This window comes from Solanum tuberosum, unplaced genomic scaffold (genome assembly GCF_000226075.1).
Source record: "Solanum tuberosum cultivar DM 1-3 516 R44 unplaced genomic scaffold, SolTub_3.0 scf00008, whole genome shotgun sequence".
In the NCBI taxonomy this organism is placed as follows: Eukaryota; Viridiplantae; Streptophyta; class Magnoliopsida; order Solanales; family Solanaceae; genus Solanum; species Solanum tuberosum.
In genome coordinates this window covers 3,213,036-3,285,124 of record NW_006238934.1, presented here as the reverse complement: position 1 = coordinate 3,285,124, position 72,089 = coordinate 3,213,036, and the positions used below count along the sequence as shown (strand labels likewise).

General features: G+C 30.7%; 8 protein-coding genes, 1 long non-coding RNA gene and 1 other non-coding gene across 12 annotated transcripts in view; 4 read left to right on the top strand and 6 right to left on the bottom strand.

Annotated features, from left to right (window-relative positions):
• SPP2 (sucrose-phosphatase) overlaps nucleotides 1-1,855 on the top strand; it is a 5,907-nt gene extending 4,052 nt beyond the window's left edge. Inside the window, 3 exon segments of the mRNA NM_001288181.1 lie at nucleotides 1-10; nucleotides 1,392-1,438; nucleotides 1,528-1,855. The exon segment at nucleotides 1-10 is cut by the window's left edge and continues 177 nt beyond it. Coding sequence (NP_001275110.1) covers nucleotides 1-10; nucleotides 1,392-1,438; nucleotides 1,528-1,623 — 153 coding nt within the window. The 3' untranslated portion in view covers nucleotides 1,624-1,855.
• A 1,242-nt stretch (nucleotides 1,856-3,097) lies between these two features.
• LOC107061382 (uncharacterized) lies at nucleotides 3,098-3,427 on the bottom strand. The gene has a single exon (XM_015310549.1). The coding sequence runs from the start codon at nucleotides 3,425-3,427 to the stop codon at nucleotides 3,098-3,100; it is 330 nt and encodes a 109-aa protein (XP_015166035.1).
• Nucleotides 3,428-7,142: 3,715 nt separating this feature from the next.
• TRNAC-GCA (transfer RNA cysteine (anticodon GCA)) lies at nucleotides 7,143-7,214 on the bottom strand. The gene has a single exon. It is a non-coding gene; the product is annotated as a tRNA-Cys (tRNA).
• Nucleotides 7,215-17,433: 10,219 nt separating this feature from the next.
• Nucleotides 17,434-18,983, top strand: LOC102590923 (uncharacterized). Its single transcript, XM_006339121.2, has 2 exons — nucleotides 17,434-18,256; nucleotides 18,783-18,983. Exon 1 carries the CDS (start codon nucleotides 17,739-17,741, stop codon nucleotides 18,252-18,254), a length of 516 nt encoding a protein of 171 aa, XP_006339183.1. The 5' UTR covers nucleotides 17,434-17,738; the 3' UTR covers nucleotides 18,255-18,256; nucleotides 18,783-18,983.
• Nucleotides 18,984-28,240: 9,257 nt separating this feature from the next.
• Nucleotides 28,241-29,203, bottom strand: LOC107061437 (uncharacterized). Its single transcript, XR_001473976.1, has 3 exons — nucleotides 29,050-29,203; nucleotides 28,402-28,552; nucleotides 28,241-28,289 (listed from the first exon to the last, which is right to left on the bottom strand). It is a non-coding gene; the product is annotated as an uncharacterized lncRNA (long non-coding RNA).
• Nucleotides 29,204-30,617: 1,414 nt separating this feature from the next.
• LOC102590573 (E3 ubiquitin-protein ligase RHF2A-like) lies at nucleotides 30,618-37,142 on the top strand. 3 transcript variants are annotated; one of them, XM_006339120.2, is made up of 9 exons: nucleotides 30,619-30,765; nucleotides 31,263-31,413; nucleotides 31,526-31,572; nucleotides 33,500-33,562; nucleotides 33,658-33,766; nucleotides 33,880-34,268; nucleotides 34,410-34,517; nucleotides 34,634-34,991; nucleotides 36,832-37,142. In XM_006339120.2, exons 2-8 carry the CDS (start codon nucleotides 31,282-31,284, stop codon nucleotides 34,935-34,937), a joined length of 1,152 nt encoding a protein of 383 aa, XP_006339182.1. In that variant the 5' UTR covers nucleotides 30,619-30,765; nucleotides 31,263-31,281; the 3' UTR covers nucleotides 34,938-34,991; nucleotides 36,832-37,142. The 3 variants fall into 3 exon arrangements, with proteins under 3 accessions (XP_015165510.1, XP_006339182.1, XP_015165504.1); XM_015310024.1 differs by lacking the exon at nucleotides 36,832-37,142 and having other exon boundaries at nucleotides 30,618-30,765; nucleotides 34,600-34,711; XM_015310018.1 differs by lacking the exon at nucleotides 30,619-30,765 and having other exon boundaries at nucleotides 31,345-31,433.
• Nucleotides 37,143-48,144: 11,002 nt separating this feature from the next.
• LOC102590244 (fasciclin-like arabinogalactan protein 16) lies at nucleotides 48,145-52,019 on the top strand. The gene is made up of 3 exons (XM_006339119.2): nucleotides 48,145-49,612; nucleotides 51,525-51,636; nucleotides 51,736-52,019. The coding sequence occupies exons 1-2, from the start codon at nucleotides 48,313-48,315 to the stop codon at nucleotides 51,584-51,586; spliced, it is 1,362 nt and encodes a 453-aa protein (XP_006339181.1). The 5' UTR covers nucleotides 48,145-48,312; the 3' UTR covers nucleotides 51,587-51,636; nucleotides 51,736-52,019.
• A 4,075-nt stretch (nucleotides 52,020-56,094) lies between these two features.
• Nucleotides 56,095-59,630, bottom strand: LOC102589930 (uncharacterized). Its single transcript, XM_006339118.2, has 8 exons — nucleotides 59,520-59,630; nucleotides 58,027-58,596; nucleotides 57,880-57,932; nucleotides 57,677-57,757; nucleotides 57,489-57,555; nucleotides 57,330-57,401; nucleotides 57,052-57,159; nucleotides 56,095-56,794 (listed from the first exon to the last, which is right to left on the bottom strand). The coding sequence occupies exons 2-8, from the start codon at nucleotides 58,579-58,581 to the stop codon at nucleotides 56,405-56,407; spliced, it is 1,326 nt and encodes a 441-aa protein (XP_006339180.1). The 5' UTR covers nucleotides 58,582-58,596; nucleotides 59,520-59,630; the 3' UTR covers nucleotides 56,095-56,404.
• A 5,264-nt stretch (nucleotides 59,631-64,894) lies between these two features.
• LOC102589594 (calcium-dependent protein kinase 26-like) lies at nucleotides 64,895-70,161 on the bottom strand. Its single transcript, XM_006339117.2, has 7 exons — nucleotides 69,096-70,161; nucleotides 68,268-68,411; nucleotides 68,012-68,164; nucleotides 67,403-67,518; nucleotides 67,036-67,203; nucleotides 65,694-65,918; nucleotides 64,895-65,280 (listed from the first exon to the last, which is right to left on the bottom strand). Exons 1-7 carry the CDS (start codon nucleotides 69,988-69,990, stop codon nucleotides 65,158-65,160), a joined length of 1,824 nt encoding a protein of 607 aa, XP_006339179.2. The 5' UTR covers nucleotides 69,991-70,161; the 3' UTR covers nucleotides 64,895-65,157.
• A 1,398-nt stretch (nucleotides 70,162-71,559) lies between these two features.
• Nucleotides 71,560-72,089, bottom strand: part of LOC102589267 (uncharacterized) — a 2,955-nt gene continuing 2,425 nt past the window's right edge. The window contains exon 2 of the mRNA XM_006339116.2: nucleotides 71,560-72,089. This exon is cut by the window's right edge and continues 31 nt beyond it. Within this exon, the coding sequence (XP_006339178.1) occupies nucleotides 71,772-72,089 (318 nt within the window). The 3' untranslated portion in view covers nucleotides 71,560-71,771.

The following is a 72,089-nucleotide window of genomic DNA, read 5'->3' as shown; positions in this document are numbered from 1 at the left end:
GAGCTCTCTGGTGAGTATATGTTACCTCATGAGCCGGTCTTTCATTTTGCTCTCAACTTTGTACATGCTTCTAAATGTCACTGTGTTTCTCTTCACTTTTTTTTACAATCTATCACATGCTTTTCCCACACTGTGCCTTCGATGTAATACTTCCAACCTCATTTACTAAATTCTGTCCCTTCCTCGGTGTGTTTGTGTGACTCAAACACCCTTTTATTGGATCTGCTCTCCATCTTAATGAAGATATGTTTTTCTTCCTTCCATGGTAGTGAAGTAATTTTGTGAAGAGGCTTAAGGAGGTACCCAAGACTCTGTAGTTCATTAATATAACTTGGTATTAGATCTGCTTACATTTCAAATTCACATCTTAAACGGAGATGGGGTAAAGAGATATTACTTATGTTGTTGAAGTAGAAATCTTTTGGGACTGAGGCCTAGTTGTTATTTTTGAAATAGAAATCTTTTGTTCATTTCAAGCATGTAAACTTCATTTGACGTCAGGATCTGTACATGTTGATGTTGAAGCTGTATTCCAGCACCAGAGACGGCTATTAGGAAATAGCTGAATCCCGAAGCCATTCTTAAACATGCCTTAAATAAGATAATTATTTTGGCTCATTCCGCTGGATTGCTTTCTCTTTGCTAGCTCAATCATACAGCAGAATTACTTGCACAGTCCTGCAATCACCACCATCATAATCTACCAACCATACACAGAATCATCTGTTCCTTATCCTACGGAACTTCTAGAGCATACACCAAATCCACTGTTAGGCCTCTACAAAACCTCTTCAAGCTTCAACTGTGGATATTGGTAGTTGAAGCATAGAGAGTCGAGCATAGTAATGAGTCAAGCATCTAGCTTTTTCAGTTGAGCTTGTGTGAGGTTTAGGTGCTACAATTGTAATATTTGAGCCCCTAATCATTGGATTACAGTGCCTACACAGCTTTGGTCTGCTAAGAAAGTCTAACCAGAATAATCTTACCACTGAATACGCTCCCTATTTTCCTATCTGATTTCACCATAGGTAGTCAAGTTTAGGTAAACTATCATGCGTATTCCTGCTTCTGATGGGATGTGAGATGAGATCATGTAGTGATGTAGCTTCAGATATTTCATGCCATTATAGTCCTTTCATAAGGTCGTTAATGGTCGGTCAGTACTGGATCAGCACAGTAGCGGAGCAGCTCCATTTGTTAGCTGCTTGCCTTTACCTGCAACAAATGGACTTAACTGTTAGTCTCTGAAGGAAAAATGGGGCTGTCATAAGTAACCACCAATTTGTTGCAAGCAGGACTAATCAATGCTTATGCAATACTTGCATTTTCGTTCTCATATTTTTTCTTATTGTTTTCGCGATTTCTGTCTAACAAATTGCTAATTCGTGCAGGTGAAGACATGCGATGCTGCATAACCACAGTCCTATTAAGTTCAAAGGTAAAATTTCAACATTACAGACCGAAAGGAATTTTTCCACGTAAAAATCATACAACTGAAACCTGTTGTAATCTCCTCTTTGCTCGCAGAATAAGACTGTTGCAGACGGGCTCACTTGGACTCACGTACATCAGACATGGCTGCACGGTGATGCATCAAGTGACTCCGCAACCTGGTTCTTTTAGATTGCCATCTCAGTGTATTAACTCTGAAAATTCAGCACCCTTTTACCAGTTCACACCCAGAATAAACACAATATACAAACTATAGTTGATAATCAATGTATTACCATCTAAACCAGTGAAGATGGCTTTATCTTTTGTGTACTATAAAGAATTATATTAGTATCTATAGTTGTTCTTGTATTTGATTCAGAATTCAAGATGAGATTGTTGCAAATTATTGCATATTTAAGTTACAAAATCAAGAACATTGAAGTAACTACTAACTTCATCCACTACAACATTAAAGTCACAAAACTATATTTTCCGGGTGGGGTTAGAGAAGAGTAGGATATACTAAAACCTTATCTCTATTTTTGTGGAAAAGAGGTTATTTTTAATTGACACTCGGCTCAAAAAAGCGTAATCAAAATAGGTTTGGAAGAAAAATAATGACATCACAATAACGAGATACACGGAGCAAATGAAGCAACATGTAATAGTGAAAAATGAAAAATAAGATATTACTCGACGATTAGTTGATATTACAAATATAGAGTAGAGGAGATAGATCCCCTACCTTTTTCATTTAAAAATGTAGCAATACTTAGACTACATATTACCCTAATTTCTGTCGTGAAATTACACAATTTCTATTTAGGGTCATGTTCACAATAAGTTAAAGGTGTGACGTGTCTAATCTAATTATCTCACCTCTCCCCATGTTTTTCTTTGGCCTACTTTTGCTTCTCCTAAAACTTGTTATAGCTAACTCAATTCTTCTCAAGTCTGAACTATATCAGTCCCGTTTTCCTCATCTTATCGGTCATGGAGGTCATTCCCACCTTGTATTGTATAACTTCGTTCCTAATTTTATTTCTCCTTAATTATATGCTCACACATCTATCTGAGTATCTCATTTTCGCTACATTTTTCTTTTGAGCATGTACATTCTTGACTAGCAAGCAATTTTCTCCATACATCACTATGAGTCTAACAACTACTTTGTAGAACTAATTACCTTAAAGCCTTGGTGTGACACAAATTTATCACACAATTTTCCAGACGCGAGTTTTTATTTCACTCATCCCGATCTAATACGACGTGTGACATCACGTCTCGAGCGGTTGAAAAAATTGACTTTTATGTATTTGGTTTGGATTGTAAATTTAAAATAACCCTAACACAATTGGTTTAGTTTGATATTTGAAAAATCCTAAGCAACCTTTAGATTCTAAGTTCTGTCTCCAAGCATTTAACCTATCGTTAAGTACTCTATCGCGCGTCTGAATGTTCCCTAATCGCGATTGATATAAAAGCACGTGTAAATTCACGACATTCGAGAAAAGCAAATAAATAAATAAAAATAAAAATAGCACATTAAAAGATCAAACACTATCATATAGTGTTGTTCCTTTTGTTAATCCAAATATTTTAGTTGTTACAAGATTTCATCACCAAATCTTTCCATATTTTATATCAACAACATTTACCAAATTTATTTAGTTAAGACACTAATTTTTTCAAGGCACTCACTAGCAACCCCTTGAATCCAATTATCAAATTGCCTAAATTCAGTATCCTCTCCATATATTGAAATAGCACATTCATTGCAAGTATCAATATCTGTTGTCATTGCACTAATATCCAAATTTGCTTTATAATAATCTTTTGCTTTCACATCTTCTTCAGCTTTCTTCATCGCATCTACAGCATCTTGATACACTGATTTACATGTCTCTAAACAATCCGTCGCGTAAATGTCAGTATCTGGTTCCTCTAGACGTTGTTCAATCACATTTGCGATAAATTCTTCTGTCTTTGTCATCGTTGCTTCCATCATCGAGTTGATAAATACAGATACATCTCTAGTATTTGGGACGGTAGGTATATTTTTCGGAATTTCAATAGTTGCCTTAGGGGCTACATTAGAGGACGAGGACGAGGACGAGGATGAGGATGAGGATGGTTTAATTGGTGCATGGGAAGGTGCATGGGTTTTAGGTTGAATATTATATGCCTTAGAAGGAATTGTTGTAAGGAATAAAGAAATGGTAAATACAATAATAATTTTGTTAAAAAATGCCATTGTCTTTCTTTTTAATTTATTAAAAAGAAAGATAATGGGGAAAAGAAAGATGTGAAATTATGGAAATTCATTGGGAGTGTATTTATAGATAAAATGTGTTAATTTGTTTTATTGGCTATGCTTAAATATAGATTTTCAAGTGATTAATATTAAACTTCATTTGACAAAACTTGTTTATTATATATAGGATGATAGATTTTTTTTTCTTTGCCACACAAACTCAACCACTCACACAATATTGAATCAAATTAATTAATGGTGTTCATTATATATATACCAGTGTAGTTTTGGTCCTTTAAATTTCGAAAAAATCATCAAAATATATCTCTTATTTTATCATAATCTCTAAAATTCCCAATTATTTTTAAAAAATTCAAAAATCTCCCTTCGGATACATCACTATTCTCTCGCAGATACATCCCTATCCCTCTCCTCTCGGATGCATCCATCTGCTATTGTTTTTGTGCAATAAGTGATATGTTTGGTTTATAAATTATATAATGCATATGTTGTGCCTAGTGTAGTTTTACTTAATACGATTTGCTAGACGTTTTTTGGTTAAATCTTTCGCCTCATATCTAATATACAGAGTGTGTTAAAATATTTTTGTTCGAAAACCAAATGTGTTACGAAATAGATATTGAACCTAACTCAATTTTTATAAAAACTAGTTTCAAAAAGTAAGAATTATGTTAGAATATTCAAGGAAACAATTTTGCTTGCCTCCTATCAAAACTATTTGAGACATAATATTTAAGAAATTAACATCTAAATATATGTTATTTATTGAAGCAGTTGTACTGGAATCACTTTTTTTTTTTTAAAAAACGATATTATCATGTGAGGGTAGGGGTGGGCGTGGTATGATATAGTTAGGTATTTGAAACTTTGATTTCGTAATTTTAATGTTCGTGTTTTAAAAACTATTATATCATTATCATACCAAGTTAATACGGTATGGTTTGGTATTTTTGAAGTTCGATTTCGATATTCTGCGGTATGGTAAATCGGTAATCATAGTCTTGTTCAACTTTGACTAATATATATTCGTATAATAGAGTATTATGACTTCAACAAATCCAAAAAAATCTCAATTATATCATACTAACACATTATACAAGTAGAAATGTATTTAAAAGAAAGTACAAATACAACAAGACTAGGTATTGGTGTATATAAGTTAAATCGTTTCAAAATATTGCATGTTTGACGTATAAACTATGCTCCAACAAAAGTTTTAAAATTAAAATTGCTAAAAAAACATATATAATACAGCAGAAATTATATTGTTAACAATAAAACTGTTTTATTGAACGAATTTTTCCCTTTAGCAACAAAACCCAATACGTTATCAAAATTAGAACATTAATTAAAAAATCAAATTATCCAGGTTATCATAATTATAATTAAATTCCATCCAAACAACCTTAATAAATTGAAAAGCTTTAACTTTTATGCATTGAGGATACAATAGTAATTTTTTATGTTATCAGGTCACTCAAAATATAATTACAATTAATATCATTAAAAAAAAAAATGTGAATGTTACAATGAAACAAAACATACTAATAGTGTATAAGCAATCTTTTTTTTTTTAATTACTGTCAGTGTATATAAGTTAATTTATTTATTTTAACTGCTAAAGCCCACGATCTTTTCCATGGCATCGACAGTAACTTTTCCTGCCCAATCATCAAATTTAATAAATTCTTGATCATCACCATAAATTTCTTTAACACAATCCATGCAAGTTTCTAAATCAGTAGATAATGCACTAAGGTCAACATTTGCACTATAATAAGCTCCACTATCAACATCTACCATTGTTTTTTTCATCGCATCGACTGCGTTTTCGTACACTTCTTTGCATACTAAAAGACAATCTTTAACAAATGCATCAGCTGAGGGATCAATTAGACGTTTTTCAACAACATTATTGAGAAATTGCTCCGTTTTTGTAACGGTGGTTACCATAAGTGAGTCAACGTAATTGTTGACCGACTCTTTGTTGCCTAATTGAACGTTGCCATTTGGCATTTCAAGATTTAGCGATGATGATGGTGATGGTGATGGTGATGGTGAGCCGTTTGGCGATGATGATATGTAGGAAATACCTATTGGGGAGGGGGTGGGGGAAGCAATGTTGAATTGAAAAACAAGAAAAGAAAGGGAAATGACAAGTAAGACTTGGTTGTGGAGAGCCATTTTTTTTTTCCTTTTTCTTCTTTTATTGATTCACAAGGAAGAAAAAAGGAAAAAAAATGATAATTTATTATTATGAGGGAAAGATGAAATGATTTAACTAGGGTTGTATTTATATTTAGGAAGAGTGAGAAGTTTATATGGAGATCCAAGAAAATAGATTGTCTAAAGGTGAATATTTTGGCCTTATTACAAGGCAAGTGTGGGCTATAGGTCAAGTTGTTTGTTAGAATTTTAAAATTTAAGGGTCGTTTGGTAGTGTATTAGAAAAAATAATGCATATATTAGTCTTGTGTATTACTAGTACCTTGTTTGGTACTCTTTTTCAACATATGTATAACATTAGTTATACACTCTATTGTGTATTAAGGTGTGCATTGCTAATACCATGGATTTCTATGTATTAGCAATGCAATGGTTTTAATGCATGCATGAAAATGATTTAAAAAAAACCCAATTGTCCCTCAAAACCTTTTTTAACATCTTTTCCACCATAAAAGTGGCAGCTATCTTTGTAAGTAATTTTGTAATGTAATACATACTATTTTTAATGCATCAAACCAAACAATGCATTAAAATAATCTATGTATAATTAATGCAAGCATAACTAATACATGCATTACTAATACACTTTATTTAACATTATTCTTATACACTCTTTCAAACGACCCCTTAGTGTTATAGTACTTTACAATTTACATGTGTCAAAACTTCCCCAATTTCATTTTATTTGTCTAGAATATTATAACTAGCTAAATTCCCTTTTTAACATTTTAGTTTTTTCGATTAACTTTTTTGATAAGTTAAAAATAAATTATAGATAAGTAAATAGTTTTATATGAAATTCAGAAAACATTCATATCTCAAGTGTTGAAAGCTACTACTAAGGAACCCTATCTAGAAAGGATAGACAATTGAGAGATCATATAGCTAGGGCGATAGCGACAGACATAGAAACTGAACTAAATTTAAAGATTACTTCTGTGAAGGAAAGGAAAGAATTATTTAAGCGATAACAACTAAATACTTACATTAAATTTAAATCATATTAATTTAATTACTATGATTAAATTAAGGTAAGAATATATTTAAATATAATATACACACAAAATAAGAATGCCTCCAAATAATTTGACATTTTATATTTATTAAGATCTAGTAAACTTTTGTATCAGTTTCTTTTCCTAGTAATAAACCATAGAGTTTCCTCGAGAAAATTAAAGAAAGAATAATAAAATTACATAAATTAAAAAGGGCCCAACCGGGTTCGAACCGGTGACCTCTTGATCTGCAGTCAAATGCTCTACCACTGAGCTATGGACCCTTTGATGTTAAATGCAACTATAATATTATAGATAACCAAACAACTATAAAAAAAGAATTTGTTGTTTGTTGCATTTAAGTATATGCTTAGACTAGATACGTTTATCATTTTCTCTGTTTCGATTTATATGACACAATAAAAATTTTGAGAGTCAACTAAGTTTTTTTTAATTGAAATTTCTTTATGTATGTGAATTTTAAATATTTAAAGTTATTAATAATTGTGATTTATAGTAATTTTTATGTAGTTTTTAAATATGTAATGTTTGTTTCAAAAAATCTTAAAGCTTCTAAATTTGCATCAAAATTTAGAATTTTAGAATCTCAAAATTCCAATAGTTCCATATAAATTTGGATACGAGTGACTACAACATTCTTCCCCCCTTCCTATTCAAAACATAAATATCTTGTGAGTTTAGTTGAAGCCATAGTTTTATTTACAAATTCAATATAATTCAATAGCTTTAACTTAAATTTTATTTTTATATTATGTATAAATTATTTATTTAGAATTCAATAAATTATTCCTTACTTGTAAACTCATAGTTTATTAAAATTTAGAGCTAATAAATTCAAAATTCTAATTTCTTACGTAAACATGACACTTGAATACCCAACCAACTTCTATACCTACAATAATAATATATTTTTTATATATGCAATAAAAATATCCCTCATGAAAACTTGTGTTTTATGGGACAATTAAATTCATTTGCCGCCCCACCAATTTCCCACTTTTTCAGGAATAATAATAATATCATGCATCATCTATTGGAAGTAGATGTCTGATTGTCGTTTGATACGAGGGATAAAAATTAAAATAATTTTACTTATTTCATTCTGTGTATCAAAGATGCATTCAACAAATTGAATTTAGAGGCGGATATTGCGTTTTGACAATGACGCATTCAGTTCAGTATTTCTATATACGGAGATATAAATTGATGTATAAAATTAGTTTAATTGTAATCGAGAAAAATAAAGATAAACAAATTGAAACGGTGAATATTTTTTCTAAAAAATTGGGTATAATGAGGGCTGAGACTCTGCCTTTACTCCCTTCCCACGCCACCCTAGTCATGTGATGTTAAAGTTTTAAGTATAATAATACTAGTACTCCCTCCGTTTTACAAAGAATGACCTGGTTTGACTTGTCACGGAGTTTAAGTAAATAAAGAAGACTTTTGAATCTTGTGGTCCTAAATTAAAGTTATGTCAAATGTACAAAATTGCCCTTAATCTTGTGGTCTTAAACATGTCACGTGGAAAGCAAAAAGTAAAATGTTACCAAAAAAGGAAAGAGGTCATTCTTTTTTAAACTGACTAAAAAGGAAAGGAGGTCATTCTTTGTGAAACGGAGGGAGTAATATTTTTTTCTAAAGACGCACAACTCTGAGATAAAGATATAAGCTACTTTAGTGCAAGGGTTTACTCTCTCCGTCTTAATTTATGTTTATTTTATATTTAATATCAATCTTAATTTATGTGGCATTTTTAAAATTTTGAAATTCATTAAAATAAATTAGCCTATTTTTAATTATAATTTTTTTATATATTTTAAATTGTCAATTATTGTGATGTATAGTACTTTTTACGTAGTTTATAAATATATAAATTTTATTTTTAAAAAAATTGAATATTTTATATGCAAAAATTCTTAGTCAAACTAAAATTATTTAACTCTCAAAAAACAAAAAATATCACATAAATTGAAACAAAAAAAGTAATAATTTAACTCTATTTTTTTTTTATTCATCGTGAAATAATTTATAGCATATATATAAATAATATAATTTACTTTTTATAAAAAATTTTGAAACATCATTTCTTAAATATCATACTTAATTTAACATCTTTCACATATCACATTGACTCTATCATGCATGACCTTAAATTCGCACCGCTTGCAATCCCTCGGAGGAATTATGCTCCTTTCGTAGCTTCGTATCAATTTATATGATTTACGATTATTATTTTTTTAGTGAGTCTCGAGAATGACATATTTTTATATTAATTAATAATTTAACTTTTTAAAATATTTATTTTTCCTTCAATAAAATGATTTATAGCCACACAAATATCTACCGTACTATAAGAAAATGACGTTGGAGTCATAAATGTGGCGTGGAGACTCAGCAACTAAACGGAGTATTATTTACGTCTATTTATTTTATGAATCGTTCCGTTTAGTAGATATATAAAAATAATGTTAAATAAAGTATATTGATAAGATTTATATAAATTATTATATTGTATAAATAATATATATATTACTAATTCTAAAATTTTATAATATATTAGTAATATACACTTTAATATACAATAAAAATTAAATTTTACTAATACACAATATTAACGCATATATTATTTTTATTAATAAAATCTATCAAACGACACCGTTAAAGCAAAAGGCTAAAAAGAAAGTACAGCCAAAACAAAGTAAATATCCAATTCTCTCGGCCACTAAATCCGTGAGTCATCTTAAATTGACACGTGTAAAGTCGCTCCAAAATGATTATAAGAATTTTCACTTTATTTTTTCTAAATTCTGCTATTAATTTTTTATTGCTATTATATATCATTCATTTTTAATATTTAGATGACTTATATTTAATAAACATGATTTGATAAATTAATGTGATTATTTATTGCTTTTTAATTTCTATGTCAAGTCAATAATAAATAACTATTATTGAATAAGTAGTTATTATTGGCTGCATTGAATTTTTTTCATTAATTTATTCGTATATAGCAAAAATTTAGTGCATCAATTTTTTTAAAAAAATACATACACAATTTAATTTGAACACCACCATATTTACACAATATTTTTAAATATTTATTATGATGAAATGGTGTGAATTCTTTTGCCCTTAGTCAGATATTTCAAAAATAAGTTTTAAAAATAAAGTAACATCGTATCATCTTCAAAAATGGGTCATGAATACATAAATCTCATAGTTTTAAGAGTTAATTATAGTATTTTTCTACTATTTTTTGAGTTACAATTTTTTTTTTTTTTTTATGAATTCTGAATAAATCACATAAGGGAGGGATGTATCACAAAAGGTATAGAATATTCAAATACATAGGGAGGAATGTATCAAAAAGGAGAGAAATATATTCGAGAGAAAAAAGATGTATTAGGTAGAGGAAGAATGTATTCGAGAAAGAGATTAGAGGAGGGATGTATAGATAGGGACGGGTCAGCAAAAGATGAGTGATGTATCGAAAGGGAATTTTTGAATTTTTTTTTAAACGATAGAAAATTTTATATGGATACCTGACACCAAATAAGGAAGGTCTTTTTTTCTCTTATTCCAAATTATTGTCCATTTATAGCTACCATAGCCTTATCCAATTCCCTATTTTTAGTGCTTTTTTTCATTCAAAATTTCAAATCTGGAAACTTTTTCAACCTCTATTTAAAATTGAACTTCCCCACTCCACTACTTCACAACTACTCTCTCCAGATCTAAATCTCAATCTCTCTCATCAAATTCAGAATCTTCTTCCATGGCGATTCGAACTATCTACGGATTGGTGTTCTTAGCAACATCCAGCTGTTGCTTCATCTTCCTCTACCTCGCTCTTCAACCAATCTTCTATTTCACCTCCTAAAACCGCCGCGGTGCCACTATGAACCGACCGATCTGGACCGGTAGCAGAGTCGATGAAGAACTTTTTTTTTTCTTCCACGGCGGCGACGAGAGATTCCGGCAGATCGGTTCGTAGATGAATACAAGTATGTTGGATGTATACTTTTTTTTAAAAACTTAGAACGGAAAAATTACAGTGATATTTGGTTTTTATTTTGACGGATCTGGATTTGATTTTTGTGATTTCGTTTGTTTCAGTTCAATAGAGGTTGAAATCGTGTTATTAATCACAGATTATTCTATAATCTAGATTTATAATTTGCAAAAATGAATTTCTTCGTACGATTATGAATTCATAAAAAATATGAATCATCATGTTGTTGTAGCAATTATAATACAAAACATTTTATTGCAAATTTGAGTCAAAAAATTCATTTTGTTACTCTCTATTCGCCATATTGCAATTATATGGATCAAGTTTGGGAAGATGAAGGGAACAATAAGAATTAAACCCACGCCTATTATCGATTTGCGAGTTGAAATTACGTTTGAACGAAGGCAACATATTGATATCGGGATTATCGAAACTCAATATTTTCAACGTTGAGCCTATATTTATATATAAAAATTCATTAAAATTGCAATAAACGATAGACATGAACCGATACAGTGTTGAGTATTGCAAGTTTAATATTAAAAACATTGAATATTTAACTTATGAAATTTTAAATTAAGAATCCGTCTCGATTTGGACATGCATTTATCTTAATTATAAAAAAACAAGTAACAGTTTTGTATGTGGAAAAACTTTACTATATCGTTTTTAAAAAATTGCAATTCATCTTCAGTTTTTTTTTTTTTTAATTCTAAAAAGCAGTTCAATTTATAACCAAACATTATTTTATATTTTTATAAAAAAAAGAAAAAAAATCATACACAAACGACCAAATATCTTCAAAATATAAATCCAATAATTTTCAAACTTTTGCCGACGATGGATTACGTCATAATACAACTTATTACATCATCTTTTATTGGAAAAGTATAATACTTTAATGAGTTTTACCATTCAAATCAATGGATATTCACATTTGTGAGGGGGTGGAGTTATAGTTACGGATTCGATAAAATTTAATAATTTAAATTTAATTTATATATTTATTTTTAATTTTTTTTTAATATGTATGGAATAATCTGTTTAAAATTGAACAAGGAAAAATAATTATAGATTTTAAACTTATAAATTAGAGATCATGAATCTACCTCTATCAAATTTATTCTCATATATCTCATCATAAGGACTATCTTAATATAAAATAGTAGTCTCTTCATTTCAATTTGTTTATCATATTTTTTTAGATACGAAGTTTAAGAAAGTAGAGAAGAATGAAGACAATTGAATATCATGGTCTTAAACATGTAATATGAAAAGTTATAATTAAAGAAAATGTCAAAAAGAAAAGAGATATTCTATACTAAACAGACTAAAAATTATAATATGACAAACAAATTGAAATAGAAAAAATAACAAATTGTGAACGACAAAGGAAGTAATTGACAAAAAAGAAAAATTCCTTTCATTCCCCAAATCTCTCTCTCTCTCTCTATATATATATATTATTAAACCAAATATGTTACACAAATAAAAACAAAAAAATTACTAAAGTCACAACGTGTCATTTCCTTTTGCAAAATGTAAATACAAAAATCACCATTACAATAAACAAATATATATAATTTTTTTATAAAAAATTATTAATAGTTATTTAAACCTCTAAGGTTTTTATTATTGAGAATTCCTTTGTAAAGAACTTGCCAATTCAAAGGCATAGATTCCAAACTCTCATCATTAAGTTTATCTTTGTTTTGAGACCCCAATTCCACAACTTTATTGGAAAACATAACCTTCTTCTTTGCTTGATTTTTATCTGGTCATACAAATTAAAAAAAAAACATCAAATAAATTATTAAAGAAATTAACATGAATAGTCATCCATATTAGTCAGAGGTTGCAAAAAGTCTCATATTTCATAAAATTTATAATATGATTTATTTGAGTCGATAATTTATCAGAAATAGTCTTTCTACTTTCTCAAGATATATAAGGGTAAGACAACAAACACATACCCTTCTTATACTCCACTTCTAAAATTGCATAATGTAGTATTATATGTTTTATTAAGTTAAGGTTTACCAGAAACAATTTTGTGTATACTTTATTTTTCTTAAAACCTCACTTATACAATTACACTGAATATATTATTATTATTATTATATATTATATATTTCATAAAAACTGATAAAATAGGGACTACGGTTCTAGCGGTTAAGGGCGGTCATATAAAAGAGGGATAGATAATAAAAAATAATAATTTATTTTTTGAATTACAAAACCATATAAGAAAAAAGAAAATTTAACAACTTCCAATAAAATTGAGAATTTTGTCCTCCATTATACTTTGGGTTTAATCTTGACACGTACTAAAATCTTCTTATTTTACGCTTGAACACTATTAAATATATAATAAAAAAATCTATCAAAATTTTCACCAAAATTTTTTAACATATATAATATATATATTCATACGGAAATAAGTTTTGTCATTATATACACAATCCGATTTTTCAATAAAGAAAGATTCAAATAATTGGATAAACCCTTCTGCTTCTCTAATTCCGCATTTAAACTTCAACAATAAGATCAAATATGAGACTTTTTTTTTGCAAAAAGTAACGTTTTAAATCGACCAATGAGACTTTTTACTAAAAGTAAAGTTATAAATCGATCCAAATTATAACAGACGATAAAATAGAACAATTTCCGAAAGAGGGAAAGAGTAAAATTACCAATTTGAGTTTCCAATTTGTTGATGAAATCAGAAAGAAGATGTTGATGCACTTTCATAGCAAGGAGAACAACACTTCCAGAAACTGCAAAAACAGCCATAAATGCACATCCCAATGAATTCTCCATTTTCCTCTTGCAAAAAAAATTATACAATTTTAAATTTTTTGGATATTTGAAGGGAAAAAATTAAAGGAAATTTTCTTGGAAAACTATAAATAAAAACATTTTATTGATAATAATATGTAAGAAGTTCATGGAATTATTATAATAAGAAGATAGAGAACAATGGAACAGTTAACTTGATGTATTTAAAGGGAAAAATTTATTTGGAAATGGGAAAATGAATTGTCAACTGTTTTTATTTTTTTTAAATTTATTTATTTATATATAGTTTTTTAAAATTGTTTTGCAGTTTCTATCGAATGCCATCAGCACATATTTCTGTGGCATTTGACTTTTTTTGTTTTGTAACACCAAACAATAAATAGACATTTTATGGATTTTGAATCTATTTTTATCACCTAAATTTTAGTTTTATCCTAAAAAAATCTTGTGTTTTAAACGAAAATATAGTACATCCAAAGATATTTTTAAATTTAATACTTTAAAAAAAAAATCATAGTCATCTTTTACTCTTTTGAAAAAATAATTTCTTTTTTTAGTTTTTTATCCGGTGTCTAGTATCCATATTCGCCAAACTAAATCTCGCACCTGAAAGTCCTACGGTGAAGGGTGAAATGCTCCCAAACAAAGGCGATACTCAAAAATATATCTTTATTACTCTAATTAGTAAAGAGATAAATGGTATTATAGAAATTAAATACACTTTTTATTAAGTTAAATAGTTTAAAACACATGATTTTTCAAGAGGGTAAAATTATCTAAAACATAAGAAAATTTAATTAAGGCTATTTAATTCAATAAAACAAAAAAAAAATCTCATTTAAAGAAATTTGATTATTTTTTTTCAAAAATTTATATACCATTCTGAATTATATTTTTCCAAGAGGGTAAAATTATCTAAAAATAAGAAGAAAAAATCAAGGGTTGTTAGGTAAAAGTAGAAGAGAGAAAAAGAGTCAGCTACTTATATTTGCATGTGGTTGGTGTGGCAACTAATTATAGGAATATTAAATCACATTTGTTTGAAGAATGGAATCCACTAATTAAAAACTAATCCATATTACTAGGTAATTATTTTATATATTTCATATGTTCGTATTTTATTTTTAATTTATTTGAATTAGAAAGTCCTTTGCTCATGGGGTCCTATTTTTATTTTTTTTTAAAAAGAAGAAGTTATTTTAGGGAAACGAGGGAAGCAAGTCATTTAACAAAAAATAATCATTGTTCATTATTATAAAGATGGATACAACAACCAACACGGGGTGATAGTGGAATGGTTGAGATTTTTCTATCCTAATCAGTGATTTCGGGTTCGAATTTCGGAGATTGCCCCTAACCAATTGTATAACTTCCCCTTTTTTTTAAAAATAAAAATATATACCTAAAACTAGTTGTGGATAATTACTTTCTATTACTTAAATTAATTATCAGTTCTCTTTTGTTTTTTCAGTTCGTCTGTGTGAATTTCTTAAAGTAACTTTTTTGGGTACCCAAATAACAAAAAGAAATAACAAGAATGGGTCATTACATTGATTTGAGATTAAAAATGTCCTTGAATTATGTGAAAATTGAACCGTTTTATTCTCGTTAAGTTCAAAAATCACAAGAAAATAAGAGGAATTCTTAGAGAAAAAATGACATCATAATTTAATTTTGTTTTTGGCTTAAATCTTTATTTAAATTTCAATACTAGCAAAGCAAAAAATAGAAAAAGAAGTACAAGATATATTCAAAATTTTGAAGGTCTATGAATAAAGTATCCCATGCAAAATGATATGAAATTAATAATAATTAACTATTGTGAACTTTCACCAACTTATGTACTATTTTTTATTTTATTTTATAAATGACCAGATAAGGATTATGTGTCCTCTAGTTAAAGGTCAAGCATAGCACTACTATCTTATTAATTATTATATTGAAAATTCCATCAATAATTATCTTTTTAACATTAATACATTATGGTTAATTAAGGATATTCTATTAATCAAATTTAACTACGGGCAGTATGCTATGATTTTTAGATATATTGATTCGATATTTTATGGTCTTTGGTTTCTTAAACTAATTATCATACTAATACCATATCTAATTAAATAAGATATGGCTCATTTTTCTCTCCTTTCGTTTTCGTTTTATTCGATTTGATAACTTGAACTTTATTTTTATATCAACATGGGTTATGTTGCAGTGATGAAATTGCTACCCTTTTAACTAGAGATTTTGGATTTGAGTCCTAGATACGGAGAAAATCCTATTGAAAGCGTCATGACTCAAATTTAGTCGGGGATCCATTGCTGGCTCCAAACATAGGATGGAAACCAAAACAAAATGTTATTTTTCTAGGAAGTGTGAGTTAGAGGAAATATACATGATTTTTGAGTTGGACAAATCATCAATTCTGAAAAAATAAGGCAAAAAGTTTTAATCTAATATTTCATCAGTCATATTATTTCATCTAGATTCATCAAAGACACGAGAATATGACTCCAACAAAATATCATATTAAATATCAAAATAGTTAGTATTAAAAATTTTAATTTTAATTATTCATTGATTCTATATATGTTGTACCAAATTATGCACCACCTTATATCTAACCTCAAACTTTGGTTAACCAAAATTTAAATTTTAGTTCACGATGATCGGTTATCAAAAAAAAAAAAAATTTTAGTTCACGATGTTATGTCCCCCTATATAAGCTATATTGGTTATTAAGTATTGTGTAATCTCCAAATTATACACTTGTCTTGTACTTCCTCTATTAACTCCCTAGCACGTACCATTGTCCCCTAGGCCCTAACCTCAAGGGTCCCCAACCACCATTTTCTATTAAAAACAAAATAACGTTTGCCTCGAAAAATAAAAGACATGTATATACGAGAGATATCGAGTTATCATATTGAAATTAATTTTTTTGATGTTAATACTATTATTGTATAAGATTATTAAGACATTATATGCATAGTGCTAACAAGAGTATTTACATCATCACTATCAAGTGAGGTTTCCTAAACTTGCTATATTATTAAGACTTTAGATAATTTTACATGTATAAAGCGTTAACATGATATAATTGTAACATTTCTCAAAAAGTCGAAGTCATAATTCTTTATCATAAGTATATATGTAAGTCGAGGTTGAATTAACTATGACTATTGATTTACCATTCCGCAAAATACAGAACAAACTTGATTCATAAATTTTTATTTTATTAAAAGAAGATCCATTATTATAATTTTTATAAAAAAAATATATTCATGCACGACGTAAAAAAACTCTTCGTGCTCATTATATCAAAAATTAGCTAGTTACGATTATTATTGAGATTTTTCAAAAGTTATACATGAATTTTGAAAGTTTGTAATGACATATAATCATAACTATTCATTTATAAAGCAAACATAGAGTCATGTAATTTATTAATGCCGTGTTTTAAGATATCCCAACATTTTATGAAATTATTATATTTATTAAAAACTACAACTTAAGAAATTCAAATTATATTTTTTCAACTTCAAATCACACGTAATATCTATACTGATGAAGGTAATCTATATTCCATAAAACTCTTCGAGATCCGTATAAGTTGACTCGAACACCCCTTTTTCTATTCCTTTTGTTCCCTATTTCCCCGCACCGTTATACGACAAACCTTATTTTTCTCTTTTCCACTATATTTTCACCCCTTCAAAACCACCATTAATATATTTTCTTGGATCAAATAAATTTTTTTTATAAACCAAAAATAGTACATCAAACCAACAAATTCATCAAAATTTTTTTTATAATTCACATAAAAAATAAAATTCTCCAGCCATTTTCGGAGAGGGGTAATTTTTCCCATTTTGAAGATCTAATAAATCTTCTTCCCCCACTCCGAAAATATATCATCCTTATGAAATCGAATTTTTTCGAAAAAAATTAAAATTAAAAACAATTGAAATTAGGCATGACGAGACCAATAATCATACCTTCGCCTCCATTACTATCTCTGGATAAACGGCAGCCGCTATTATCGAGTCAGGATTCATCTCCGTCGTCGTGCGGCGGCGTCCGCGGCAGCAGCAGCGGTGGGAGCGTTGTTCGGAGAGCGCGATTAGCGGAGGTTGCCGGCGGTACGACGGCGGAATGTGCGGCGGTGGCGTGTTGTTGTCCTTGCGGGATTGCGAATTTGTTGGTTCTAGCGGTGTATAAGGTTCCTGCCGGACTTTGTAGAAAGGCTTTGAGGAAAAATCGCCGGAATCGGTTGATGAAAAAGGGGCTTTTGCCGGCGTCGGGAAGTGGACATTGTAGCTGTGATGAAATGGAGCTTCATGCTTACCAGATTTCTAGTCCGATTGCGGTGGTCGGCGGCGCCGGAAACCTAGCTACCGATAAGGATGCTTTGGAGCTGGAGAAGGAAATGTGGGAAAAGTTTTATGGTACTGGGTTCTGGAGAAGCCCATCTCAACGAAGTGAAATGTAACGGTAATTTTTCCGATTAATTTACACACATCTCGACTAATTTATAAAATGCGTTAACTCTACCTATCAAAAATCGAAATAAGATTTCACATTCACATTTTGATACATTGATTTATCATAATAATAAATAGCGTTAATAGTAACTTTATCGCGCAAAGAAGGCTTCCATTCACATATTCATCACACGGTTCTCAAACCAAATCTATGATGAATCTCGGAAAACAAAGTGAAAACGTAACATTCTTTGCGACATATAAAGAAGTTTTTCGTAAATTTATGTGAATTCTTCTTCGTAGTTTTTCATTTCACTAAGCTCGTAAAATGATTTAATTTCATAAACTCAATAATAATATTTGGTATTTCATCATACTTGTCATGAAATTTTAGGTAATGTTTTTTTATTGATTCAAGCTTTCACGGATAAAGTTATTATGTGCTATTTGTTTTGATAGAAAGTAATAAATATCTCGTAAAATTAATCGAGGCGAAAGATATGATTATAATCAATTGTGTATGTTGTAATTTTCAGGCTTGGGATGAATTAATGTGTATAGGTGGTTGAATGAAGAAGAGGGAGAAATTGTTCTATTTTCTTTTTTTGCTCTTTTTCACTCTCTTTGTAATTAAAAACTATTTAACTCTTGTATCCACCAAGGAATCTTTGTATTATATTCTTCAATTTCTTTGTCATATTTTCATTTCAAGAATCAAAATCAAGTGTATTGTTCAATTCCAATTTTGTTTTGATTTTTGATATTTTGTTTCATGGGGTGTTTGGCTATGTAAATAAACAAAAACAAAAAATTACTTTATGTGAAATTTTCACATTAGAGTTGTGTTTGATCATATTTTTTGTGATAAGTACAAGCACGAATGGTTCATGATTATGATCCGTTCGCATTGTAAGTAAGGTATTGAGTTAAGTTTTACTTAGTACATAATCTTAAATAGGCGATTGGTGATCAATAAACTGAAGAAGATGAGAATGACATCAACTCGTCAAGTCATCAATGCCCCTGAATTCATAAAATTTAAATCTTATTAGTATTACTATTGAAATTTAAAACAATTTGAAGAAAGAGGATTACACTTTGGATTAAAGGAGAAAAACATATTTTGTTTTGTTAAATTATATTAGTAGTTTTTATAAATTTACCGGTTCGATTTACACACACAAAAAAAGCTCCTTATTACAATAACATATTGAGTGTGATTCCACTAGTAGAGTTTGGGAAGAATGAGGTGTACATAAACCTTACTCCTACTTTGTGCGAGATAAAGAAATTATTTCTGATAAACCTTCTAGTTAAAAAATTACCCCTTTTTGAAATATTTTATTTCCTTCAAGATTAAATTCAAATTCTAATGAAATTTGAAAATCTAAAGACAAAAAACACTAATTTTTTTAAATAAAACAAAAAAATATTTCAGAAGTAAATAAATAATATATATGGTCAACAGGACCTAATTAAGACTGAAGAGAGTTAAATCATTTCATCTCACTCCTTTTATAGATTTTTTTTCTTTTAATAAAACAACCACTATGTGTAATCATGACTCTTGAGTACAAAAGCTAACACTTTGCTTTGCTACTAACATAATATTTCATTTACTCATAGTTATCGCCTTCGTTCACTATTATAACTATTATAATTGTAATCCACCATTATACATGCCAACAACAATCGTCATCTTCAGTCACAACTTACAAACTAAAACAACCACTATGTTTGGTGTGGTAGTAAATGTGTAATAATGACTCTTGAGTACAAAAGCAACACTTTGCTTTGCTACTAACATAATATTTCATTTACTCATTGTTATCGCCTCCGTTCACTATTATAACTACTGTAATTGTAATTCACCATTATACATGCCAACAACAATAGTCATCTTCAGTCACAAGTCACAACTTACAAACCATCATCATTATCAATCACTTACTATAATCAGTTATTACTATCGTAACTCACCACCATCAGTCACCATATTATATATCGTCAATCACTTTCTTTATTCACCACCATATTATTTATCATCAACCTCTTTATGCTTCTACATATCTTATACTAAATGGTCCATATCCCCCAAATTAAAGAAAACTCCAAAAAAGATCTAGTGCTTTAAACCTACCTTTTCATTAGAAAAATGATAAATGACAAAATATAATTAAATCTAGTAAACCTATGATGGTAAAGATACTGTTCTTTTCCACTAAAAAAAGAAAGTACAATAATTGTATTTGAGGGTCCAAACTTGCTGTTTGTCATTGGTGTAAACTGCTTGGTATTCATCAGTCCCTATCAATACTTGCACATGTTGCATCCAGGTGACTTTCAGAATCTATTTACTTTTACTGAGCTTTTTCCCCCACCCCACCCCCACCCCCACCCCAAAAGGATAAAAATCCCACTTGAGATTGGACACCACCGACTCGACCTATACTGAACTAATTTAAATTCACGTCAAGTAAAAATCTATCAAAGGATAAACATACTTTCTATCGAGAAATTTTCCGAACTTGATATGTATTTTTAATTAATAATGCAGGAATTTTGACTATCTCATTGCATGATAGGAAGGAGCTAAAGGAGCATGCATTATGGGGTTTGAATGAATTTTTGTTGACAGAAAATTATAATGTATATTAAACGGATCTAGAGTGTTACCTGACGTTTATGTGAACTCAATAAGTTTATTTTTAAAATGTAGTATTCATATTAAAATATATCAAATATTTATAAAAACTTGATTGTAAATTCAGTTATTATTATATATTAGTTATTATTATAGAAACTTATAAATTTTAAATCGATCAGTAATTTTACATCTAGTATATAATAAATGAATCCCATAATTCAGATATCATCATTGGACACACCCATTAATGAGACTAATTATTAATCCTACCTGTTTTCAAATGGCTTTAATCAACAAGTGTTCATTCAACTCATTAGTCACATAGATGTACATACAAAAGAACTTGGAAATGACACTACAATGGACAAGGGGAAAATATGTGGAGGCTAGTTTTCTGACTTATAGGAGGTGGTTTGGTACACCGGATCATATAATAATTTCGAGATAAAATGTAAAATTATTTTATTTTATATTTAGTTAAGAGTATCAGTTAGTCCTTGAATTATCTCTTTTATTATTTATATTATTATGATTGAATATGTGATATCATGTCCATAAGATTACTTTGTTTATCTTGTTTCTCATACCAAACGACCTCATAGAATTAATATTACCTATCTGAATAAGATATTTCTTAAAATTAATAAATAAAAGTGAAAAATACATATCATTTAATCAAAGTTTAGCAATAAAAATTTATATACATGATTTTTTTTGTTTGGTTTGAGAAAAAATAAATTAAATTTTTTAAAATATATGTATATCATTGAAAGTTGAAATTGATCCATTCACTTATTAGGTAGATTTTTTCAAAGGAATGTGGATTTTCTTGCTGAATATCTTTGTCATAAATTATTTTTCTTCAGCAACTATATTCTATAATTATTGATGGACCAATAAGGCAACAAGTTCATTTTTTTTAGGTTAACACTATTCCCATTTGACTACGTCTTCTCTATACTATTTGATTTTATTTTTTTGAGGAAGTTACTAAGTATTCAATTATTCATCCTTCATTTCTTTGTATAGAGTAAAATCATCAAATATTTAGATTAATAATCCTTTTTTATTTTTTTAATATGATATCTAATATTCATTTTGAGGTCTAATTAATTTGAATTTGTATTGAGAGGTAAAGTGTTATATATCAAAGACGGTTTTATTTACGCGATTCAAACTTGGAGAGAAATATTTACCACTTCGCACTAAGTTTCATTCGGTGATACTCAAATTAATGATTGAGTTTCCTTTGGTTCCATTTGATCTATTTTTTATTTTTTTTAAATACTTTGTTGGGGGTAGGTGGGGAGGGGTATTGTAATTCTGATGAACTAGAAGCTCATGTTTTAAATTTTTTAATAGATATATTTTCTAGTATCATTTATATATGGCCCATTTTGATACTAATCATTTAATTTTTAAAAGTAGGTTTCATATTTTTTATTTCTTTCAACTAATTTTGCTTTGTCACTTTTGGCAATATTGAATTCAACCCCCTAATGCTAACTTTTTGGAAAAAAAAATCCATGTATACCGGGAAAGTTTAAACTACATGAGGGGACATTCGATGTATACACCAAATAGATCATACATTGGATATATACGAGTTTAAGGTGGGACCATCAAATTTAATTTACGTGAATTGAAATATCGAGAAGACCTCATATCTAAAACTTGAGTTGTTTAGAGGAAGATTTGAGCTAATGTCCATTGTAATTTGCCGTTGAATAGCTTCGAAGCTCAAAATGTAAAAAATTGACCTACTGCAAATGTGAATCGCATCGAGTAAATAATATATCTAAAGACTCGAAACATCGAAAGGAGCTCGTATCTAAATTTTGGGATTATTTAGAGGAGATTTGAGTTGATTAGTTTAGGGGAAAATCAGCTCATTGAGGAAGATGAACAGTTGAAATATATAAATATTATATAACAATGTATATACATCTGATACATAATTTTACATTATTTTAATAACAATATACATCACAATTCACATAAATGCAACCATTTTAGTTGTTTTTTTTTGGGCGGCGATACATTTACATAAGAATCCCACCAAACATTCCCATATGGTTGGAAGCCCAATTCTAAAAGCCCAACTCCTATGAAAACAACCTAGAACGGTGGAGGCAAATAGGTGGTCAAAAGGCACAATTGATGTATTTGACACATATTCGAGATACGATTATATGTATCTAGTTATTATTAATGTATTTGATTAAGTATGTATGTATCAAATAAATATATTGGAGATTTACACATGTATTTAATACAATTTGTTTTGTTATGTGTCTGAATCTTGTCATGTGTATCTGACCTTCTATCAAGTATCTTATTATAATACGCATTTGTTATGTTATTGCAATGCATCTGCTATTTTCGTATGTATCTAACCTACATATATACATTGTGTTTAATGTAGATACATTGTTAGTTATGTATATGTAGATACAGTGAATGAACATTAGTTTTTATGTATATTGTGTTTATTTGAGATACATTGTTATTTAAATATTGGTAGAAGTATGAAATTTACAGCTTGAAATTCAAAGAACCAAATTTGAATTTCTGAAGAAAAAAAAAGTTACTTTGTTAATGTTCGAAACTTCAAAAATTGAAGATTCAAAAGAAGGAATTGATGAAGAAGATGAAATTTACAATTTCAGAATTATTAAGGTTTATGATTTAGATTTTTTAGTAAAAATGTTAATAGTTGATACAAAAGGATCCTTTAGATCTGTTTTGTTTGTTAATTTCCATCATTTACTCCTTTAATTAAGGCAATAAGTTACAACATTTAATTGAAAAGTATTAAATTATGCATCTCGCTCTTTTAAATCTGATGGATACATATATCTTATGGGCCATGATACATGTATCTCGTAGCCGAAAATGGTATATAAAGTAATATTAAAAACTATCAGAAATTCTAGTAATTAGGATCTAAACTAGTGAGATTTATATAGTTTGCTCTATTCAAACTATTTTAAACTTATTCATCAAAATATTTTCTTTTCGATGAAAAGCTTATTAGAGGGCCCAATATATATATGTGGGTAATTCAGTGTGAAACAAATTTTTCTGGGCCAACTTTTAGGCCCAGGATTTGTAGAGGTATACTTTTAAGAGAAATTTTCAGAAATAGTAAACATAATAGACTTAATAAAACTCTATAAATATAGTTTCGATAATTGCGTTTCATAGCTATAGTTCCTTTTGCTATGGAGGTTGCGGCTGTATATTTCTACAAGTTTGTATATTTCGCTTATGAATATACAAATAGGGTAAGTATATAAAAATTATGTATTAATATATTTCGAAATTTTTCAGAACTTTGTATATATATTTTTCACTTGTCAATATACAAAACAGGGTAATTCATTAAATCGTATACAAATAGATAGAGTAAGCACATACAAAATTCTGAATTTGTACAATCCATAGTCGAATTCTACAAAATTTGAATTGATACAAATCGGCGAATCATACAAATCAGGCTAAAAACAAGATATGGCGAAACTATAGATGCGAATTAAAATTTCCCTAAACAATAGTTATATCATTTAATATGGTTTAAATATTTGCTATTCTGCACAATTTTTCTTACTTATAAATGAGTTTAGGTTTTCTTGAAAAAGCTAACTAACATGATTTTTAATTCTTTGTGTTATTTTGTTTTTATTTTTTATTACTTGTGAATTCAACACATATAATTACAATGTCAATGAATGAAAAATCATCACATACCAATTAAAAGACATAATTTTTTTTATTTCATTTCAAATAATGATAAACACACAGAAATGAAAAATATTGAAATCATAGATATGATTAGCAAGACCTAGTTGGTCAAACATCGAAACTTGATGAATAATTTTACTTATCCTTTGAAGGAGTCAAATCACTTCCAAGGATTTCAGATGGAAAAACACCAAAGCTTGAACAAGTTTCTCAACTGCTGCATCCAGGAGCTCTTCGAATTGTTGAAGCTCATGAGAATTCATTTCTTCAATTGGAGTTTTTAGCAACCTTTCAATGTTGGTAGGCTCCATTTTGTTTTCCACAACTAAACTTTACTTTGAGGAAGTAAGAAAATGTGATGTAGAATATTGATATCATAGGTGTATTTATAATGTTAAAAAGCCACATTATTTGGTAAAAATGAAGTCATGTACAATAATTATGTTGCCATACGCGGTGTAGAATATCTTGGATTCCTTTTTATTTGTTTTACGTAGTGAAAAATTATGTATAGTAATTTAGTGCATTTCCACGTCTACATCCTTTGTATAAATTATTTGACCCTCAATTTTTTACCTTCATATTTTTAATTAATTGGTCAACCTTCTTCAATAAAATATATAGGAAAATAAGTATTTATAAAAGTCAAAATATTTGTAAAATCATTTTGACTTTTATTTTGTCGTTTTAAGCAAAATATTCTAATAGATATTAGATATATTTAACATATAATTAAAAGTAATAATTATGTCAATCTTACTAATTTGAAAAATCAATTTATATTCAAAAGAAATGTTTCATCTTGTCAAATTAATGTCATTCACTACTTAATTTCTGATAAGTTCATTATTGTGAATGATTAGTTACCTTGTTGAGTCAAGAAGTTTAATTTATTAATTATAAGACACAAGGACGAATTTAAATGCTAAAAATGAAACATGTGAATTCATGATGTTTACATAAAACAATTTTTTTTTATAATTAGTATATTATTATCTAATTGCATCCATACTACAAGAAAGCTAAATAATTTAATTGATTGAGTGTTTGCGATATTTATCTAAAGGACTAAGGTATCAATTCACTCTTAATACAAATTTTCCTTCTTCTTTTAGGGGTACACTTATATACTAAATTTTTTTAATCCACCTCTAAATTCAGATTGACACAAAAGAAGAAACATATTTTCCCTTCATCAAAATATTTTTCTTTTGGATGAAAAGCCCATTAGAAGGCCTAATATATGTGTGGGTAATTCAGTGTAGGACAAATTTTTTTGGGCCAACTTTTAAGCCCAGGACTTGTAGAGGTATAATTTTAAGAGAAATTTTCAGAAATAGTAAACATAATAGACTTAATAAAACTCTATAAATATTGTTTCGATAATTGTGTTTCATAGCTATAGTTCCTTTTGCTATGGAGGTTGCGGTTGTATATTTCTACCCGTTTGTATATTTCGCTTGCAAATATACAAATAGGGTAAGTATATAAAAATATTGTATTTATACATTTCAGAATTTTTTCAGAACTTTGTTTGTATATTTTATTTGTCAATATATAAACAGGGTAATTCATTATGAATTCATTAATCGTATACAAATGGATAGGGTCAGGAAATAAAAAAATCTGAATTTGTACAATCCAAAATCAAATTCTACAAATTAACGAATTTATACAAATCGGCAAATCATACTAATCAGGCGAATTATACAAGTTAGGAAAAAAACAATATATGACGAAACTATAGATGCGCATTTGAATTTCCCTAAACAATAATTATATCATTTAATATAGTTTAAACTTTAAATACTTATTATTTTGCATAATTTTTCCTACTTTTTAATGAGTTTAGGTTTTCTTGAAAAAGCTAACTAACATGATTTTTAATTCTTTGTGTTAATTTTTATCTTTTATTACTTGTCAATTCAACACATATAAATACAATGTCAATGAATGAAAAATTAACACGTACAGAATAAAAGACATAAGTTTTTTAAAATTTCATTTCATATAATGATAAACATACTGAAATGAAAATTATTGAAATCATAGATATGATTAGCAAGACCTAGTATCATAAATTGATACTATGAGAAGATAGAATGTGTATTTTTTTCATTTAAAATTTTCTTTAATTAAAACAAATATAGTAGCAGAAGAAGCCATACTGAAAACAATGAAGAAAAGAACACTATAACAAAAGTAAACAATACGATCACGGAAGTAAATGAAACAACAAATATTATTAAAATCTAAAAATTCTAAGAGAGTATTTATAGCAATACTTGTAGGGGAGTTAGACAATGTACAACTACTTACTAATATTTTACCTTAATCTCCGACCTTCATATCTTTCTATCTAGAGTTATGTCCTCGATAAGTTACAAGTATGTCATGTTTGTATAATTCACCTCCCCAAGACTTCTTCGATTTTGTCTTTACCTCTTCTAATACCCACTATAGCCAATCTCTCACACTTTATCACTGGGGTATCTGTGCATCTTCTCTTCACATATCCGAACCACCTTAGTCTCGCCTCCCTCATCTTGTCAATTATAGAGGTCACTCCCACCTTGTTTCGAACAACTTCATTTCTAACTTTTTCTCTCCTAATATGCCACACATCCATCTCAACATGCTCCTTTCCGCTATTCTCATCTTTTGGACATGCAAGTTCTTGACTACAAACACTTTCCCACCATACAACACCATAGATCATAGATCTGACTACCACTTTATAAAATTTGATGACACTTTCTTATTACACTAGACACCAAATTCGAATTTTCATTTCATTCACTCCGCTCCTATTTAAACGGCTAACTCGTATTATTTTCTTTATCTCTCCCTTGACTTCCTCCACCTACAAAAAATAAATAATAAAGAGATCGAGCATACAAAAATTTCTTTCCATATGAATATTTTATATGTAATTTGTGTCTTCCTTTTTTCTTTTTAAGTTAATCTATTGCCCTTCAAAATGATAGAGAATTTAAATTTTGTCTAAAACTTATTCTCTTTGAAAGTAGTTAAAGACTGATTATCTTAAGGGCATCTCCAACCCAATCCTCTATTTTACTCTCCAAATATAGAGTTCTCTATTTTTTCAGACAATCAACTCCAACCCAATTCTCTATTTTACTCTCTAAAAAGGAATCTTTTTCTCTCTCCTCAATATTATATTATTATTTATATTTCATTCTTATTTTCTTATTTCATAATATAAATCATTTCTTCTTTTTGCAAATAATCACTCTATAATCTTTACGTAATACAATTTTTTTTTCAAATTCTTCATTAATATAAAATTATATTTTATTCTAAATTTCTAAATAACATATATTGCAATACATATTATATATAATACATATTAACGAACAATTCAAATAAAAATGAACTCATTGATGAAATATAATTGCATCATAAATATTGTATTATCGTAAAATTTATTTTAAATTTTACATAAATACTCAACTTTTAAGACTATTAGGTTACTCTCATGAATAGGCACTAATATTTTACTTGCCTAACAAAAATCGGAATAGCAAATTGATATCCTCGAAATCAACGAAGATAGTAAAGACAGAATTTTTACAGATACATACCATTCCAGGACGCACTGGAGATGAAACTCATGCTTGCAGCTAGTTACCTACAGAAGAAAAAAACAGATATATTACACACTATCAAAGTCACTATGATAACAGAGTAACATAACATTACTAATATCAAACATTTAACTACAGGCAGTCTTTAGCATTCACCGAAGGAGGATCGCTTTCGCAGAAAGCCTCGAGACAAATGCTGCAAGCATCATCACATGCATCCTGAATTCCTCCTTCCACAAAAGCTGCAGGTGATGTCATATGACCCTCTGATTTCTTGACCTCATCCATTCCCAAAAACCTTTCAAACCTAACAAATCCCCAATAAGAAGTCCAATTTCAGATCTCACAACACAAACTAGCCTCCTCTAAAAGCTAAAAATTTGGAGAAACAAATCCCAAACTAGAAAAAAGAAAAACTATTTTCTTATTTCAACTAAAATATAATCAAAGAAATGCAAATTTCTTAGCTCTTATTCCCAACAAGATCACCCATATTGATACTTTCAACAAACATGGGCAATTTCTTAATCCAACAATATCACCATATACATATTTTAATTCTACAAATACACACACAAACAAAAAAATTGGGAATCTTTAGTTTCCCCAGACAAACATAAATCCCAATAAAAATTCAAACTTTAAACACAAACAATCTAAAATCTCGCCTATTAACATTCAGTACTACAAAAACACCCTGAAAACACCAAAATTTGCAATTCCAACAGAAAAAAAAACTCTAATTTCGAACAAAATACATAGAATTTCAAGTCGCATTTCGCATTATTAGGAATTTTTTTTTACCTGATATGGATTTAGAAAAAGGCTCCGGAAATTGGGTGAAGAAGAAAACTAATTGTTGAACCGGTAAGGTCCCTTTCAGGAACCTAGAAATTAGAGAAGACAAAGAAAGAGGGGAATATATCTATAAAATAGTGAAATGGAGGTCACGTTTAGCTTTTACTACCTTTAATTTGCTTTTCCATACCACCATTAAAAAAAAAAACTATTGTAAAAAAAAAGAAAAAAAGTATATATATATATATATATAATTTTGGTGTCCGAAATAATTTTGTGTGCGTTTTGATTATTTCTAGAGATATCAGATAATTTTATTCATTAATATAAGTATTGAACTTTCTGGCATAGATATCAGGTAACATTATTCAGACTTTGATAGATGAAAATATTATGCAAAAGGAAAACTAAGAACACAACAATATAATTTAAATAGATTTATTTTTTATAAAAATAAAAAAATTAAGATAAAATTTTAGAAAGGAAATTGTTTAGTTTTTCTTCTCACCAATTGAAACATGTATTATTAATTGATTACGTAAAATTTTAATTCTGGTATTCTTATAATAATTAGTTAGATAATAGTGTTCTTTTGGGAACGTTTGATAAAATTGAAATGATATAAAAAAGATTAATATGTTCATGGATAAGAATGACACACATAATTTTAGAGGTTATTTCATTTTTATTTATAAAAAAATAGTTAGTTAGGTGTTGAGATCGTATTAGACCATCTCCAACCCATCTCTATTTTACTCTCCATTCTCTATATTTGGAGAGTAAAATAGAGAATGGGTTCTCCAACCACTCGCTATTTCACTCTCTATTCTTCAATTATAGAGAGGTGAATAGTAGTTCTCCAAATTTGGAGAACTACTATTCACCTCTCTATAATTGAAGAATAGAGAGTGAAATAGCGAGTGGTTGGAGAACCCATTCTCTATTTTACTCTCCAAATATAGAGAATGGAGAGTAAAATAGAGATGGGTTGGAGATGGTCTAATACGATCTCAACACCTAACTAACTATTTTTTTATAAATAAAAATGAAATAACCTCTAAAATTATGTGTGTCATTCTTATCCATGAACATATTAATCTTTTTTATATCATTTCAATTTTATCAAACGTTCCCAAAAGAACACTATTATCTAACTAATTATTATAAGAATACCAGAATTAAAATTTTACGTAATCAATTAATAATACATGTTTCAATTGGTGAGAAGAAAAACTAAACAATTTCCTTTCTAAAATTTTATCTTAATTTTTTTATTTTTATAAAAAATAAATCTATTTAAATTATATTGTTGTGTTCTTAGTTTTCCTTTTGCATAATATTTTCATCTATCAAAGTCTGAATAATGTTACCTGATATCTATGCCAGAAAGTTCAATACTTATATTAATGAATAAAATTATCTGATATCTCTAGAAATAATCAAAACGCACACAAAATTATTTCGGACACCAAAATTATATATATATATATATATACTTTTTTTCTTTTTTTTTACAATAGTTTTTTTTTTTAATGGTGGTATGGAAAAGCAAATTAAAGGTAGTAAAAGCTAAACGTGACCTCCATTTCACTATTTTATAGATATATTCCCCTCTTTCTTTGTCTTCTCTAATTTCTAGGTTCCTGAAAGGGACCTTACCGGTTCAACAATTAGTTTTCTTCTTCACCCAATTTCCGGAGCCTTTTTCTAAATCCATATCAGGTAAAAAAAAATTCCTAATAATGCGAAATGCGACTTGAAATTCTATGTATTTTGTTCGAAATTAGAGTTTTTTTTTCTGTTGGAATTGCAAATTTTGGTGTTTTCAGGGTGTTTTTGTAGTACTGAATGTTAATAGGCGAGATTTTAGATTGTTTGTGTTTAAAGTTTGAATTTTTATTGGGATTTATGTTTGTCTGGGGAAACTAAAGATTCCCAATTTTTTTGTTTGTGTGTGTATTTGTAGAATTAAAATATGTATATGGTGATATTGTTGGATTAAGAAATTGCCCATGTTTGTTGAAAGTATCAATATGGGTGATCTTGTTGGGAATAAGAGCTAAGAAATTTGCATTTCTTTGATTATATTTTAGTTGAAATAAGAAAATAGTTTTTCTTTTTTCTAGTTTGGGATTTGTTTCTCCAAATTTTTAGCTTTTAGAGGAGGCTAGTTTGTGTTGTGAGATCTGAAATTGGACTTCTTATTGGGGATTTGTTAGGTTTGAAAGGTTTTTGGGAATGGATGAGGTCAAGAAATCAGAGGGTCATATGACATCACCTGCAGCTTTTGTGGAAGGAGGAATTCAGGATGCATGTGATGATGCTTGCAGCATTTGTCTCGAGGCTTTCTGCGAAAGCGATCCTCCTTCGGTGAATGCTAAAGACTGCCTGTAGTTAAATGTTTGATATTAGTAATGTTATGTTACTCTGTTATCATAGTGACTTTGATAGTGTGTAATATATCTGTTTTTTTCTTCTGTAGGTAACTAGCTGCAAGCATGAGTTTCATCTCCAGTGCGTCCTGGAATGGTATGTATCTGTAAAAATTCTGTCTTTACTATCTTCGTTGATTTCGAGGATATCAATTTGCTATTCCGATTTTTGTTAGGCAAGTAAAATATTAGTGAGGTATTTAAGATCAACTGACCCAGAGAGGGCAACAATTGAATTAGATTGCTATTGTGTATTTTGCTCTTTTTCCTTTTATGGGGGGCGGGGATGATGTTTGTAACAAAATATGAGATTGAATAGCAAATAGACAGGTGAGAAAGTTGTTCCTTTAATTAGTCGCAAGATGAGCCAGGGAAAGTAGATCGTATTTGAGCAAATTATATGTCACAACTTTGAAAATCAATGTTACCTAATGAGGGAGAAGTGTATTATGTACACACACACCTATGATCCTATTGCAAGGTACTAGAGAAGAAGAGAAATCTGATAATAGAATTGAAGTGGTGTTATGATTCTATTGCTATGGACTTGAGTCCCACATCTGTTTGATTGGGAGTTGACATGGGGCTTATATAGCCTTGGGCTCTCCCACCGCAGTAGCTGCTTTTGGGGTGTGGTTATCCTTGGGTTGTATATCAATTTAATGGGGAGCTGATGTGTGGCTTATATAGCCTTGGGTTCTCCCACCTCGATAACTAGCTTTTGGGGGGTGGTTATCCTTGGGTTGTATCAAGTTGTCTTTGAAAGATGATTGGTGGAACTTGACACCAGTGAGTCTATTGGTGGTTGTTATTATTTCTTTTTTGGGTCAAAAGGGTGGTTGTTATTGTTGTTGGCATATGGCACTGGCTCTTTTTTTTTTTTCCTTTTCCAACCATCTTTTAGTAGTAGTTACTCAATGCTGTATATTCTTTATCACATAGTTTTTGCACCAGTTTTGTTTAGGATATTGCTTGCTTTCAGAAAACAAAATAGTTGAAGTGCACGCAAGTTGGCCGTGATACTGCCATTATGAGAAAGAACATGAAAAAAACTACTACTACTATCTCTTGATCTCAAGATAGTTAGAGTCGGCTATATGTTGAATACCAAGGCTCCCACAAATTACTTCCTTCACATGTGCTGCACGCGATCCAGTTTCACCAGGTAAGGAAACTGGGATGCGTAGTTGGTGTTGCACGTGCAAAAAACATAGAGAGGATTAAATCATTTACTTCAATACTGTGAGTTTGCAGAGCTTTATGTATTCTTAGTTCCACATCGCTTGGGTTTTAACAAACACATAAGGAAATGCTAGCGACATTGAGATTGGACAGGGTAAAGAGCGATGGAAGGCATGCTGATAGCTCCTGTGGGTGTTTTTTGGATGTATTGTAGTAAGGAACAAAAGGTTTGACGGAGTGGAGAAGCAAGCATGAGGCATATAGAGTTCAGTATTATTCTGTATTAAGCGGTCCTACTTGAACAGCCATTTGGATAGACTTATTGGAAGTCAATGTTGAACTTTTGTATTACTTGTTACCATATTGGTAGGAATTAATTAATTACCTCTTCGGTTTATCAAATATAATGACAGACCTAAAAATCATTGCCAATAAATGAAATTGGTAGTTGTGTTTACAAAATGCATCGTATACCTTTCGTGAAATTATGTGTCTCAAAAGTTATTTCCCTCCCCTCCATTTTATGAACCAGTGATTTTTCTTTTAGATATCCTGTAGAGATACAGTTAAGAGGCTATTGTCTTTATTGATGCTGTAGAGATGGAATACAACCCCCCCGCGCACAGATACAGTCTGCTTTACAATTAAAGTTATAAATATTTTTTGGTATTCTAGGTTGAAGAGGTAAATAATCCTTTATTTTGGGTGGGGTTGTTTAATGGGTTTGGCTTATAGACTGGATGTTTATTCTGGAACATGAGAAGAACATGATTTAGGGACTATACTAGTCATGATGAACATTGAAGTAAACAGTCTAATTAGTTTAATTTTTTTTAAAACAGGTGTCAGAGAAGTTCTAATTGTCCTATGTGTTGGCAGTCCATAAGTCTGAAAGATCAGATGAGGTTTCTGTGGCTTCATTTATTTCAGTTCATAATTTTTATGATTATGATTCACTGGTATAGCCCTTACTTGACATTAGTTGACTTCCCTCTTTCAGTCAAGAATTGTTTGAGGCTGTGGAACAAGAAAGGAATTTTAGAGTTAATGCAGAAAGAAAAGCTACACTATTTCACTTTCCTGCGCTGGGAGATTTTGAACTACAGCATGTGTGTGGCTGCCTTAAAGGATAAGCATTTTTCTTTTTTCATCTGATTTCTGAAGTTTCACAAGCTAGCATGTTGTGTTTACCTCTATTTATTCTTCATTCATGGCGCTCCAGTTACCTGTGGATATTGATGATCCTGAACTTGAAGAGCGCATTCTTCAGCATTTGGCTGTTGCTGCTTCAATGGGAAGAGCTCACCATGCGGGTCGAAGGGAGGGCTCAAGAAATCGCTCATCCACCAATCACCGTCCACAACTTTTAGTATTTCCAACTCATCATAATTCATCTCCTACCACTTCTGTTTCACCTTATCCTACTGGATCAATTTCTGATCCTGCTGCAACCACAACAGTTGATTCCCCTCTTCCCATTAGCTCCGGTAGCAGTGATTCACCACGACAGATGCCTCACCTTTCATCAGTTCAAAGTGATCAACTTTCTGCTTTATCATCTGGTTCTGTTCTAACGCCTGCCACAACACAAGGAATATCTAGTGGTGATAGGTAGTTATGGTTTTCGACATCCTTCCAATTTTATGCACACCTGGGTTTTATCTTAAATTGGTTTATGATGGGTTGGATTGGTAACTCATGCAGATTTCTTAAATTAGCTCTCATTTGATTTTGGGTTTTCTGTCTTTATAGAAGCTCTTCTAGTTCATCCTTTACACCAATCCATAGGAGAGCTGGAACATCAGAGCTGCAGTCATTTTCAGAGTCCTGGAGATCTCGATTTAGTTCTATGTCTATGAAGTATGAATGACTTCACTCAATTACTTTTATTCTTAATATTAGCAGTTGTACTTATTTTATGTCTTTTTGGGGTCATCTTAAGCCTGGTGCGTGCTATATATGGTCTTGTGCTCCAGATATAAAGAATCAATCTCAAAGAATACACGAGGGTGGAAGGAGAGATTGTTTTCTCGAAGTTCTTCAATGCCGGATGCTGGTCCTGTTAGGAGAGAGTCAAATGCTGGAATTGCTAGTCTATCTCACCTGATGGAACGTCTGGAAACTCGAGAAAATAGTAGAGCTGGCTCTGTTTCAGCAGTTACTAATATAGTGGATTCTTCACGCACACTCCAAAGAGACCATGGTAATATGGGTACTCATATTGGAAATGGATTGAACAGAAACTCAACAGCTTCTGCTGCAAGTTCAGCTCAGAATTAAGTCTTCTATTTAAGCATTTACCTGGCATCTGTCCTCAGCATTTCATCTTTGAATGTAAGTCATGCCGCCTGTAAAGGGAAGTTTTCTTTTTTTTCTTCAGTGAATTTTTTTTTGCGGTTCTCCTTGTTTATTGCCTTTAAGGATTGCTGTTTCGTTATTAAATTTGGGGATGTTACAATGAGGTTATCATCATTGTCTATTGTTGGTCTCGCTGAATAAAAGGTCAAGAAATATAATCATACACTTCCCTTGTTTGAATGAAAAAACCCTGTTGATACTTTCAAATAGAGACCAATTAACTGAACCAATCCCATTTGATTTTAGAAGTTATGTAATATTTATTTTTTCAAAGTAGATCATAATTTCTTCCTCAGAATGTATGATGAATGGAAGCAAGATTGGATTGACGTACAAAAACTTTGTTTTGTTTGAACATTCATCTTGTTTTAAAAAGACGACCCAAATAGTTTTCTGGAAACCAATGACAGATGTTTTTGTTATTAATAACTACTTAGTGGTTGCATAATTAATTAATTACTGCCTGATTATTAGTTTGGCAGCTATAACTCTACATAAAATGTAGTAGAAATTCAAATCTGAAAAATATGTCAGGTCTATTGCCTCTATCTTGCCAAAAGGGACTTGACGATACAACAAATTAGGGGGTCACAACTTCTGCGATTGGGAGGTGTCTGAGTTTTAAAGATTGTTGGCCCTACTCTCTAAGCAAGTTATAGCGGGTTGATAAACCCGATGCTTTGTGGTGGTGGGATTTGGGGTGAATGGTATGTTCTCAATTAAGTCTTTTCATGAGAAACATTTGGGTAGGGAAGAGGAAGCTTTCCCTTGTAACGCAATATGAATACTTAAGGTGTCGGCAAAGGTGTGTTTTTTCACTTGGCTAGCTACTAGAGGGGTGATCTGATGGCGGAAACGAATTTAGAAAGCGGAAGGTTGTCTGTGTCAGCTGGTGTTATATGTGTATGGAGGCGGGAGAGACAGGGATCATCTTCTTCTACAGTGTGGTCTTTCCATGAGGTTATGGTGGATAGGTGGTTTGGTACTTCTTGGGCTACGCCAAGAACTGTGAAACTGAAAGAATCGTTGTTCAGTTGGAAGGACAGGAAAAAAAGGAGAAGACATAGAGCATGGAACGTAGTTCCTCTAGAATTAATATGGGTGGTCTGGAGGGAGAGAAATATGAGTGCTTTTGAGGGGGTAAAGTCCAGTTTTTCTCAGTAGTGACTACAATAGTCTCTGATCCCTTATTTTCTCTTGGTGCACCCATAGAGTTCTCAATTGTAGTGAAGATTGGATGGAGTTCGTAGAGAATCATTACATTTTGTAGTTTCTTTCCTTTTGGTATGCCCTTACATACTGCCAAGTCTTTGACCTTGTTTATGAATGAATATACGTTTACTTGACCTTAGCCTATAAAAGAAAAAAACGCAGCTCTGCTACATTTCTGGCTTTCTTTTTCGATATTTGTCTAGATTTTATCTCATGTCTGGGAATTTAAGTTGGAATGGTGTCTTGAAATCTAGATAGTCTTAAGTAGGATGAAGTCCTAAGTCATAAAGTTGTAGAAAACCATATTGTTTTTATAAGGTACCTACTTTTTTGTGAACCACTTATATACTGAGATTCTCTCTCACCTCATTAATACATTTATCTTACAAAAGTATCCAAATAGCCTCCCCTCCCTACACCCTATGTTGCTCGCTCTCCAAAAATGCTGTCACACCCATCTCGAATCCTCGAAAAATGCACAAGCTTTGGAGTATCCGGTGGTATTTTTGAAGAGTCCGAGCAACATAGTCTGGACCTGATGAATTCTTCTTTGGGAAACTAGGGATTGCTAACTTGCCTACACTTTTCTTTTCTCATTTTTCAGGTTAAACTTTGCTGGGGGTTCAAATATGACATGCTGAGGACGAGATATTTTCGTTCAGTCTATGGAGAGGAGAAGTAACAGCAGTTGCAACATGAATGTGATTTGCCTGTAAATTTGTTTATATACGTTTTAACGCGAATCAAATGTTGAAAACGTATCACTAGAATCTGGTAGAGATCATTGTGTTGGATATTTACAAGTTACAACTTGATAAAATTAACAGAATTATGTTTTTTGGTTATTACATAAACCTTACATAGACTCTGTTTAGGTTTGTTTGGGTTGAATGTTGGACACAAAAATTAGCTGCATTTTATGTTCACTGCCTTTATTTCACATTTGGTTAGCCTTTTCCCCTTGCAAACTTTATATCTATACACTGAATGATCGAATTTACATTTTTTTATATATATAGATATGGGCAACCTTAGTCTATATATGTTGCTAGTGAGCCGTCAAGTACTAGTCTCGCAATTGTACTTTATTTTGAATGGAAAATATAAGTAAGAAACACACTTTTTTTTTTTTTGGTTTCCCACCCAGTGTCCAGAGCTGCAACTAAAGTCAGATCGCGCTCTGCAGGGCCCATTTGGAGGTGGTGCTCCCAACATGATTTTCTTCATACCCAGGGCTCGAATCCGAGACCTGTGGTTAAGGGTGAAACACTCCCACCAATGCACCACAATCCATGCTGGTAAGGAACGCACTTAATACTTCTAGCCTCCAAACTCAAAAAGGATTAAAAAAAAAATTAAAGTAGGCTCCATGAAATTTATTAATATATGAATAATATACCAATAAGTAAATACTAATTCTATACACAAATAATCATTACCTAATTCTTTTCATCATACGTGGCTTTGAATTTTTAAGCAAAAATGATATTTTTTCACAGAAAACAAAAGAGAAGAAAGAGAGAATCTAACTATAGAGAAAACGACATATTCCTACTAAAGTTTATAAAATCATGAATAGACAGTGAACTTCCAACTGTAAAACAGTGATTTTTAAGTTCTCTGTGTAAATAGTATACAAATTATATTATTTATAAAATTAAGTTATAACTTATAATAATAATAATTATAAGTAACTTTTTTCGATAAATATTACTAATTGATAGATAAAAAACAATAAGTATAAGTTCAATCACACATATAATATTAAAAGAGTTACACTATCAGTATATATAGGTTAAATTTCAGAAGAAGAAAAAAACTCATATTTTTGCGGGTGCGGGTGGGGTTAGGGGGAGGTAGTTGATATTTCACTATTTTGTTGAATTCATAACATCAAGTTTAAAGAAAATAATCAAAAGAAATTAGTTAATGGGATTTATTAACAACCATGAATTATTTTGGAATAAAAACAAAAAGAGAAGTCTTAATTTTTCTTCTCTTATGACATATTCAATTGCCACTAAATAGATATATTAATTGCATGCATAATTATAAAATATACATCTTAACCTCTACGATATGACATTGATAGAAAACAAATCATTTATTTATTTTTATTATAAAAAAAAGAGAGTAAAAGTTGAAGAATCTTAAAGTCACATCTCAAATTTTAATTTCACTATTTTCATGATGAATTTCACTTGTCAAATGTCAAGTCAATAAAAAATACTAGTAAATAATTAACGTGTGGGTTAGAAGGCTAATATCAACTCATCTTTTTAATTACATTTTCCCTTACTAATTACTAAAGCAATTTCTTTTATGTTATGATGTCCACCTCAAGTAATAAGTAAGATGTCATTTGCATTGAATTTTTTATTTTCAATTTTTGGTTCCCAAAATTATAATATTATAGTAGAGCAGTATTTTTCTTTTATGGTAAGTTTGCCCTCTTCTTCGTGTATTTTGGGTCTATAATTCAATGAAATGAGGAGATTGATGAGGATGTCACACATTGTATTGAAGTCGGATGGATGAAATGAAGGTTCATATCTAGTCACTACAAATAAAATTGGAATTAGCTACGAACTTCATCACTAATCTATTGTTAATCTACACGTAGCTAACAAAAATCTGTCTCTATACAGAATCAACGATGAATTTTACTAATTAGCTATAAAATTTGTCAGTCGCTAGCTAAATCCTATTTTTTAATAGTAGTGTCCTAACTAATAAGAACGTGTCAACGAGACATGTAAGTGAGTTCTATAAAATGGTTATTACGCTGACTATGTTGTACAAGGGAGAGTTAGTCAAGAATTCGCGTGTTCAGAAGATGAAACGTACGTAACAGAAATGAGGATGCTTAGATGGAAGTGTGACAAATTATAAGAGACAAGATTAGGAACAAAAATATATAGAGCAAGGTGGGGAATAGCCTCCATGGTGGCGAGATGTGGGAAACGTGGATGATATGGTTCGAACATGTCAAGAACAGGAAAAACAAATGACCTAGTAATGAGAAGGCGCGAGAGATTGACGATGATAGGCTTAAGGGATAGGTCTAGGTAGACCGAGAAAGAATTGAAGATGTGATTAATTAAACATGATATGACACATCTTCAACTCACTGGAGACATGAGTAACCCTAGATAAAGTGTTTTCTCTTTTTCATAGGGATAGAGTAGAGCATTGTCTCTTTAATTCCTTACTAGCTAGTATTACTATTAATATGCTAGCATTATCTTATGTTTCAATTTTATTGTTAATGTTTCTTTATACTTTGTTTTTTTTATATATATTTGTACTATTCGTATTCTTTTTTCCTTCAATATTTTCATCATAGTATTTTACTCTTATATTTCTTTTAAATTGTATTTTAATAAAAATAATTTTTTTGAGCCGATAATCTATCGAAAATCACTTTTTACCTCATAAAATACGATCTATGTACGATTTTTTTTTTCCAGACACTAATTATGAGACTATACTAAATATATTATGTTGGTAAGTTTGGCACTTGGCAAAGATTAATGACTTGCATTGACAAGCTAGCAAGTGCAATAGTGATGTAGTACTTTTTAAAAAATTATTTTTATAATGTCAAATTATAAACAATTTTTAAATTTCCAAATAATAAAAGAATACAACCTACTAAGAGTACAATTATAAACAGATATTTGTTACACAGAAATAAAGTCGAACCCATGATTTCAAGATCATGAGATCTCTGCATTTATTATGGGCCAGAGTTACAACAATTATTTGTATTATTACACTATTTTAAAGTTTAAAAGATGTTTAATTATCTAGTTAAGAGGAATATACACATACCTACCAATAAGAATGACATTCGACTGGTAAGTATTCTTTCGTCCTGAACTTCAGGTTCAGATTCAAACACTAAATATGAAATCATCTTGTTAGAAACGCTTTACTCTAATATGAAAATATCTAATATCTAATGCATATTTAAATTTAATTAAGTCTCACTATGAATACTGAATCAAAACACACATATCTTTTACGAGAAACAACAAAACTCATGTGTTTTATAATCTATTTTACTTTGGATTAAACATTTAAGATGGACCCATAAACATGTAGTGACATGAAAAGTAATTAATTTAATATCAAATTAAAGCATAATAATTCTCTCTTTGCCGTCCAAAATACCATTCATAAAAAGAAGATATAAAAAAGACAAAAGTTCTCCCAATCCACAACTTGGGATAATATTTTCTTATTCATTAAATTAAAAATAAATATACTTAAAGGTTTCCAATAGAGATTAAAAAGTCAGCTTAAAATTCTTATGTAGGTCTAGTGCATTGTCCAAAAGATCTAATATTCAACAACTAAATAATCAAGAAATCACGTTTGAAATGACAAATATTATAACATCTCGAAACTTGTGAATTTTGATTGCTAGTGACAGACTTAGAATTTTTACGAAATGAATTACGCTTTAAAATAATGAGTCCTAAAACATATTTTAAGTTTTATTTTTATTTACTTTAGCACATGAATGTAAGGTTGAACTTCGAATTTTCAGTATCTGAAAACTTATGAGTTGTGAGTATGATTGCCAATGACCTGTTTATAATTTTGATGATAAAAATTACGATTTAAAAGAGTAAATCCTAAAATGTATATTTAATTTTGTCTTTGCTTTCGTTAGCAAACGAATGTAAGATTGAACCTCGAAATATTGATTCTCTCGAACTCGCTAAGCCACTAATCAATTCGCGAATTCATAATTGAATTTACCAACTGATATGAAATAAGACCACAAATATCTACATATACGAAACAATTCATAAGAGATCACATTTGAAATGACAAATATCACAAATCTCAAAACTCGTGACATTCTAACCGCTAGTTAGGCAGATTCAGAATTAAAACGTCATAATTCACATAATAAAATAACAAATTTATAATATATTTAATTCAATCTTAAATTTTCTTTAACACGTGTATATTAAGTTGAAAACTTCGAAATATTGATTCTCTCGAACCCGCTAGGCCACTAATCCACAAACCCATTATTGAATTTGAGTATTTGACACTTAAAATGTAAAGAAAAAGACCGCAAATATTACAAATCTTTCAAACCACACAAAAAAAGATCTAATTTTTTTTTAGTGGGCCTTAAAACTAAATCCTAAATTTCAAAGAAAATATAAATAAAAAGGAATTAAATACAATGGGCCATAATTTAAAAACCCCAAAAAGGACATGAACACCGACAATATCTAAGGGCAAAATAGTCAATACACAACCATGAGGTTTTAGAACAAGACAGACAATCTTCCATTTGGAGAGCTGTCTTTGTTTTTCCTTAAATTCTTGTGAACTAAGCTTAAAGTCACGTATTTTGGTACAGTGGTGGAACTGCTTTATCTTTTAATTAGAGGTCTCGGGTTTGACTTCTGAATATGTAGAAAATTATGTTGGGAGCATCACTCTCGTATGGATCCTATAGTGCGCGATTTAGATTTAGTCGAAGCTCCAATACGGACTACGAACACTGAATGGAAAACGAAAAGGAAAAGTTTAAAGTCACGCGTTTCACGCGCGAAGAAAGGGACGTGGGGCTTACGTAGCGTAGAAAACAGCGGGAAAGTTATGGCTTTTTTCTCATAGACAGGAAAATGACAGCTCGCTTACCGGCTTTGTTAAGACATAAGCAAATTTGGAAACTAGATTTTTTATGACTTTTTCCTTAATGACGATGAACCGCAATCGCTATTCTTTGGATTATACGGGAAAAGTAAATTGCATTACGAAAGTTTCGTACGATGAGTTCGGTGGAGAAAATGTGGAGGAGAGTTTGAATTTAAAATTTATTTGGGAGATCTTCTGCTCAACTAACTATGTCGATCTTGTGAGTGAGATTTTATAAGTTTGTGTCTGAGATTGTTTCGAACTTGGACTCATTAATTGGGAGATCTCCTGCTAAATTAACTCGGTCATTCTTATTGGTTAAATTTTATGAGTTTATGCATGAGATTTTATATAAATTTAATTAATATATTCGATTTGAAATTTGTTAATGGTATTGTTTATTAAAAATAGGACAACAACAACTTGACTTTCAGCTAAGTTGAGGCTCAAGTTAATTCAGAATTTAAATTTTATGAATTAATACGAAAGAGTTGTTCGAAGAGAAATAAATCCTCACTCTAATTGAAATTGGTGACATACTTTGAGTTTATATTTTAATTACAATTTAGTGTATTTGACTCAATTTAAAATTTATTTTTGTCTTTTAAATGTGCTTTAAATACATATACGAGATTTTGGTTGAACTTATTCGATTAAAATGATTCAGAGTTTAAATTTATGAATTGAAATTCGAGTGCTTTCATAAATTATTTGATCTACTCCATTTGAAACCACTATTTACATTCATTAGTAAGAATAGTAACACATATATATTCTTTGCGTCAAAGTTATTAAGTTCGAATGAATATATAATATCGACTCTATGTTAATGAGCGGCTCATTTTTTATCTTGATATATGGCTTGAGCCAAGCCGTTTAAGATGAAATTAATTAAAGTAGGTGGCTCTATGAATTATGATTACTCAACTTTATTACTACTTAATTAAGGGATTTATCTCTTTACCAAACCTTTTAATTTGCACGTACTCGTCAAATCGTACTTGTCCTTTGTGTTTATGGTTGGATCAACATTTAAAGCAATGACAACTCAAACTTTTGGTTTTATATTAATTAATCTTTTTGCAAATGCATAGTTATAAGTTAGTAGAGCTTGCTATAAATGACAATCATAATGAGTATATATGTATTATGATTTAATTACAATATTTTAATAAGAGGTAATGCATGAATCATGCTTCAAACTCATTCAAGGGATTGTGTAATTTCTAAACACTTCAATGACATATAGACGAATTCGAGATTTGAAGTTTATAATTTCTATATAATAATAATTGAATTTACAAATAGATGTTATAGATTGTTGATACAAATAGAAGATTTGTGTTAAAACTATCATATTCGTGTGAATCAATAACTTCAAAGTTAAATCCACGTCTGTAAAGCCTCTTGAAGCTAACGTTTTTATAAAAGAATCTTAACATTTTCAGCGAGTCGGCAAGAAAAATTTACCCCCTAACGCCCTAACCATAATAATTTATAATTGATGATGTATATAACAAGTGTATAACACTAAAAATATATACTAACTTAAATTTATAAAAGAAAATATTTTTTTATATTGAATTTTATTTAGTTTCATGCCTACTTGGCTAAACCGACACTCCGTGAACTACCAAAATGGACTATTCTTTCTTACGCTTTAGTGATGTTTTTTTTTTTGCTCTACTAACTTTTTTGTTGTTTGATTGTGATCTATGTTTGGTATCATGATTGAAATTTGATTAAATTTAATATCGTGTATTATAGAATTCATTTCTAAAATAACATTTTCATTCGAATTTTTTTCATTATTACAAGCTAAAATCTAAAATTTCTAATTAAAAATTAAGAAATTTCGAATCATCTCATCACAATCTACGTTGATGTTCCACTAACTAATATTTTGAATCTGTATCACTCGTGAACTTTCCACTTCTTCAACACCTCTCAAAGAATATGCTTAAATAAATTTAAAACAATTATTGTTTAGTAACTAATTGGGATATATTATACAGTATAGTCTGACAAGGTTGTTTGTTAGTCCACAAAAATCAATTGTACATTTTAGACATTAAAAAATAACAGGTCATCATCTATAGTACAAAAGATAGCATATTTTTTTAAAAAGAAATTATAATATCAAGAACTTATATGTAATTCTTTTTTGAGTTAAAATTGGGAGCAAGGATTTACGTTTGAAAAATAATAATTAAAGATCTCAACTCGAACTCATTGAAAGTAAATACAATAACAAACTTTTTAATTTGCGTTTAGGATTTTTTTTACATGTCTGATATAATACTTAAACTATTATAGGTTCTGATTACTTTCATGAACTTGACGATTTGATAGTCTTAATTAATTCTTGATGTTGATGTAACAAAGAGCATTAATCTTTAGATGTGTACCGAATAAAACCAGTAATTGATACAATAGTTAAAGCACATGGTACAACACTTAACAAGCAAATTAATTAACCTTGCTCTAATGACACAATAATTGCTCAAACAAATCACTTGCCGACAATAATTAGAATGTGTAACAGTGTAAATATTATTATTATTTTATATTATAATATGTGTGGACTTTAAAAAAAAAAAAAGACTTGCTATTTTAGAGATCCATCACACTACAACTTGCAAAAATAAAACCAAAATAATTAGCCAACTAAAAGATGGGAAAATGTTGAATTTAAATTTGTTTACAACATGTGGTCAACATGGGCAGCTGCAATTCATTAATCAGAAAAAATTGATTATTTTTTTAAAATTTTTTTGGAGATTCTAATTAAAAGCTGTCTGATTTGATAAATCTTAAAAATGACGTGCATGATTTGCAACTTTTTGATATGATTAATTATGTTGTCTAATATGGCCTAATAATGTTCTAATATTTTATTGATCTTTTGGTCAACATATATTTTACTAGTAGTTACTGAACTAGAGATATATAGTATATTAGGTCTTAATAAAAAAATAAACTTCTTAAAAATGAGCACATTAAGTCCTTCAACTTTTCAAAAATGTACATTGCTTCCCTTAAAATACCATTATACTTCCTATGTCTAAAAAATACTTGTCGTCCTTATTATAAAAATATCTCAAATACTAATCATTTTAGAAGTTCAAGATAAAATTAATTGTATTTTCCCATTTTATTCGTTGATAGTAATTATTTTTTAAAACTATATACACATCGATTATGACAAATAAATAAAGTATATATTTTTATCTTACGACAAAAATAATAATAACATGCTTCTTCTGTTTCATATTACTTGTTTTCTATATACTTAAAATAGATAGTATTTCATTTTACCTGATCAATTTAGAAAATCAAGAGAAGTTTATCTCCGATTTGAATCTTAATTATGATAATTTCTAATTTATGCAAGAATTATTTTCCTAATAGTAATATTTATTTTTAATAATTTGAGACATACAAAAATTATAGACTTAGGACTGTCGTAAAGGCTATAGAGATGTGTGCAAGAATAAGAATATCCTATAGAGAGAACACCGACCAACAAACTCCAAAACCCAACAAAAAATAGGGGAAAAAAAAGGGAAAAGAAAAAAAAGAGAGAAAGGATTAGGTGAATTATTTAGATATTTTATTTAAGATATTGTTTATAATATATATTATTTTTAGGTCAAATTGTTGATCTTATATAGTTGGTGTATAAACTAAGTTATAATCTCAATTTTAATTTGAGAATTATAATCTTGAGACATTTTGATTTGAACCAAATGACCTCTAAAGATTACGGTAGAGTAGTAAATATTTTTTTATTTTTAATTAGGAGATTTTGGGACGAATATACCAGTAGAATCTAAATTTTATGGAGTTTATAATTTAAAACACCACTTAAACTTGTAATTGAATTGTAACTTACTTTTAAAAAAAATATAAATATAGAGTTAAGATAAGAATTACTGATTCAACATAACCTATATGTTATATACTATCTCAATGTATGTTTCACATTCAAATCTTAGGTATATATTTTCCTCTATTAAGAAACGATTTATCTCAATGTGATTTTTTTTAGATGAATTCCTATCTAGTTGAATAATCAGGGTCGGATTTAGCTCGTAAATGTTCATATAATTTAGTATTTTCTGCACAAAAATATAAATTTTATGTATAAAAAATTATCAAAATTACTTTTTCACCATATAAAATAGGAATAAAATCTGGATACATCTTATCTTTTTCAATCCTTTATTTACAAGATATACATTGAATACATTATATTAAGATATATAACTTTAAAATTACAATGAATTTAACATTATTAACCTTAGAGATTAACTATATAAAATTTTAAATTCACTTCTGTAAGCTTTAAAATATATATACCGAACATCGAGCGAGTGACTTAAACTCAAAAAAAATAAATTAGAAGGCAGCTAAGCGTAAGCTTAATGCAATGAATATTGACTATCGCCCACCCGTCGCGTGGCCCACATTTTACAGGCTGCCCAAAATAAAACCTAAAAACAACAAATGAAACCTCTTACCTTCTTCCTCTTCTTATGGAGCCAACCAACTACTTTAACTTAAATTTCGTCCGATATCTGATATTTATATTAATGTTTTTGATTAAATTTGAATTTACGTTGAGAAGGGAGGATAACATGCTTTCTAATAAAGACGATTTTGTATTCAGAACTCAAATTCAAGATTTCTGATTAAAAATGAAGAAATACTTATTGCTTCGTCACAGTTGGATAGAATAACTCACATTTTTCATTTGCTCCATTTTATTTCTTTTCTCCACATGTCGTCATGTCCACCCCTTTTTTAAACTTTAAAGCAAGACCTCCCCACTTCCTTCTAGTAGTTTCATATATTAATCTCTAACATTTAATTGATTATAATGGAATCACACCTCTCATTTTTTTGTTGAGCCATAATTGCATTAACAATATACCTAATGTAATCTGTTTCATAAAGTTTAAAAGAGTATATTCTATGCGAATTTTATTCTTACCTCAAGAAGATAAAGAGACGATTTACAATATTTATAAATATAGATAAGAATAAGATATGCGTATAGTATATTTTGTCTTCATTCATTCTAATGATAATCTAACATTATAAGTTCTAATTTTTTTTACTAACATTACTAACAACATTAAGAGATACCTAGGTATTGGACTAGATATAGGTTAGGTAATTAGTGAACGTAATATTTTACAATTTGAATGTAAAAAAAAATCATACTACAAAGATTTTTATGTTATTTTCGTATTTCATATATATAAAAAATAAAAATATTTTATCAAGAAAATATAAATTTATAAAGAACTACAAAATCAATAGACAAATATAAGCTCACCAACATTACTATTACAATGCTTACTCTAAATTAAGGAATTATATCAAGTAAAATTATTACAAGAATTAGTATATTACACGTATCATAAAGTATTCAGACCTGAAATTAGGTATTAGTAGTAATATATATCATTATCATTGCCAACAAATAAAACTGAACTTTCCAGTTAGCTAGCATTTCTATGTGCATAAAAACTTTGAAGTCAAAAGTTCAACAAATCTAATTACCCAAAAAAGAATAAAAATTTAAAAAATTGTGTCTTCACTTGAAGCCAAAGCCTGCAATTCCAAACACACATGAGTGACAGAACAGAGAGAAAATAGAAAATAACCCTTGACCCACCCAAATATTAATTGTGATCGAGTAGTAAATACTTCTTCATTTTTAACCAGAAGTCTTGATTTCGAATTTCTTATGTATAGAGCCGCCTCGCCTTCACAGAAGACCTTTACCTTTAATATGAATTTTTTTTGACATAAATTCAAATTTAATCAGACTCTAATACTGATATTGGATACTGAATATTGACCCTCCTTTCAATATTGGTTGTGATCGAATGGTAAGTATTCCATCTTTAATCAGAGATCTTGACTTGGAGTTTCCTATTTACAGAGTCACCTTTATAGAGAACCCCCCTTTACCTCAAAATAATTTTTTTCGACGTAAATTTGAATTTAGTCAGACTCTAATGCAGATACTAAATATTGAACATTGACCCTTCTTTTTTCGTATTCCTTCATCTTTAACTATAGGTTTTAAGTTAGAGTTTCCAAGAGTGCCTTGACCCTCAAATATAATTTTTTTCTATCTGAATTCAAATTTAATCAGACTTTAATGCGGATACCGGATATCGAACATTGACCCTCCTTTTCCCTTTAATACTTTATTATTTCCACCAAACAACTACTACTACACACTTGCCATTTCCCCCCTTCTTTACTAACAACAAAGCCAAAGTCCATAACACCCACAAATTCACTCAACCCAACATAACACGTTGTTCTACCGACACTCTCCAAGAACAAGAGAGAGAAACAAGAGAATTGAGAGAGAAAGCTTGAATCTTTAGCCATGGATTTTCAGATCTATGGCTTCACTAATCTATTCTTGTTCACCATTACACTCTTTTTCACCATTACAGGTGCCACATTTCAAGAAAACCCAAAATCCCCAATTTCAACAGTACCCCAAATCAATTCCAACTCCATTCTTGTAGCCCTTTTGGATTCTCACTATACTGAGTTATCTGAGCTTGTTGAAAAAGCCCTTTTGCTTCAAACACTTGAAGAAGCTGTTTCTAAGCACAATATCACCATTTTTGCTCCTAAAAATGAAGCTCTGGAACGTGATTTAGACCCTGAATTCAAGCGTTTCTTGCTTGAACCTGGAAATCTCAAATCTCTACAGAATCTCTTGTTGTTTCACATGATTCCCACTCGCATTGTATCGAAAAATTGGCCGGCGCGTGGCCGTGTTCACTCCACTTTATACGCCGGAGAAGAAAATGTCCTTCAAATTTCCGAGAAGAAAACAGAGAAATCAGTCAGCTCAGCTAAGATTATTAAACAAGACGATATTGTTAAACCCGACGGAATTATCCACGGGATTGAGCGGGTTTTAATACCCAAATCAGTCCAGCAAGATTTCAACAACCGCCGTAGTCTCCGGTCAATCTCCGCCGTGATTCCGGAGGGAGCACCGGAAGTTGACCCGAGAACCCACCGGCTGAAGAAGCCCGTAGCAGTACCAGCCGGCGCACCACCTGTGCTGCCGGTATACGATGCTTTGGCGCCGGGGCCATCTCTGGCCCCAGCACCAGCTCCAGGACCCGGAGGACCCCACCATCACTTCGATGGTGAGAGTCAAGTAAAAGATTTCATTCAAACACTCCTACATTATGGTGGTTACAATGAATTAGCAGACATTCTTGTGAATCTCACATCATTAGCTACAGAAATGGGGAAATTGGTTTCTGAAGGGTATGTTTTAACTGTTCTGGCGCCCAATGACGAGGCTATGGCTAAGCTGACGACTGATCAGCTTAGCGAGCCTGGGGCGCCAGAACAGATAATGTATTACCATTTGATACCGGAGTATCAAACGGAGGAAAGTATGTATAATTCAGTGAGGAGATTTGGTAAAATTAATTATGATACTTTAAGGTTGCCACATAAAGTTGTGGCTGAAGAAGCTGACGGTTCAGTGAAATTCGGGCAAGGCGAAGGATCAGCTTATTTGGTTGATCCTGATATTTATACTGATGGAAGAATCTCTGTGCAAGGGGTTGATGGTGTTTTGTTCCCTCTTGAGGAAATTAAGGCTACTCCTATAGCTGCTCCTGTTGCTAAAGTTGTTGCAAAGCCAAGAAGAGGTATAAAAAAAGTTCTAAACTTTTTTACCCTTTAGCTTATTTGGATTTTTGATATGTTGGTGTGATTGTTGTTTCTTGAATTCAATGCATTTGGTTGATTAGCTATTATCAAAATATAAATTATGGATAGTTATGTGAGACATCTATGTTGCTTGGATGCTCCAAAATTGTTGCCATACCCGTGTCGGATTCTTCAAAATGCACGACTTTTGGAGTATCCGACATGTACCTGTTCGACACTTTTGAAGAGCCCGAGCAACATAGATGTGAGTTCCATGATGGAGTTTTTGACATTTTTGCACACAAGTTTTGTAGTTCTTGATTCTGTAAAATTCTGGAAATGAGGATTAAGTGAGGTTTTAACCTTATTTTCTGATGTTTTCTTTTCTAATTTGTTCTTTTGATGTTAAAGATTGAATCTTTCATGAATTTTGGTTATTATTGATGTGTGTGGAGTTCTTAATGGCTAATTTTTTGTTGTAAATTTTGCAACTTTGATTTTAAAGATTGTGTCTTTCTTATGAATTCTATTTTCACAAACTACTACTTGATCTTTTACTAATTGATAAGTATTGAATTCTTGATTCTTGAAAACATAGCTGAAGATGAGGTTAAAAATTGTGTCTTTCTTTAGTATTTTTTGTGATCATGAAAAATTGTGGAGTTAGGCCTTTCTTTGAGGCCACTTTGTTTGTTGTTTCCAGCTTTTTTTTGCTGGTTGAATACTTGCACTTAGAACCTAAGCTACGTATCTAACTAACTTTTGCACATGATTGAACATGTTATCTTTTATTAAATTTTTTCTTAATGTTCTGGTATTCTCAATTGCTTTGCAAAGTCCTAAGAGTTAAGATTTCATTATCATCATTATATTTTTATATTGATTAGTTAGTTTTCATTACTTTTGGTTACAAGAAGGCAAAGATGGTTGGCATGGCAAGTAATTAGTATTCCATATTATTTAGACACTGCCAAATAGTTTTAGTAGATAGTAGGTGTATAGAATCTGTCGGTGAGTCATTAAAGAAAGGGGGTGGGGGTGAGTGGGGTGAGGGGGTTGGGGTGTTGTTCTTTGCTTGATGTGATGATTATCCAAAACATCATTAAATGGAGTTAGTTTTAGCTTTTAGTTTAGGAACTTTAGCAGTTGAATCATGAGAAAGGGTATTCTTGATTAGGCCTTAATCACTTAGGCAAAATGGTAATGATTATCATGTTGAACTCTTAATCACTAAGCTAAATCTTTACCAAGGGTGTTGTCAAGTGAGTTTTACCTTTGGCCTAAGTCTCGATGGACAGAGTTATCTGTACTTGTGGGAAATAGTAAGTTTCCAATAGAACAGTAGAGGATGCGTGTAAGTTGGTTCAAACACCACAATTATGAAGAAAAAAAACCAAATCTATGGTGTGACATAATTCTAAAATTCCATATCAGTATTTGTGAAACATAGCTGTATAACTCAATGATTATACTTAACTTCATTGTAGAGACATCAAGACCAGCCTGTTTGTTGACTTAAACATAACCCCACCTGCTCTTTTATTTATTATATTATAAACTTGCATTATCAGCTGTCATCAATTGTTATCTCTTGTTTTAAAGTTGACATTAACATTTTCAACCTTAATTTTCTTATTTAAATAGTAAAGTTTCAATCTTTTTTTCAATTCTTGACATCTTCTTTACTTAACCAACAAGCGTCAGTAGTGGACCAGTAAGTACTCTTTCATCCTTAACCAGACGTCTTAAGTTTGAGTCGTTCTGATATAGAGTCACCTTTATTAGAGAGCTATTCTAGATTTAGTCAGACTCTAATATTGGACACTGGTTCGGAAACCAAAAAAAGAAGCAAGTTATATTCCTAATGAGTTGGCTAACATTTTTGTCACCACTCTTTTTTGTGTGTTGCAGGAAAGTTGATGGAAGTAGTATGTGGTACAATGGGGTCATTTGCTTTTGCTAGTTGTCATTAAAATTTGTACAATGGGAAATTACTGAAGATAAAGAAATGAAAAAAAGCACGGTGAGTGTCTCAAAATATATGTAGTATTAGAAAATAAAATAAAATTGGGACCATAAATAAATAAAAAACTTACAATTTTTTTTTTTGAATAAATTTCAGTTATTAAGAGGGCTTATGTGATCATATGATAAAACATAAAATGGGCAAGGAAGGACAAAAATGCTTGGAATTGAAGTAGAAAAAAAAGAAGCAAGAGAAGGGAGAAAATATCTTTTGTTTTATTTTGTTATAAATACTGTAATTACCTATCAATTTTTTCATTTGTATTTAAGTTTGTTTTTTTGTTCTGCCGACAGTGTTTGTATCCAAGAAAAAAAAAATGTACCCCAAAAAGGAAAAAAAGAAAAGAATAATCGTGCAAGAGCATATCATCTTTTTTGTACTCACATTTGTCACGGATGGTTTGTTTATTTTTTTCACTTTTTTTTTATACCATATAATAGTATAGCTTGTGAATTAACTATACTTTTTAACATTTCTTTTAATATATATATAATAATATGATATAATATAATGAATGTGGGTTGTATTTTAGTGTGGGGTTCTAAACTTCACTTGCCTTTCTTTAAAGGTAATGTGTATAGAGAAAGATATCTTTTAAAAAAAAGTTTAAGTTATATATATTGTCAAGTAGTTGAGTCATAAATTTTACTAAAGAGTTTATGATATTAAAAAAATAGACATGAGGAAAATAAAGGGAGTCAATAAAATATAGGTTGATATATAAATATGTTATTTTATTTGGTCTTAGTTGATATTTATGTTTTTCAGCTTTGTGTATTCACAAGTAGATATTTAAACTTATATAAAATTGAATAAGTTGACATACATGTATTATGTGTGGATTTCCTACCTAAAAGGAAGGGGTATAGGGACTCAAGTCAAGACATTTTTTTCATTCTATCATGCCTATTTATGTGGCTCCCGACTCTAGTTCTCTCATTTAATGCTCGATCTGGTTAGATGCCCTTTCCTATGGTGCTTTTGTGTAGAATTTCAAGTTGTGATTATATTAAAACAAATAAGACTCTAATTATAACATTGCTTCTGTATCGTAAAGTTATTGAGCTTCCTCTGCCTATGAGAAGGGGTCTCTCCACTATCTTATTTAACAACAAAATCTTTAAAATTCAAATATACTTAGGATGTAAATTGTTATAAAATGTCATGTGTCTACACGATGTGAATTGGCAGTTTTGGTACTTTTGATACCATAACTTGTGAATTAACTATATTTCTACATTTTTTAGTATTTTAATGAATGTGCTTTATATTTTAGTGTGTGTGTGTTCTAAAATTCACTTACCTTTCTTAAAGCAATATTGAAGAGAAATATATTTTATCTTTAAAATAAGAATCCTTTTAAATGATTGTGTTGAGTGGAAAACACTTATTCGATTGTTTGAACAAGTAAATGAATATAAAAAGTATCTTATGATAGAGTGATAAATATTTTTCTAATATATATTTATAATAAGAAATTTTGAATTTAATTTTTTTTATACAGAAATGAGACTTTTCGACATAAATTCAAATTAGTCGGTAAAAAGAAGCAAGGGCGATGGTGTAGAACTTAATTACACCAATGTAATGTGATATATTGTCAAAAAAGGAAATTGTGTATTATTAAGCATTACTATATAGTACAACTTTATTTTATTTATAAAGAAAGAGGGAGGAAAGAGAACAATGCCAATAATTGGAATATAATTTTTTTTATAGTAATAAGACTAAAAACAAGCAGCCGACATTTGTTTGTTGGGAAATCCATTTTGATTAATTTTATATATGTATGTATTTTAATGGTGATTAGGTTAATGATTATTCACATTAAAAGGGGAAGGGAAATTGAGTTGGCTTTCATATGAAATTATTTAATTGTACAAAAACAAGGATTTTGACAACATAACAAAGTGTTGGGACTAAAGGCTCCAACAAAGGGGTAGAACGATAGTACATGAATATCCACCTGTTATTTATCGATGATATTTTCTAGCTTAATTTTAAATTTTTACTTCACGAATCACGAACGAACCTCGTAATGGAATCTCTTATGAACACCTTGCCTTCCATAGTTGCAATGTAGAGGGTTCAAACCCAACAATAATAATGTATATATCAATCTCTCTCATCTTTTCCTATTTCTTTTTAAAAAATGTTTTCCACTATTAATATACTTTAATTTTAAAAACTACCAAATTAAGCCTACCATAAACAATTAATTACATGTTGTAAGTTATTGATCTGATTTATAATTTTAAATTAATCAAGTAATGTGGGGACTAACGGGCAATTGAACACTAAACATTGACTTTATTAATTTTTATGTTTGATTAGATTAATAAAGAAGATTAGGAGGAGAATTGTTATACTGAACATTTTATCATTTCATGTGCTTTGGAACGTTCCACGGATCTTATAGCAGCAAAATATTAATTTAATTTAAATGAATCACACACACATATATGGAGAAACACTTTCCCTGTCTCAAATTATTTGTCGTGATTTTTCAAATAGTTATCTCAAATTATTTGTTGTTTCAAAAGTTCAAGTGAAAAATGTTTTTTTTTTTTCATTTTACTCTTACACCTTGTTTGGATGGTTATTACTTGATGTGTTGTATTGTATTGTTTTATTAGTTTAAATATAATGTCTGTTTTGATTGTTACTTAAATTCTATTGTATCGTATAGTTTAAATCCATCATTAGGTAACGATGAAAGACCCCATTTTATGTAATGACCGATTTGGTGTGATCATGTTATTAACTTAATATTTTCTTCTTGTTTTGTCTTTATTTATTACTCCATCCGTCCACTTTTAATTGTCATGTTGCATTTTTCAAAAGTCAATTTGACTAATTTTCAAAGTTAAATTAGCTTATATTAATTTGATATTTTAAACCAAAAAAAATAGATATTCAAAAACTCTACGGAAAGTACTATAAATTGCAAATTTGCATATCAATATGAAAAAAAAATACATCGTAAAATGTTGGTCAAAGTTCTTATTATTTGACGCTGAAAAAGGAAACTATGACAATTAAAAGTGGACGGAGGGAGTATTCAATAATCATAATTTCTCTTTTATCCTACCTTTTTATAGTAAGCTCTACCCCGTATCCTACTTTTCTTGTAGGTTTATCATTCAAATTATGAATGTGTGACATTATGTAACGATGAAGAACGATACAATCTATTTAAATAATGTATTCATTAAAACAATACAATACGATACAATATAACATAATACAATATAATGCGATACGATATATTATGAAACAAGTTTGTAATTATCGCTCTTAAAGACTACAAATACCTTAGTTATGGGTATTGATGTTATGATTGTTCAAGAAAAATCACGACAGCAATATATAATTTCAGCAACTTACATATGATATTAAAACAGGAACAAAGAATAAAAGAATCTTACTTTGCTCTAATTAATAAATTCTAAAATTGGAAAATTGAGTAGCATCTTGATTGAATTTATGGCAACAAAATATTCGTTTAGTAATATGATTTATCTCCTTTTATGGACCCATATATCCTGGAAAGGCCTTTAATTATGTCTACCACTTTAATCTGATTCAACAAAAACATATTTAGTTTGAATATATCTCCAATATACGAATCAAATCAGGTTTGATTTGTTCCAGATACATTATATACAAGTCTGATTAGTATGTATGTATGAATTATGATACATGACTCTCTTGCTTCCCTTTCTTTCCCCGCTCTCTCCCTATCTAAATTTCAAAATGTATCTGAGTTTCACAATTATGTATCTCTGAGAATATATGCATATGGCCACTTCCTATATGTCTATTTAATAATTTTAGAGGTGAAATCATAATTTAAGCGATGTTATTAAGTAAGTCATTTTTGTTTAAGCTCGAGTATAAATGAGTTTTTGCTATCTTTACTGCTTATATTGCTCTATTTAAGCTCATCTTTGTTTAATATTATATAAAATAAGTTAGGCCCGGTATGTTCTGAGTTTCATCATGTCATGTCTTTCTAGTCTCTATCACTAGCCAGCAGGCAGCCCCTACTAACTCCTACGGTATACAGAGTTGAATCCAGGATTTCAACTGTTAAGACTCTTAGAACTGAACTCATTATATGGGCTCTAACTAAGGTCCCACTGACCACCATGCGTGTTTGGTGTTTTTCATGTAAAAATTTATACTCCGTGTCAAAACATAGCAGTATATGAAATGCCAAAATTTTAGAAGAAAGATTGCCTGGTGCAAACTCAAATTTACTGCAGAATCACATTTTCAGTAGAATAATCAGACATAACATGGTGATCCAACCATTCTAACAAAATAAGCAATGGCGGAGTCAAAATTTTCGTTAAGAGAGTTCAACATAAAGAAGTAAACACACGAAGAAGCCAATGAGATTCAACATTTGCTATATATACATAATGTAGCTCCGCCCCGTAAGGAAGTAGGTAGGGAAATGACAACTATAATGAACTCAGCAAAACCAGAATAAAAGTTCAGAATGATACATTTGAAGAAAAACAGAATGTTGAATCTGATTTAAGAACAATGAAGAAGTTTTTCGAGAATGATTACACGATGGTACTGAAATATTCGAAAAGAATGAAGAAACTGAGAATAACCAACATGTACAACTTGTAACATAACAGCAACATATTCACAACTCAACGAAGCAACAAAAACGCTTTCACAGAACGAAAAAAAGGCCTATAAATAGATAAATAAATACAGAAAAAAGACAACTTCAGTAAGTTCATAATTAACCTTCAACGCTGACTTCAGCTTGCACGACGATTGGATTTGATGGACGTGCCACATTGTCTTCTACACAATTCATTTCAGACTCAGGTTGGATTTCATTTTGTTCTGTTTTCTCATCCGAAATCTTTGCTGCTTCAGCAAGTCTTGATTTTGTTTCAGCAGGTTTCACTTTAGTGATCGAGGCTTTTGGAGACTGAGCAGTTGTCTGTGAAGTCTTAACTGGCTTCCCTTTTGATGCAACATTCTCTTTATTGGATACGAGTGACTTACGTTGTTCCTTGATCACTTTTGGACTGAAACATGACCCTCCACTTTCGGAGCTATTAGTCATGGATGTGGAGTTCTTAGTTCTTCCAAGCTTGGGAGATATGGCGCGTGTTGTTGGTATCTGCACATTTTAGCAAAAACTTAAGCATATAATGCGAAAATACCAAGTGAATGATTCACACAAATTAGAGCTAACAAGAAAGGGAACATGAATTGCATAAGACGGAAGTGGCCTAAGAACGAACAAGGGAGTCAATTGAAAGTTAACAAGGGATGAAAACCAAAACAACAGAAGCTAATTTAGGAACACGAAATGTCTTTGCAGCCTTCTTTTACGAGACTCATTCAAGCGCCTTGATAAGATAATCAAAACTTTACCTTCTTCAGTTCAACTTTAGGAGGGGGTTCCTTGTAGAAGCAAGGCATCGGTGCAGCTTTAAATGTCAAGCTCTTCCTAAACTGCTTTACCTCTGCCTCTTGGTTTTCCTGAATCAAATCCCGAAACCACAAAGAAAAGGGCTTAGTTCAGAATAATTCTTACAAACTATGTCGCTCAAACTCTTCAAAAATATCGACAGGTGTGACAACATTTTTGGAGAGTCCAAGCAACATAACTTACAAAACAGCAATGAAAAAACGGTATTGTTTGAACGAACCTTAGATTTTGCTAGCAAGTTACTCTTTTCCTCTTCTCGGGCCTGTATCCTCTCTTCCACCTTTGCCAAGAACTGATGAATAGGGAAACTGAGCTGTAATTTTTGCACTATGCTAATACGTACACGATGGTCATAGTAACCAAAGGTTAGAGTACAAACCTCCTTTCGCTTTTCAGCACGTACTTCCAATCTGAAGGAAAATCCAGCACTGGTACGAGTTGCATTGCTGATTATAAAAATAAAAGAAGCTATAACATCGGACTAATTGCGGACCATGATGAAACCCAACCAATGGAAACAAAAAAGTAACAACAAGTCAATAACTCAGCATAGGGTAAGAGCAGTACGAGGAAGTAGCAGAACGAGCATCATCATCATCTTTAAGAGGTGATGTAGCTTTAGTAGGTGTTATCTTTTCATCGTTTAATCTGCAAACACAAACATTTAGCATACCTATCAGAACAATCATTGGCCACGAAACATAATGCAATAAGTTCTAAATTGAGAAATCCAATTCTAAGAACAAATGCATGTAGAAAAATTCACTTACCCTTCAGAAGTAGCTTTCTTTGCAATTTTACCGGCTGAAGCAGACTTCCCAGACTTAATGCAAAAACAGCAAAGGAAATTTGTGAGATATTGCATCCATAAAACTCAAAGAAGGGAAAGGCAAAAGATCACGAGAGACTCAGTTTACCAGCGATTGACGAAGGCTCGGGATAGATCCTGTAGTTGTCCTTCTGCTTGTTGTAGCACTTCCATTTGGACTTGAACTCTTCACAACTCCAGCAGATGTACTCTTAGTAGCCGGATTTAAACGAGAAGCTGACGAGACTGTTCCATTCAAATGTGAAGCCTCATGTGTCACACCATTTGGTATCCAAGGCTTAAAATCCGATTTCTTTGTACAAGCATCAATGCTCTTCCTTGTCATGTCTGCATTGGCACCTCTTGTAGGGAATGAAAGACTTTTCGCCATACTTCCCTTTTTCGAACGAGTCAATGCAGACGTGCCTGTTGAATTTGCTTGATCCTTAGCCATTTTGTTGTTCTTTTTAGTACCACCAACTGATACCTTATGTTGATTCGATGCTTTACTTTTCGGAACATCCTCAACAGACAATTCATCTTTGGCTACAGATGAATTTGGCGTCTCATCCGCTTTCTCATTAATGTTCTTTAAATCCACATTTTCTTCCTCAGCCACAACAATCTTTTCCACCTCTACTGGAACCCCATTTTCAGACTCCATATACCAACGATATCTAAAACCAAAACAATCGATAAATACTCAAAAAAAATTGTATCAATCAACAATTTGGAAGCTATATTGCTCGGACTCTCCAAAATTGCTGCTTATAAAGGATTTGACACACAACTGTCGACATTTTTGAAGAATTCGAGCAACATAAGATCACAAAACAAATCATACAAGCCTAAAATCCAATCATAAAAGGAACCCTTCACAAATTGAATTCACTTTCTTTAAAAAAAAAAATCAAATCTTTAAAGAAACAACAAAAAAACATAAATGAAGGGAAAGAGAAAGAACCCCAAAATTCAATTTTCAAATTCCAACAACAACAACATATCCAAGGTAATCCCACAAGTGGGCTCTACGGAGGTTAGGACTCCGTAGAGAGACTGTTTCTGATAGACCCCGAATCAAAAGAAGCCTCAAATTCCAAAACCAACAATTCAATTTTCAGTTCTTGATCTAAATCAAACAGAATTTCAGACAGTAAGACCATATACACTACTGATTCATGATATAATTCATACTAAACAATACCATATAAGTAAGTAAACAACATCCTACTTCACAAGGGTCGGATCCAAGATTTAAACTTTACGAGTTCAAGATTCTAATTTAGTTTCAACAAGGTCAGATCCAAGATTTGAACTTTATAACTTCAAAATTCTAATTTACTTATAACAAATATACAGAGTTTGAACCAAAGTTACTAGTACGAACAAACCTATAACTAATGCACTACGTCTACCTCTTGCAACTTCATGTTAACATAATCAAAAGATTCAAAACCAACCCCTTTCAAATTAATAAAAAAAAACATAAGATCCAACACACTTCAATACAATTTTTTTTAACCAAAGATTGAATATTACTATACTAGTACTATTTTGAAAATCTAACATGGAATAATATTTCAAGAAAATTAAAAGGGTACCTTTTTTTTTTCTTTTCTTGTCTTGGAGATGATTGGTGGCAAATTATATGTCTCTCTGGAATTCAAAATGATAATACTATGGAATGACAAAAACTGTGTTAGAAATACTGGAAACAGAGAGGAGAGAGAGGGGATAGAATTATGGATTTCACTCTACTTGGTAAAAATTAGTAAATGACCAAAATGCCCTTCTTCCACTTTTTTTTTTTTTTAAATGAGAAAAAATATTATTATTCCTTCCATCTTCGTCTATTTGACTGGACACAAAATTTTAAAATGTAATTTTTTTTTTGTTTGTGGTAAATTTAATTATTATTATAATATTAACATAAGATTATAGTAAAAATTGATAAACTTTAAAAATTCTGAATCTTCATCTAGATAGTGAAAATTCATTTATTTAGTATTTGTAACTTTTATTATTTCCATAAATGGATTACATATTGTTATACATTTCAATAATTTTGTCCCAAAAGATATATAGCATGTCGAGAACACGTCGTTTGGTGATAATTTACAAGCTTAATATTAAAATATGAACATCAACAACTTTAAAATAACAAAAAAGAATTATTTGCTTGATGAATATTCTTTGGTTTGATACTTAAAAAAGGACAATAGACAAGTTGTTAGTAATTCTATCATTTTGTTCATTTGTTAGACATGGTCAATAGGTCATTCCAATTATTTTATATTAATTATCTAGTTAAAAATATATATAAAAAATTGCATCACAAAAAAACAGTCTGATTTGCGACTAAGAAAACGAATGTACCATATCAAGGGTCTATTGTACATAATATTACTTTGTATTTCTATAAGATGTTATCGCAGATCAAACACGTGACCTCCTGATCACGTAACAACAATTTTATCAATTACGTCAAGAATTTGTACCCTATAGAAAATAATTAAATGGTGTCCATGGTTGTTATTTATTTATTGCTAATTTAATAACATGCATTAAACAAGCAAGATTAATTTTAATTAACTTGGAAAAAAAATTCTTCTTTTTTTTGGCAGTTGCATTAGAAAATTTCCATTAGAAACAAAAAGTTAAAGCCTGTCAAAGACAACCTAATCTGCTAAAAATAAGATTTAAGAAAATGCATTTTTCTTTTTTGTTTGGCACATATTGAGCAAAAAAATGGTGTACTATTTACATTATTGAAATCAATAATTTGTCTTCTTGGAATTTCATTATACTCAATTATGACAAATTTGGACCAGATTCATAAGTTAAATGGCCCATATTTTTCTTTTTGATTTTTTCTTAGATATAATGAAAACATGTAACAATTTAAACGGTCTTAATTGTTAATATATAGGGATAAAGGTCTGAAAAATACCTCAACTTTAGTCGGATTTGTTGTTGCGATACTAAACTTTCATGAGGACCTATTACCTCCCTAGACTATTTAATACCGTATTTTTTACCACCTGAACTATTTAATAGTGTATTTTAAAGGTATATATGTGCCCACGTGGACACATTACTATTTATAATTTTGCATTATTTTTTATGTCCACGTGGTTAAATATATATGTTTAAAATACAATATTAAATAGTCTCGGGAGGTAATAGGTCCTCATGAAAGTTTAGTATCGCAACAGCAAATTCAACCAAAATTGAGGTATTTTTCAGACCCTTATCCCTAATATATATATACAAGGTATTAGGTCGTTCGATTAGTTGGATTGTGTAATTAATTAATTGTTTTAATAACTTTTAAGATGTATTTGGTGTCTTTTTCCAATAAAATTGTAACTTTATATAAATATTAGTTGAACATGCATGCCAACCTCATTACATGTTTGGCACATCTTCCATGATCTTTTGGGTTATTTTTTTTAATTCTTAATCAAATATCTCAATATTTACCTTTCAAATCTCAAAAATATGATTTACTCTTGCATTAAGATTTTGTGACAATATATACTTCAAATTAATTAAATCCCATATTTTCTTAGTTAAGATAATTAATTAGTAGTACCATCCAATAACTAATGGTGTTGTCTCTTATTTTTCAATATGTATTATTATTTGTGTTATATCTTGCTATTTTATTATTATACTTTCCTTACAATTCTGCTCTAAAAATATTTATTTCGAGCCAAGGGACTTATAACCTCTACCAAAAAGATAGGATAAAATGTGCACATTCTATCCTTTCTCAATTTTACCGATAGAATTACACCAGAGTGAATATATTATTATACTTATAATTATGATAATTAGGATTTTATTTTAGTATCTTTAAAAATTATTCAAAAAATAACGCATTCCTTTTTATGAGAAAGAGGACAATAGTAATAACATTATATTTAGTGATTTCATAAGTGAAATTTAAGAAGGATAATATAAGTTAATAATCCTACATGAGATATTGAGGAGTCGTTTGGTTTGAATTTAAGTTATGATGAGATTAGTTATGATGTAATAATTTATGCTAAAATTATTTTTTATTGAGTGTTTGATTTGTTGTATTCAAAATAATAAATCTTAAGAACAACATATAAGTTTACAAAAATACCCTTCATGAATGTGAAAAGTAATGTATAAAAAGTGTTTAAAGGTATATTTTAGTCATTTAGTCATTTTATCCCGGGATTACTATACCACCCAAGGGAAGGGATAACTTATCCCGGTATTGATTATTAATCTCGGAATAAGTTATCCCGGACTTGCCAACCAAACAACAAATTAAGTGGCACTATAATTTAATCTCAGGACTATTTGAAGTTATCCTTCACACCAAACAACCCCTGAGAGTATTATTTTCGATTAACCTCGACTCGAGATTAAAAAAAAATGAAGGAGGGTATTTATGTCAAAAGAAGTAAAAATCCAATGATTGTAAAAGTGGAAAAAACCTGGGGAAAGGGAACTGTAGTAGAACGTGGGGAGTTTCATGTATTATGAAACACTACGACAAGGGCCTGTCGCAGACGTGGCATGACACACCAACGTGCCTGGGTCCCACTTTTTACACCATATTTTGGGACCCACACATAGCCATGACAAAATCTTATAAATTTAAGGGAAAAAGGACAAAAATATCCCAATCTATCGTAAATGGTATACAGATATCCTTCGTCATACTTTTGAGACATTGGTGCCCTTATCGTCCAAAAACTTGAGCATATATGTCCTTCACTCTAACGAAAGACTAAATAGGAACACGTGGCACAATCTTAAACGTCGATATGATATTTAATAAATATCGAGTCTGTGGATAAGATTATGATATGTCTATGTCCATTAGTATTAAAGGTATATATGCTCTAGTTTTTAGACGGCAAGGACACTAATGTTTCAAAAGTATGACGGAGGAAATCTACATATAATTTATGATAGTTTGAGATATATTTATCATTTTCCCCTAAATTTAATAGTATATTTATGGAAGTAAAAATTAACATTCATTGTATTTTTGCTATCAATGTTAGAGTTTAGTTATTTTTAACAAAAATAAATATGAGATGATTTGTTATTTGTAAGAAAGTGAATGAATCCAAAATACAACAACAAATAATACTTTGCATCTATTGAGTTCCATTGAGTTTTAAGTGGTAAATTGATAAAATTGTGAGTAGAAGAGACTAATTTATAATTCGAGTCAAATATATATACTAGTTATATCTGTAAAAAGATTTAAAAGTTTGTTTATATATATATATACAGAAAATAATATTTTTATCTTAATGTATCGTATGATTTTTCAATGAATATAATTTAATTGAACATCCACACCTCGATAGAGTATCAAATATCAAATTGGACTGCATCCACATGATAATTTCTCTTAATTATGATAAGATTTCCAAATGACAACTAAGAATATTGATTTTGAATTGGTATTTTACCTAATATTGATTTCCCAAGTCTTTTTCTTCTAATTATTTTTTTCTTTCACACCAGAAACGAAAGCTCCTACTAAGAAAATAATCCGAAAATTAAGAGATAATGATCAAAACACATCTAAACTATCATCTTTTTGCGAGTAACTACCTTAACTATTAGTTGTTCATTTTTTCCTTTCTGAACTATCACCATTCAGTTTCAAAACGTGAAACTTGCAAAAAGTAATAATTCATGAATTATTTTTTATCATTATCTCAAATTATTTAGGATAATGACTCTTGAATTAGTTGAGATGGACCCAACTTTACCATCATAATCTCTCTTAATTTATAACCCCACTCGGATATGCATTATCTCCTCAATTAGTTTAATTTGTAGTATTATTTTTTTGGTACAACTCAAAATTATGTATTTATTTATTATAGGGGCCAATGGCTATTTAATTGAAAAACATGTTTATCTAATATAATGTAATATTATTTTCGATCGTTTTAATTAGTTTAAATATCAAACTCACAAACCCATATGGGGTAGTTGAAGTTGAATCATGGGATAATCAAATTAGTATAACGATAATTAAACCACTTTTTCATTTTATTAGTGATGCTATTTTTATTATTTATATCATTATACAAAGAAAAGCAACAAAATGTAGCACCAAACAAGTACTTAATTAAAACACGGGAAACTAAGGTTCGTTCTAGTGATGGAGGACCTCCATTATCAATCAGTAGATTGGAGATTCGAGTTAATGACGAGGGTAAATGAAAATACTATTGATTTTCCTGAGTAGGATTGAGAGAAAAAGATCGAGAAAATACTAGAAACTACTGTTCGCTCTAGTGGTAGAGGACCTCCACAATTATCGAATGAGTTTGAGATTCGAATCAACATTGAGGATAGGTGAGAGTACTATTAGTCTTCCTTAGTAGGGATGAGAGAAAAAGATCGAGAAAATACTAGAAACTAAGATTCATTCTATCACTATCAACCTCGTAAGTAAGTAAAAAAATTAAACAATGTCAAGGATAAATGAGAATATTGTTGATCTTCTCAATAAAGTTGGGAGAAAAAATCGAGAAAACACTAGAGACTATGATTCGTACTAGTGGTAGAAGACCTCCACTATCAAAAGTAAATCGGAGATCCAAACTAGTATCGAGAATAAGTGAGAATACTGTTGATTTTGGGGAAAAAGATTGTGAACACACTATATGCTTAATAGAGAAACAAACAAATAAACCCCATCTTTTGATGGAATTTAAACCTCAAAATCACCATCAAACAGTAAGTTATTATAATAATCTGTGCTTCATAATGTGTTGCATGCACTATGTTTTTCTAGATATTTGTAACTCACTTTGGTACAATGAACAAAGTTTATGGCAATAATTAATTTCCTAGTAAAACACACTTCATAATACACACACAAAACAAACCTACAATGTGTGAAAAGTTAATCTGTGCTCATATAATTACTAAGAAAGAGCAAAAGGAGAAATGTGAACAAGCATTACCTTATTTTTCTTGAAATATTTTACAAAGAGTGCATCCTATTTTCTAGAATATATATTAAACTGATAAGCTAATTATACAACTTGGGAGTTTAAAATTAATAAGAGCTGGCATTTTCTCTGTGTTTTGACCCTACTATACACTTCTGTACATTTCAAAAATCATGGTGTGACAGCAAAAAATCATGGGAGGTTGATGAAGGAGAGAAACTAAAAACAGAAAATAGGAATAAGCAAGAAGGTACAAATATCTTTCTATGTCAGCAAACCTTTGTTGCATCTCGAAATCCGATGCTGAAATTATTGGGCAAGCGTCTGTTACCGAAATTTGCATTTCCTTTTTGCATCATCGCCACAAACTCGCTATAATCTATCCGTCCATCCTGAGGATATATGAACAGATACTTGAACAAGATGCAGTGATTAAGAAAGAATGAAAAACAAATGTTCTAAAAGAAACGGACCATTGCAAAAGATTCTAATTGTTTTTGTTCTATACGATACAACAACAATAACATATCCAGTGGAGTCTGGGGAGAGTAAAGTGTACGCAGACCTTAACCCTACCTTACGAAGGTAGAGAGGCTATATCCGAAAGACCACCAACTCAGGTAACGCATACATGTTTGACTATTATATTCATTATATGACCACAGAATATGTTTCCTCAATATCTGTCTCATGTGGTTGTGTCGGACACTAAAGTCGTGTTGATATCAATGTTATCTGGTCTACCTTTATGTTCATGCATTAGTAAGTGTATTTGGGAAAAAGAAATGCCAGTAGAAATACATACGTTGTCTTGATCAACTTCTTGAATGATTTCTTCCAAGCGGACATCCTTCATGCCAAAGTCCTCACAAGCCTTTTGAAGTTCATCTGCAGTAATATACCCGCTCCCATCTTTGTCAAAATATGAAAAAGCAGCAGAGAGATAATCTTCCTTCTCAGCTTTGTTGACGTGAAGCATTGCAGCTATGAATTCCCCATAGTCAATGGTACCACTGTTGTCAACGTCAGCCTGCAAATTTTTTGGGAGAAAATTTGAAGTTAGACAAAAAGAAAGAAGAGTAAAATTATCTAAAGAAGAAAGTCTTCACACAAACACACATAGCGCTTGCTTAGAAACGATACTTAGACAGAGCATAGCTTAGCTGCTCATAACGAGAGCATAATTTCTAAAGGACAAACAGGTCCAAAGATTTATGCTTCGATCTCAAAGCATCAAGGCTTTCTTTTTAGGTGACAATCAAAAAGTGATGCTAATAAGGAGTACTATGTACTCAATAGCACAACGGAATAACCAAATGCTGTAACCGTAACCTTTTCAAGCTGTGAGTTAGATTTCTTCGGTGCTCCAAACAAGCAAATGGGAACAGAAAATTGACTGCACGGGGGCACTTGGTGTACTTTGATGTAACTAACAAGCAATAGCAATTTCATGGAGAGGTACACTTAATAGTTGATATAAAAATCAACAATTATGGTTACACAAGAATAACCTGTTACAAAACTGCGAGATACTAAAGAACTTCGCTATGGATATATTTCGTTGAAATAAAATTTGGAAAGGAGTTGGAAAAGAAGGTGAATGGCACAACACTTCTCTCTTGGTTGGTGATCTAAAGCTTGTCTGATGGCACCTTCTGCACTTAGTTTATTAGGACAACATTTTCCACTACAAGTAAAATGAAATGCCCATTTTTCCTATAAAGGCCTTCTTTGTACCATAGCTAGACAAAAATGCCTTTATAGAGAGGCAAACATCACACTTTTTCCAAACTTGACCTCATTTAACAGTATCGAATCATGAGAGACAGATACATACAGTTGTTAAAAGGGTATTCTACAGACATAAAGAGAAAGTTCAGAAGTTATTAGAACGAATATACAAGAAAAAGGATAAAGAATTTAAACAATGCACAGTGAGTACTCAAAGACATTTCTGATTCCCATCTTTACGATCCTCACATACATAGAAAAGAAAGCAGACAGAGAACGGATGTATTTCAGCCTAAATTGATGATCTTCATGGTTATATGGAAACCTTGTCATTGAGTAGAGTTACTAATATCTTTGATCGGAAACATGACATTTAATACAGAATAGTTATGGAAGACTACAAGTCTAAAACTTACCGCTTTCATCAAGTCTCGTATCTCTGTCTCACTAAGATCAGCCCCAAATTGCTTAAGTCCAACCTTCAGTTCATCTAAAGTAATATGTCCACTGTCATCTGTGTCAATCATTTTGAACATCTCTTTCAAGCCTGCAATTTCCTCTTCAGAAAGACTCTCTGCAATAACCTGTAAGAAATAAATAATATATGATTAGAAGAAACAAGAAACCTGTTGAATCTTCAACTAAATTAACTTTTCATGCAGGTGTGGGGAGCTATAGAATTTAACTGCAACTTTAAGTTTCAAAAATGGCTTTGAGTGTGTGTGGACAAACACCTTTAGCGGTAAATCTCATTGAGACTATATTAGTTTACAAGTATCTTACCATGAGAGCCATTTTCTTAAGCTTGTTCATGGCAGAAAACTGAGTTAAGCGACTCAACACTGCAGAATCAAGAGGCTTATCCGGAGCCACACCATCAATCTTCACCCAAGGATGGCCTGCATAAGGGAAAATAAGAATGATAAGCGGAATTTAGAAAGTTCAATGACAACATGTTATGGAACTAAAAATGCAAATGTGGACAAATATAGACAATCTAATTTGAGAAGACGTAGAACCAAAACCATCTACACAGACAGACGGCCTTTTCTCTGAATTGATTTAAAAAGAGTATTGTTTCCCTTCACCTGCTTTCAAGACATACTTGCAGAAGATGAACAGCTAGCATAACTATAGTTTCTGATTCCACACCACACACATATACATTGCTCTGATTTTGTTATTCTTTTAGACAAATATGTTTGAAATTCTAGTTGAACTAAACTGACATTATATCTGAGGACTTAAATCGGCCAAAGAAATTCTAAAATGACATTAAGCGTTCACTATGTTCTCTCTGCTGCTAGGCAAAATGGTGCTCACAGCATCTCTGAGAATAATATATGATAAGCTGGATTTTAAATACAAACTTGAAATTCAATGGCTACTCACATAGAACTTCATGTGCAGTAAGTCGTTGCCTCGGGTCCCTAACAAGCATTCTCTTCACCAGATCTTTTGCATCTCCAGAGATGTTAGGCCAAGGATCTGATGTGAAGTCAATATCGGCACGTAAAACCTCGTCAAATATTTCCTGCTCACTTTCTATCCAAAAAATGGATGAAGAAAACATGAGAAGCTGTTTTTGGTACTTCACATAACCAGGAAACCATGGTAAAACTACAATAACTTGAAAAGATCAACTTACCACCCCAAAATGGAGGTACACCAGTGAGAAGAATGTAAATTATTACACCTGCACTCCAGATATCAGCTTCTTGACCATAACGCTTTTGTAGAACTTCTGGAGCAACATAATAAGGACTTCCAACAATATCAGAGAATATTTGCCCTGTGGTTAGGAACGTAACCCATTCAGCTAGGCAATTTTTAAAACCAAAAGTACATCAACAAAGAAGACTGATGCATGCTTTTAAGCATATCTTATCAAGAGAGTTAGAATTTTACACAGAACAACTTATGTTAAGATATTTACCATATATGATGGTGAACAACAAATCAATAACAATAATAACCCTTCTACTTGATAGAACTTTTATGAAATTGGAAGCAGCATCCACTGCCGACCTAAGAGTAATGAACAGGAACGAGTTCTCAATATAAACTAGCAGATACTGATATGCAATGCTATAGACTTCGCAAATCAGAAAGTTTGGAGCTTTCAAGGCTTTGGACATGGACTTTGGTCTATCCATATCAACTGGACTGCTTCTACTTCTTTTGAAAAAGTAAATAAAAATGTAAATGTCTAAATGTTTGGACCAACAAATTAAACATAGGAACTGGTTTCATGAATTCCTGATGAGTGGGATTCCCGGTACAAAGGCAACTGCAGCAGAAGAGAAACTCTAAAACGAATTCCTTGTAGGTGAAGCTGTTTTAAAACAACTGTCAGAAAATGATTTTTTTCTTATGCATTAAAACACTAAAACTAATGCAAAGAAATAGGGAAACATGAGAAACCGAAAATATCTAGTAAGTAAATGGAGAATTTCGAAGAAAATGGGAAAAATACCTGGCTTGAAAAACATTGATAGCCCGAAATCTATAATCTTTAGAGGTGAATCCTCTTTCTCGTTGACAAAGAGAAAATTCTCAGGCTTAAGGTCCAAGTGCAACACTCCTAGAGCATGGCAGGCTTCTACTACACCAACTATTGTCCTTGCAAGCTCAGCCGCTTGTCTCTCCGTGTAATGTCCCTGCTTAACAATCCTATCAAAGAGCTCGCCTCCTGAACATAGTTCCATCACAACATGAACCGCAACACCATCCTCGTACGCCGCTTTTATTGAAATGACATTAGGATTTCCAGATAAGTGATGCATTATCTGGATTTCTCTCCTTACATCTTCCACATCTTCAGGTGTCAATAATTTCCTTTTTGCTATCGACTTACATGCATACTTTTCCCCTGTTGCTTTTTCAACGCAAAGAAATGTTGTCCCAAATTGGCCATGTCCAAGTTTATCTCCCAAATCATAATGCTCCTTCAGAAGACCAGTTTTTGTTTTCAACACAGACTCAACCTGGAGTCCTGCACTAAGCATTCTCTTGACATGTGGCTTCTTCGGTTTTGCAGACTCTTTTGGTTTCGCCTTTTGATGGATTGTATTGTCAGACTTTTCAGGTTGTATTGCTTCATTCGGTTTCAAATCAACTGATATCTTCTCCTGTTTAACTACCTGAGTGTCTTTCTTGTGTTCCTGATCGGGCTTTTCCCTGTCTATCATCACCATTTCTGGGGGTTTATTCTGAATGGAGTTCTCACGTTCAGGTTGTTTGTCTGTAGAATGTTCTATACCCTTTGGTTTTTTCTTATTAGTAATCATATCCGGTGATCGAGATCGCCAAAAGAATAAGTTGAAGAACCCACCCTTTGTAAACTTAGAATGAACACAATTATTTCCCATTTATTACTACGCTCCTCTCCACCAATATCTGTTACTACTATACACATTTGTACTCAAATATCAAACCCAATTTAACCCCTCAAACTGGGTTGAAAATTCGAAACATCTGAAGTAGTAAATGTAAACCATTCCGCTCCAGATAACAGCTGTAATTCCAAAACCAGCTGCAGATAACACCTGTAATTAAAAATCAGCATTCTTCTAAATAATGTAGAGACAAAAACTTTGACCTAGTAAATTTCCAAGTCATAACAACAACGACAACAACAACATATACGGTATAGTCCCACAAAGACCTCTAGTCCCACAAAGTGAGGCCTGTGGAAGGTAGAGTGTACGCAGACCTTACCCCTACCTCGTGGTCATGGAGGTAGAGAGGTTGTTTCCACAGACCCTCTGCTCAAGTGCAACAAATTTCCAACTCATACAAGTAATACCTCTAAAAAGTTTCTAATCAGCTAGAAAAACTTACTCTTTACACAATCAAAAATCAACATAAGCAAAAATCATCCAACAACAACTACGCCTAAATCCCAAACTAGCTCATACAGGCTAATTAAACAAAAACCCATGATTAAAAATCTGTAATTTAATTAAAAAACTTACAAGGACAAAATTCACCTCAACTTCAGAAGGGTTTCCAGGTAAAATTAAGAATAACCAATATGTGAAAGTGAATATATTTTGGAATATAATATGAAATTCTCATACCCAAATGAGAATTAACGGAGAAAAAAAATATTCCTGAAGGAACGAAATGAGAAAAGGGCCAACGAAGAATGTTAATTAATAATAATTGTATGTGAAAACAGAAGAGATTATTGGCTAATTTTGTGGTTAAATTTCATTAATCTTTGTATAAATTCTTTGGAGATGAAGCTTTTTGGGATTAGGGTTTTTGGGGAATTGAAATTTTTCTTCAATTTTTTTAGGAGAGAAAGAAAGCGGAAGGCCAGGGACACAGGAAGGAACGGCGAAAAGTGACAGGTTTTTCAGTTACAATGTTTGGCGGAAAAAAAAATTAATAAGTAGTCAGGGGAACAATATTAATAAGGGAAAGTTATTCTTGTTACAATATTGCCCCTCAATTTCTTTATAATTACAAAACATTTCCAAAAAAAAATACTATTAACAATTCTGGACATAAATTCCACTAGTTTAAAGCTTAATTACGTGTCTTCTTTTTGATTTTGGAATTGCCTTTCATATCACATTTACCTCGACAATACATGTATATGATACACTCAGATACATGTGTATCTCATATATGTGCAGATCTAATAAGGTGTAATTTGTTCCAAATATAATGTATCCAAACATGATTCACATGTATTTGAGATACACTCTCTCCTCTCTCGCTTGTCTCTATCCCTATATATTTATATTTCAGAATGTCTCTAACTTGAACTAAGATGTATTTCAGAATGTGTCTGACTTGCAATCCGAAAGAGTGGTGTACCTGACTGAAAATCTAGTACGAAAATATTATATTGGTAATACTATTATAGGTAACTATTTCGAGCTATAGAGTAAATTAGTATTGATGATAGGATTATTTGTGTAATTAGATTAAAAAAAAAGATGCTAGTCTTTCAAACTAAGACAATGTGTATAAACATACAATATGCATAATTGTATGTTTTTTTTTTATGAACTAGTCTTATACAAGAGGTTCAGAACAGAAACAAAATCTATGGCGTGCGTAAACATAGCAGCAACATATTCACAACTCTATGGCAATAATGAGTGATATGCCTTAAGAGGATCTCTACTTGATTGCTTCAAACATCTTTATCCAGGCCGGAAAGATTGACCTCTCCATCGGTCTTGTTTGGTTTAGGAGGATGAGATTCGATGGGTATACCACGTCTCTCAGGTGAGGATGATCGGTCATCATCAAAGACGCGAGGAATGCTGAATGCACCAAAGAATCCATTCTTTATCTCCTCAGCTGCTTCAAAGAAACGATCAAGTTCACTGAAGAAGCTTCGCTCAATATTCTCAACATCACTACGCAGCCCAGGGAAGTCAAAAGGGACACTTGACTCTATAGAACGTGAATCACTTGTCATTTGGTCCGTGACATCTTCCTCCGAGTA

Coding starts and splice junctions, on each gene's coding strand:
- LOC107061382 (XM_015310549.1), bottom strand. CDS start 3,427: ATGACAAAGACAGAAGAATTTATCGCAAATGTGATTGAACAACGTCTA.
- LOC102590923 (XM_006339121.2), top strand. CDS start 17,739: ATGACGAGACCAATAATCATACCTTCGCCTCCATTACTATCTCTGGAT.
- LOC102590573 (XM_006339120.2), top strand. CDS start 31,282: ATGGATGAGGTCAAGAAATCAGAGGGTCATATGACATCACCTGCAGCT. Junction 31,573..33,499: donor CTCCAGTGCGTCCTGGAATG/GTATGTATCTGT, acceptor TTTTTAAAACAG/GTGTCAGAGAAGTTCTAATT. Junction 34,518..34,633: donor TTTAGTTCTATGTCTATGAA/GTATGAATGACT, acceptor CTTGTGCTCCAG/ATATAAAGAATCAATCTCAA.
- LOC102590244 (XM_006339119.2), top strand. CDS start 48,313: ATGGATTTTCAGATCTATGGCTTCACTAATCTATTCTTGTTCACCATT. Junction 49,613..51,524: donor TGTTGCAAAGCCAAGAAGAG/GTATAAAAAAAG, acceptor TGTGTGTTGCAG/GAAAGTTGATGGAAGTAGTA.
- LOC102589930 (XM_006339118.2), bottom strand. CDS start 58,581: ATGGAGTCTGAAAATGGGGTTCCAGTAGAGGTGGAAAAGATTGTTGTG. Junction 57,402..57,488: donor GTGCTGAAAAGCGAAAGGAG/GTTTGTACTCTA, acceptor CCTATTCATCAG/TTCTTGGCAAAGGTGGAAGA. Junction 57,160..57,329: donor ACTTGCTAGCAAAATCTAAG/GTTCGTTCAAAC, acceptor GATTTGATTCAG/GAAAACCAAGAGGCAGAGGT.
- LOC102589594 (XM_006339117.2), bottom strand. CDS start 69,990: ATGGGAAATAATTGTGTTCATTCTAAGTTTACAAAGGGTGGGTTCTTC. Junction 68,412..69,095: donor ATCAATGTTTTTCAAGCCAG/GTATTTTTCCCA, acceptor TCCTAACCACAG/GGCAAATATTCTCTGATATT. Junction 65,281..65,693: donor AAGAAGTTGATCAAGACAAC/GTATGTATTTCT, acceptor ATATATCCTCAG/GATGGACGGATAGATTATAG.